The 61,283-nt window shown below is 41.8% G+C and overlaps 5 protein-coding genes across 5 annotated transcripts; 1 reads left to right on the forward strand and 4 right to left on the reverse strand.

The window, feature by feature from the left end:
• Window positions 1-24,181: 24,181 nt before the first annotated feature.
• On the reverse strand, window positions 24,182-30,585 carry LOC124673544 (cycloartenol Synthase-like). Its single transcript, XM_047209605.1, has 18 exons — window positions 30,391-30,585; window positions 29,937-30,122; window positions 29,707-29,796; window positions 29,365-29,562; window positions 28,905-28,989; window positions 28,598-28,764; window positions 28,022-28,210; window positions 27,758-27,871; window positions 27,536-27,655; window positions 27,334-27,456; window positions 26,898-26,996; window positions 26,514-26,570; window positions 26,091-26,137; window positions 25,874-26,017; window positions 25,205-25,382; window positions 24,664-24,744; window positions 24,389-24,472; window positions 24,182-24,295 (listed from the first exon to the last, which is right to left on the reverse strand). The coding sequence occupies exons 1-18, from the start codon at window positions 30,583-30,585 to the stop codon at window positions 24,182-24,184; spliced, it is 2,271 nt and encodes a 756-aa protein (XP_047065561.1).
• Window positions 30,586-34,852: 4,267 nt separating this feature from the next.
• LOC124677900 (uncharacterized protein At4g37920) lies at window positions 34,853-39,126 on the forward strand. Its single transcript, XM_047213844.1, has 6 exons — window positions 34,853-35,143; window positions 35,540-35,817; window positions 36,105-36,270; window positions 36,680-36,921; window positions 37,949-38,136; window positions 38,754-39,126. Exons 1-6 carry the CDS (start codon window positions 34,876-34,878, stop codon window positions 38,974-38,976), a joined length of 1,365 nt encoding a protein of 454 aa, XP_047069800.1. The 5' UTR covers window positions 34,853-34,875; the 3' UTR covers window positions 38,977-39,126.
• Window positions 39,127-39,931: 805 nt separating this feature from the next.
• Window positions 39,932-40,450, reverse strand: LOC124677902 (pre-mRNA-splicing factor CWC21-like). The gene has a single exon (XM_047213846.1). The coding sequence runs from the start codon at window positions 40,448-40,450 to the stop codon at window positions 40,088-40,090; it is 363 nt and encodes a 120-aa protein (XP_047069802.1). The 3' UTR covers window positions 39,932-40,087.
• A 7,534-nt stretch (window positions 40,451-47,984) lies between these two features.
• LOC124677901 (probable protein phosphatase 2C 44) lies at window positions 47,985-51,635 on the reverse strand. Its single transcript, XM_047213845.1, has 5 exons — window positions 51,336-51,635; window positions 49,510-49,761; window positions 49,115-49,397; window positions 48,888-49,042; window positions 47,985-48,437 (listed from the first exon to the last, which is right to left on the reverse strand). Exons 1-5 carry the CDS (start codon window positions 51,459-51,461, stop codon window positions 48,297-48,299), a joined length of 957 nt encoding a protein of 318 aa, XP_047069801.1. The 5' UTR covers window positions 51,462-51,635; the 3' UTR covers window positions 47,985-48,296.
• A 1,870-nt stretch (window positions 51,636-53,505) lies between these two features.
• LOC124677897 (protein FORGETTER 1-like) lies at window positions 53,506-60,614 on the reverse strand. The gene is made up of 18 exons (XM_047213840.1): window positions 60,547-60,614; window positions 59,946-60,118; window positions 59,771-59,864; window positions 59,192-59,289; window positions 58,904-59,039; window positions 58,706-58,812; window positions 58,384-58,479; window positions 58,200-58,287; window positions 57,989-58,106; window positions 57,158-57,269; window positions 56,942-57,065; window positions 56,673-56,750; window positions 56,469-56,587; window positions 55,518-55,571; window positions 55,240-55,342; window positions 54,554-54,682; window positions 54,205-54,316; window positions 53,506-53,814 (listed from the first exon to the last, which is right to left on the reverse strand). The coding sequence occupies exons 1-18, from the start codon at window positions 60,571-60,573 to the stop codon at window positions 53,783-53,785; spliced, it is 1,800 nt and encodes a 599-aa protein (XP_047069796.1). The 5' UTR covers window positions 60,574-60,614; the 3' UTR covers window positions 53,506-53,782.
• Window positions 60,615-61,283: the final 669 nt, after the last annotated feature.

Raw genomic sequence — 61,283 nt, forward strand, 5'->3', positions numbered from 1 at the left:
ATCGGATTCAGGAGAATACTGAAGGATGGGAGAACAACAAAGGTAAAGAGTCAAGTATAAATTATGATTATGAATGCATTGAAACTTTTATGGATACTGATAAAATTCGAAATATGAGTGCTACTTATGGTCTTGACTCTCAAGTTGTTGCAAATCTTTATAAAGCTTTTGCCTCTCATTTTGAATTGCCTAGGAAGAATTTTGATAAGTATCATGAACCTTTTAAAGACACTTGCATGAAGGATGAAACTGTTATTAATGATTGCAATGAACATGCCCAAACTTACTGTTTCTTATAAGCATGTTAATTTTTGTGGAATGCATAGACCCTGTGGAATTAATCAAATCGAAGATGAATATTGTATCCACCATATGAATGAAAAAACTAGAAAGTGGTCTAGGGCTCTAGATGATCTTGGTAAAAAAGTTTGTGCCAGCTATCCTTTTATTTGTGAACTTTGTCATGAAGTGGGTCATTTTAATTTTCAATGCTCCTCCAATGGTAATTCGCACCCCATGAGTGCTGCAAATTTGTATTGTAATGATGAAATTACTCCTAATCAGCATGATGAACTTACTTTATTTTTATGGTGTGAAGAGTTATCAAGAAAAATCTCTTTGTTACATATGAGTGATCTTGATATTGATGATGTCCTGCATGGGTGTTTTTCTTATTCATTGATAATTACCATACAAACACTTACATACAAAATATTTTAGAAGATGACACTTTGCCAAAAATATGATAGGACCGCTGTGTGTTTTGAACTTATTAATGAAAATGAGGAATCCTCCCAAGTTTCTTCTATTGTTTCTGGAAATAAATCAGGTTATGTGGAGGAGCCCCCCTTCAAGCCTCTTCCTCCTAAAGAAGGGAACGAGGAGAAGGAGGAGAAGAAGAAGGAGAAGAAGAAGGGAACGAAGAAGAAGAAGAAGAAGAAGGGGATAAAAAGAAAGAGGTAACAACATATCCCCGCATGTATGAGATAACGATAGGTAACCGTAAGTATGTTGCTCCTGATGATTATTATGATAATGAATCTGAATCCAATGATCTTCCTATGCCCTTTACCTACATTAGTGATTATGATTTAGAAGAGCACACTACTTTTGATATTGAAAATCTCTGGGAAACTAATTCTGAGAATGATGATGTTAATAACTGCCATAGTATCAGTACTATCCATGCTTCCTCGCATAATGATATAGAAAGCTCTAAGCTTGGGGATGAGGTTTTTGAAAATCCTTTTGCTACTGATCATTATATGATTGATACATCTCCTTCTAGTAACAATGATGGTAAAGTTACAGATGAACATACTGTGGAAGATAACTATTCTATTTCTTATGATGACACTATGCCTCCAATCTTCGACAATTATTATAAAGAATGCTATGACACATGTTATAATTATCCTTATGAAACTTGTCATAGTTATGGTGGGATCGCTAAAAATCATTCCCTTAGTATGCAACTTGTTTACCATGTTCAAATTCTTGATAATGATCCTGCTCCAATTACTATTAACGAGAAGAACTCTTCTTATGCCAAAATTAATGATACTTTTATGCATATGAACCATGATAAGAATGTTTTAAGTGATGGGTATATTGTGGATTTCATCAATGATGCTACTGAAAGTTATTATGAGAGAGGGAAACATGGTAATATGCATCTTAATAATATTAAGTTTCCCCTCTTTATGTTGAGAATCTTGAAGTTACTTGTGTTTTATCTTCCTATGCTTGTCACTTTGTTCTTCATGAATTCATTTGTGTACAAGATTCCTATGCATAGGAAGTGGGTTAGACTTAAATTTGTTTCATACTTGCTTTTTGATGCTCTCTTTGCTTCAACTCTCATCCTTATGTGAGCATCATTGAAATTGTTGAGCCCATCTTAATGGCTATAAAGAAAGCACTTCTTGGGAGATAACCCATGTTTTTATTTTTACTACAGTAATTTTGTTTTATATTTGTGTCTTGGAAGTTGTTTCTACTGTAGCAACCTCTCCTTATCTTTATTTTATTGCATTGTTGTGCCAAGTAAAGTCTTTGATAGTAAAGTCAATACTAGATTTGGATTACTGCGCAGAAACAGATTTCTTGCTGTCACGAATTTGGGCAGGGTTCTCTGTAGGTAACTCAGAAAAATCTGCCAATTTACATGAGTGATCCTCAGATATGTACGCAACTTTCATTCAATTTGAGCATTTTCATCTGAGCAAGTTAAGTGCCCCTGAAAAATTCGTCTTTACGGACTGTTCTGTTTTGATAGATTCTGCCTTTTATTTCGCATTGCCTCTTTTGCTATGTTGAATGGATTTCTTTGTTCCATTAACTTTCAGTAGCTTTGTGCAATGTCCAGAAGTGTTAAGAATGATTGTGTTACCTCTGAACATGTGAATTTTTGATTATGCACTAACCCTCTAATGAGTTTGTTTTGAGTTTGGTGTGGAGGAAGTTTTGAAGGGTCAAGAGAGGAGGATGATACAATACGATCAAGAAGAGTGAAAAGTCTAAGCTTGGGGATGCCCCCGTGGTTCATCCCTGCATATTTCAAGAAGACCCAAGCGTCTAAGCTTGGGGATGCCCAAGGCATCCCCTTCTTCATCGACAACTTATCAGGTCAGCTCTAGTGAAACTATATTTTTATTCCTTCACATCTTATGTACTTTACTTGTAGCGTCTGTGTGCTTTTATTTTTGTTTTGATATCTTAGTTCTCTGAATAAATTGGATCATACCTTGTTTGGGAGAGAGACACGCTCCGCTTTTTCATTTGAACACTTCTGTTCTTCGCTTTATTTTTAATGTTCATGGCTAAAGTTGAAAGCTGCTTCATTGCTATTTGGTTGGAAATAGAAAATGCTTCATGTGGTAATTGGTATATTGTCTTGAATAATTTGATACTTGGCAATTGTTGTGCTCAAATAGATCATGTTTAAGCTATTGCATCATGTACTTTGCACCTATTAATGAAGAACTACATAGAGCTTGTTAAAATTTGGTTTGCATGATTGGTCTCTCTAGAGTCTAGATATTTTCTGGTGAGGTGTTTGAACAACAAGGAAGACAGTGTAGAGTCTTATAATGCTTACAATATGTTCATATGTGAGCTTTGCTGCACCGTTTTATACTTGAGTTTGCTTCAAACAACCTTGCTAGCCTAGCCTTGTATTGAGAGGGATTACTTCTCGTGCATCCAAATCCTTGAGCCAAAAACTATGCCATTTGTGTCCACCATACCTACCTACTACATGGTATTTCTCTGCCATTCCAAAGTACATTACTTGAGTTCTACCTTTAAAATTCTATTCTTTGTCTTTGCAATATATAGCTCATGGGAAAAATAGCCTTAAAAACTATTGTGGTGAAGAATATGTACGTATGTGTCTTATTTCATAATAAGTTGCTTGTTGAGCGGTAACCATGTTTCTGGAGACGCCATCAACTTACACCTTTGTTGAATATCATGTGAGTTGCTATGCATGTTCGTCTTGTCTGAAGTAAGGGCGATTTTCATGATCAAATGGTTTGAGTATGCATATTGTTAGAGAAGAACATTGGGCCGCTAACTAAAGCCATGATTCATGGTGGAAGTTTCAGTATGGACAATCAATCATCAATCTCTTATTAGAATATTATCTGTTGTTGAATGCTTATGCATTAAAGAGGAGTCCATTATCTGTTGTCTATGTTGTCCCGGTATGGATGTCTAAGTTGAGAATAATCAAAAGCGAGAAATCCAATGCGAGCTTTCTCCTTAGACCTTTGTATAGGCGGCATAGAGGTACCCCTTTGTGACACTTGGTTGAAACATATGCTATGCAATGATAATTCATGTTAATCCAAGCTAATTAGGACAAGGTGTGAGCACTATTGGTATACTATGCATGAGGCTTGCAACTTATAGGATATCTTATACATAACACATATGATTTATTACTACCGTTGACAAAATTGTTTCTTGTTTTCAAAATGAAAAGCTCTAGCACAAAAATTGTAATCCATGCTTCCCTCTGCGAAGGGCCATTCTTCTACTTTATTGTTGAGTCAGTTTACCAATTCTTTCTATCTCAGAAGCAAACACTTGTGTCAACGGTGTGCATTGATTCTTACATGTTTACTTATTGCACCTATTATATTACTTTGTGTTGACAATTATCCATGAGATAAATATGCTGAAGTTGAAAGCAACCACTGAAACTTATATCTTCCTTTGTGTTGCTTCAAAGCTTTCTACTAAGAATTTATTGCTTTATGAGTAACTCTTATGCAAGTCTTATTGATGCTTGTCTTGAAAGTATTATTCATGAAAAGTCTTTGCTATATGATTCAGTTGTTTACTCATTATCTTCACCATTACTTCGAATCGCTGCATTCATCTCATATGCTTTACAATAGTATTGATCAAGATTATGATAGCATGTCACTTAAGAAATTATCTTTGTTATCGTTTACCTACTCGAGGGCGAGTAGGAACTAAGCTTGGGGATGCTTGATACGTCTCAAACGTATCTATAATTTCTTATGTTCCATGCTACTTTTATGATGATACTCACATGTTTTATACACATTATATGTCATATTTATGCATTTTCCGGAACTAACCTATTGACGAGATGCCGAAGTGCCAGTTGCTGTTTTATGCTGTTTTTGGTTTCAGAAATCCTACAAAGAAATATTCTCGGAATCGGACGAAATCAATTCCCAACATCTTATTTTTCCCGGAACCTTCCAGAAAGTCAAAGGGGGACCAGAGGGGAGCCCTGGGGGCCCCACACGTGTGGGCGGCGCGGCCCAGGGGGGCGCCCCCCTGGTGTGTGGAGCCCCCAGACCCCTTCCGACTCCGCCTCTTCGCCTATAAGTTGCCTCCTGACCTAAATCTTTGACACGGATTGACGAAACACCAGAAAACCTTCCAGAGCCGCCGCCATCGCGAAACTCCAATTCGGGGGACAGAAGTCTCTGTTCCGGCACCCTGCCGGGACGGGGAAGTGCCCCCGGAAGGCATCTCCATCGACACCACCGCCATCTTCATCGCCATCGCTGTCTCCTATGATGAGGAGGGAGTAGTTCTCCCCCGAGGCTGAGGGCTCTACCGTAGCTATGTGGTTCATCTCTCTCTTTGTGATATAGTTGAATATCATCTATGTGTTACTCTGGTGATGTTATTAAAGTAGTCTATTCCTCCTCCATGATGTAATGTTGACAAGTGTGTGCATCATGAAGTACTTGGTATAGGTTATGATTGTGATCTCTTGTAGATTATGAAGTTAACTATTACTATGATAGTATTGATGTGATCTATTCCCCCTTTCATAGCTGATGTTGACAGTGTGCATGCTATGTTAGTACTCGGTATAATTGCGTTGGTCTATCATGCACTTTAAGGTTATTTAAATATGAACATCGAATGTTGTGGAGCTTGTTAACTCCGGCATTGAGGTGCTCTTGTAGCCCTACACAATTAATGGTGTTTGTCATCCAACAAGAGAGTGTAGAGTGGTTTTATTATGTGATCAATGTTGAGAGTGTCCACTAGTGAAAGTATGATCCCTAGGCCTTGTTTCCAAACATCGAATCTCCGTTTATTTACTGTTATGTTGCATGTTTACTCGCTGCCATATTTTATTCAGATTGCTATTACCACTCATATACATCCATACTACTTGTATTTCACTATCTCTTCGCCGAACTAGTGCATCTATACATCTGACAAGTGTATTAGGTGTGTTGGGGACACAAGAGACTTCTTGTATCGTGATTGCAGTGGTTGTTTGAGAGGGATATCTTTGTCCTCTTCCTCCCCGAGTTCGATAAACCTTGGGTGATTCACTTAAGGGAAACTTGCTGCTGTTCTACAAACCTCTGCTCTTGGAGGCCCAACACTGTCTACAGGAATAGAAGCGTGCGTAGACATCAACGCGTCCCAGTCACGGCCCGGCGCCAGGTCTGGTTTGGACCGGACGGCCCGGTCTGTGGCCCGGTCTGACCGGCCCCTGCGCCGGGCGGCCCGGCCCCAGGCCCGGTTGATCGGGCTCCTCGAAGATTTGCTGAGCTAGACATTTCCCCAACGGTTAGATTTCGGCTGGGCTATAAATAGGCCTTCTTCCACCTTGGGCTGGATAAGTTCTTCCACTCTCTCTCCTCCATTGTTGACTTTGAAGAACTTGCCCTATCTCTTGATTCCCCCATGATTCTTGCTCATTCTTGAGGGATCTAAGTGAGTAGATCTAGATCTACAATCCCTACCAATCCATTTCTCCTCTAAGTGAGGGTAACCCTTTGGATCTAGATCTTGGAGTCATTTGTTGATTTCCTCCTTGTTCTTCCCCTCTAATCTCATCCTAGCATTTTTTGCTTTGGTGGGATTTGAGTGTGAAGGATTTGAACACCTCTAGTGTTCTTGCTTTGCATCATTGTATAGTGTTGAGCTCTCCACCACGATTAGTTCGAGTGAGAGACCGTGAGCTTGTTACTCTTGGAGGGAGACCTCCTAGTTGGCTTGGCGGTTGCTGCTCTGGTGATCTCTTCAATGAATATTGTGAAGAGGCCCAGGCTTCTCCTTCGTGGAGCTTGTGAAGTGGTTTTGGAGCTTGCCATCTCCGGAGTGGAGGAAAAGCTAACCATAAGGAAAGGGTCATTATCCTTCGTGGGTTTGGCTCAGAGAATAGGGTGAGCCTTCGTGGCGTTGGGGAATCCTTCGTGGGACCTCCACCCCTCCAAACGTGACGTACCTTCTTGCAAAGAAAGGGAACACGGGAATACATCCTCGTCTCCGCGTGCCTCGGTTATTTCTATACCCGAGCTTACTTTCCTTGTGATAGCCATCATGCTTGAAGTACATATATCTTGCTTAGCTCTAGTTGTTTTTGTTGCACTTAGTCAAGCCTAGCATATTTAGGATTTGTGCTTGTAAAATACATGTCAGTTTAATTCCGCATTCTTACAAGCCAAATTCGTAAGATTTTTTAAAACGCCTATTCACCCCCCATCTAGGCGACTGATACGTCTCAAACGTATCTATAATTTCTTATGTTCCATGCTACTTTTATGATGATACTCACAGGTTTTATACACATTATATGTCACATTTATGCGTTTTCCGGAACTAACCTATTGACGAGATGCCGAAGGGCCAGTTGTTGTTTTCTGCTGTTTTTGGTTTCAGAAATCCTAGAAAGGAAATATTCTCGGAATCGGACGAAATCAACGCCCAACATCCTCGCTCATTCATGGCCGGAGACTTGGTCCTCCACCTTTGTCAGGTGAAAGACCATAAGCTGCAATCTCCATGGGAAGGACCCTTTGTCGTTAGCAAAGTACTTCACAATGGATCATACTACCTTGTCGATTTCCGGGAGTTAAAAGACAGACCTGCTAACTGGCACCGGAAACGCAAGAGAGAGGATCCGGATGACATATACGACGAAACTGATCGCCCCTGGAACATTGCACAGCTACGTCCTTTCCACACTTAGTAAAAATTTTCCGAGTTACATACTCTGTAATAGTTATACATGATCAATGAAATAAAGCATTTGGTTCACTCTTTGAGTCTTTTACCTCCTTTACTTGTTGATGTCTACGGGTGCTTCTATTCTTGTAGACAGTGTTGGGCCTCCAAGAGCAGAGGTTTGTAGAACAGTAGCAAGTTTCCCTTAAGTGGATCACCCAAGGTTTATCGAACTCAGGGAGGAAGAGGTCAAAGATATCCCTCTCAAGCAACCCTGCAATCACGATACAAGAAGTCTCTTGTGTCCCCAACACACCTAATACACTTGTCAGATGTATAGGTGCACTAGTTCGGCGAAGAGATAGTGAAATACAAGTAGTATGAATGAATATGAGCAGTAGTAATGGCGCCTGAAAAGTGCTTGCGGCGTGCGGTTGATGGTAGTAATATTGCAGAAGTAAAGATGCAGTAAAACAAGAAACAAGCGATGATTGCGGTATTTGGAAACAAGGCCTAGGGATCATACTTTCACTAGTGGACACTCTCAACATTGATCACATAAATAAATAAGTTCTCTTCCTTTGTGCTACATATACTCTTGTTTGATAATGAACACCATTCGTTGTGTAGGGCTACAAGAGCACCTCAATGCCGGAGTTAACAAGCTCCACAACATTCGACATTCATATTTAAGTAACCTTTAGAGCATAATAGATCTTTGCAATTTAAACCGAGTACTAACATAGCATGCACACTGTCACCATCACACTACGAAGGAGGAATAAATCACATCAATACTATCATAGTAATAATTAACTCCATAACCTACAAGAGATTATGATCATAACCTACGCCAAGTACTACACGATGCACACACTGTCACCATTACACCGTGAAGGAGGAATAGACTACTTTAATAACATCACAAGAGTAGCACATAGACTAATAGTGATACAAAACTCATATGAATCTCAATCATGTAAGGCAGCTCATGAGATCATTGTATTGAAGTACATAGGAGAGAGATTAACCACATAGCTACCGGTACAGCCCTGAGCCTCGATGGAGAACTACTCCCTCCTCATGGGAGACAACAGCGTTGATGAAGATGGCGGTGGTGTCGATGGAGGAGCCTTCCGGGGCACTTCCCCGTCCCGGCGGCGTGCCGGAACGAGACTCCTGTCCCCCGGATCTTGGCTTCGCGATGGCGGCGGCTCCGGAAGGTTTCTCGTACCGTGGCTTTTCCGTATCGAGGTTTTAGGTCGTGGACCTTTAAATAGGCGAAGAGGCGGAGTCGGAGGGGCGACGAGGCGGTGACACAATAGGGGCGCGGCCCTGCCTCGGCCGCGCCGCGGTGTCGTGTGGGGCCCCCGTGGTCCCCTCCGGCGGCTCTCGGGTGTTCTGGAAGCTTCGTGGAATAATAGGATGCTTGGGCATTGATTTCGTCCGATTCGAGAATATTTCCTTACTAGGATTTCGAAACCAAAAACAGCAGTAAAACAGAGAATCGGCCCTTCGGCATCTCGTCAATAGGTTAGTTCCGGAAAACGCATAAATATGACATATAAAGTGTATAAAACATGTGAGTATCATCATAAAAGTAGCATGGAACATAAGAAATTATAGATACGTTTGAGACGTATCAAGCATCCCCAAGCTTAGTTCCTACTCGCCCTCGAGTAGGTAAACGATAACAAAGATAATTTCTGAAGTGACATGCTATCATAATCTTGATCGTACTATTGTAAAGGATATGAGATGAATGCAGCGATTCAAAGCAATGGTAAAGATAATGACTAAACAATTGAATCATATAGCAAAGACTTTTCATGAATATTACTTTCAAGACAAGCATCAATAAGACTTGCATAAGAGTTACTCATAAAGCAATAAATTCTTAGTAAAAGGCATTGAAGCAACACAAAGGATGATTAAGTTTCAGCAATTGCTTTCAACTTGTAACATGTATATCTCATGGATAATTGTCAACACAAAGCAATATAACAAGTGCAATAGGTAAACATGTAAGAATCAATGCACACAGTTGATACAAGTGTTTGCTTCTAAGATAGAAAGAATAGGTAAACTGACTCAACAATAAAGTAGAAGATAGGCCCTTCGCAGAGGGAAGCATGGATTACTATATTTGTGCTAGAGCTTTTAATTTTGAAAACAAGAAACAATTTTGTCAACGGTAGTAATAAAGCATATGTGTTATGTATAAGACATCCTATAAGTTGCAAGCCTCATGCATAGTATACTAATAGTGCTCGCACCTTGTCCTAATTAGCTTGGATTAACACGGATTATCATTGCATAGCATATGTTTCAACCAAGTGTCACAAAGGGGTACCTCTATGCCGCTCGTACAAAGGTCTAAGGAGAAAGCTCGCATTGGATTTCTCGCTTTTGATTATTCTCAACTTAGACATCCATACCGGGACAACATAGACAACAGATAATGGACTCCTCTTTAATGCATAAGCATTCAACAACAATTAATATTCTCATAAGAGATTGAGGATTGATTGTCCACACTGAAACTTCCACCATGGATCATGGCTTTAGTTAGCGGCCCAATGTTCTTCTCTAACAGTATGCATACTCAAACCATTTTATCATGAAAATCGCCCTTACTTCAGACAAGACGAACATGCATAGCAACTCACATGATATTCAACAAAGGTATAATAGTTGATGGCGTCCCTAGAAACATGGTTACCGCTCAGCAAGCAACTTATTAAGAAATAAGATACATAGCTACATATTCTTCACCACAATAGTTTTTAAAGCTATTTTCCCATGAGCTATATATTGCAAAGACAAAGGATAGAATTTTTAAAGGTAGCACTCAAGTAATTTACTTTGGAATGGCAGAGAAATACCATGTAGTAGGTAGGTATGGTGGACACAAATGGCATAGTTTTTGGCTCAAGGATTTGGATGCACGAGAAGAATTCCTCTCAATACAAGGCTAGGCTAGCAAGGTTGTTTGAAGCAAACTCAAGTATAAAACGGTACAGCAAAACTTACATATGAACATATTGCAAGCATTATAAGACTTTACATCATCTTCCTTGTTGTTCAAACACCTTAACCTAGAAAATATCTAGACTCTAGAGAATCAATCATGCAAACCAAATTTTAACAAGCTCTATGTAGTTATTCATTAATAGGTGCAAAGTACATGATGCAAGAGCTTAAACATGATCTATATGAGCACAACAATTGCCAAGTATCACATTATTCAAGACATTATACCATTTACCACATGCGGCATTTTCCGTTTCCAACCATATAACAATGAACGAAGCAGTTTCAACCTTCGCCATGAACATTAAAAGATAGAGCTAAGAACACATGTGTTCATACGAAACAGCGGAGCGTGTCTCTCTCCCACACAAGCATGTATTTATTCAGAGAATGAAAATAACAAAACGAAAATAAAAGCACACAGACGCTCCAAGTAAAGCACATAAGATGTGACGGAATAAAAATATAGTTTCACTAGAGGTGACCTGATAAGTTGTCGATGAAGAAGGGGATGCCTTGGGCATCCCCAAGCTTAGATGCTTGAGTCTTCTTGAAATATGCAGGGATGAACCACGGGGGCATCCCCAAGCTTAGACTCTTCACTCTTCTTGATCATAGTATATCATCCTCCTCTCTTGACCCTTGAAAACTTCCTCCACACCAAACTCGAAACAAACTCATTAGAGGGTTAGTGCATAATCAAAAATTCACATATTCAGAGGTGACACAATCATTCTTAACACATCTGGACATTGCTCAAAGCTAATGGAAGTTAATGGAACAAAGAAATCCATCCAACATAGGAAAAGAAGCAATGCGAAATAAAAGGCAGAATCTGTCAAAACAGAACAGTCCGTAAAGACGAATTTTATTGAGGCACCAGACTTGCTCAGATGAAAATGCTCAAATTGAATGAAAGTTGCGTACATATCTGAGGATCACTCACGTAAATTGGCATAATTTTCTCGAGTTACCTACGGAGAATTAGGCCCAGATTCGTGACAAAGAAGAAATCTGTTTCTCACGCAAGTAATCCAAATCTAGTATGAACCTTACTATCAAAGACTTTACTTGGCACAACAATGCAATAAAATTAAGATAAGGAGAGGTTGCTACAGTAGTAACAACTTCCAAGACTCAAAATAAAAAACAAAATTACTGTAGTAAAATAAACACATGGGTTATCTCCCAAGAAGTTCTTTCTTTATAGCCATTAAGATGGGCTCAATGAGTTTTAATGATGCACTCGTAAGAAATGAGAGTTGAAGCAAAAGAGAGCATCAAGAAGCAAATTCAAAACAAATTTAAGTCTAACATGCTTCCTATGCATAGGAATCTTGTAAATAAACAAATTCATGAAGCATAATGCAACAAGCATAGAAAGATAAAACAAGTGCAACTTCAAGATTTTCAGCAAAAAGAGAGGTGTTTTAGTAACATGAAAACTTCTACAACCATATTTTCCTCTCTCATAATAACTTTCAGTGGCATCATGAACAAATTCAACAATATAAGTATCACATAAAGCATTCTTATCATGAGTCACATGCATAAAAGTATCATTACTCTCCACATAAGCATAATCAATTCTTATTAGTTGTAGTGGGAGCAAATTCAACAAAGTAGCTATCATTATTATTCTCATCATCAAATATAGGAGGCATAGTATAATCATAACAAGCTTTATCCTCCATAGTAGGTGGAAACAAAAGACCACTATCATTATAATCATCATATATGGGAGGCATATCATAATCAACATAAACTTTCTCCTCAATACCCGGAGGGCTAAAGAGATCATTTTCATCAAAACCGACCTCCCCAAGCTTAGAATTTTCCATATCATTAGCAACAATGGTGTTCAAAGCGTTCATACTAATATCATTGCTACTAGCATGCAAATAAGGTTCCATAGGTTTTTTAATTTTCGCATTAAACCATTCATGTCTTGACTCAGGAAATAGTACAAAAAGCTCACATATGTTTTCCATTATGCCTTACTAGTGTAAAACAAGAAACAAAAAGATGCAATTGCAGGATCTAAAGGAAATAGCTTCGAGCACTCACACAACGGCGCTAGAAAAGTACTTTACCTGGGACCGGAGTATGAGTGCCTTTTACCTTTCCTCCCCGGCAACGGCGCCAGAAAAGTGCTTCGTTGCCGGGGTCCGGTGTGTGAGTGCCGTTTACCTTTCCTGCCCGGCAACGGCGCCAGAAAAGTGCTTGATGTCTACGGGTGCTTCTATTCTTGTAGACAGTGTTGGGCCTCCAAGAGCAGAGGTTTGTAGAACAGCAGCAAGTTTCCCTTAAGTGGATCACCCAAGGTTTATCGAACTCGGGGAGGAAGAGGACAAAGATATCCCTCTCAAGCAACCCTGCAATCACGATACAAGAAGTCTCTTGTGTCCGCAACACACCTAATACACTTGTCAGATGTATAGGTGCACTAGTTCGGCGAAGAGATAGTGAAATACAAGTGGTATGAATGAATATGAGCAGTAGTAACGACGCCAGAAAAGTGCTTAGTGGCGTGCAGTTGATTGTAGTAATATTGCAGGAAGTAAAGATGCAGTAAAACAGTAAACAAGCGATGATTGCAGTATTTGGAAACAAGGCCTATGGATCATACTTTCGCTAGTGGACACTCTCAACATTGATCACATAAATAAATAAGTTCTCTTCCTTTGTGCTACATATACTCTTGTTTGATAATGAATACCATTCGTTGTGTAGGGCTACGAGAGCACCTCAATGCCGGAGTTAACAAGCTCCACAACATTCGACATTCATATTTAAGTAACCTTTAGAGCATAATAGATCTTTGTAATTTAAACCGAGTACTAACATAGAATGCACACTGTCACCATCACACTACGAAGGGGGAATAAATCACATCAATACTATCATAGTAATAATTAACTCCATAACCTACAAGAGATTATGATCATAACCTACGCCAAGTACTACACGATGCACACACTGTCACCATTACACCGTGAAGGAGGAATAGACTACTTTAATAACATCACAAGAGTAACACATAGATGAGTAGTGATACAAAACTCATATGAATCTCAATCATGTAAGGCAGCTCATGAGATCATTGTATTGAAGTACATAGGAGAGAGATTAACCACATAGCTACCGGTACAGCCCTTAGCCTCGATGGAGAACTACTCCCTCCTCATGGGAGACAGCAGCGTTGATGAAGATGGTGGTGGTGTCGATGGAGATGCCTTCCAGGGGCACTTCCCCGTCCCGGCGGCGTGCCGGAACAGAGACTCCTGTCCCCCAGATCTTGGCTTCGCGATGGCGACGGCTCTGGAAGGTTTCTCGTACCGTGGCTTTTTCGTATCGAGGTTTTAGGTCGAGGAGGCTTAAATAGGCGAACAGGCGGAGTCGGAGGGCTGACGAGGCGGTGACACAATAGGGGGGCGCGGCCCACCCCCTGGCCGCGCCAGCCTATCATCTGGGGCCCACAGGGCCCTCCTCTGGCGGCTCTCGGGTGTTCTGGAAGCTTCGTGGAAAAATAGGATGCTGGGCATTGATTTCGTCCGATTCCGAGAATATTTCCTTACTAGGATTTCTGAAACCAAAAATAGCAGAAAACAGCAACTGGCCCTTCGGCATCTCGTCAATAGGTTAGTTCCGGAAAACGCATAATAATGACATATAATGTGTATAAAACATGTGAGTATCATCATAAAAGTAGCATGGAACATAAGAAATTATAGATACGTTTGGGACGTATCACACATATGCATACACATGTCAAATATATGGCATCATATACATATACACAAACATATAGACTTGGCGGAATGCAATACAACAAATTAGGGTGATTGGACATCTCACTTTATATCTCTATGTGTCACTGTAGATAGATAGTTGGCTTTAGTGTATCATACCACTATATATATATATATATATATATTCTATTTAATTTTGTTTGTTAACACCTCGCATTGGAAGCACGTGTAGAAATTTGGAGTGTAGAGTTAGTAACTTTTGCGATAATGTAAAGAAATAACTCTAGAGTGGAATGAATTTTTTTTAGAGTATAGAGTGAGATTGGTCATGAAATGTAAAATCATACATCGTGAGAGAGGTCCATAGTTCATGCCACCATGAAATAAGAATCAAGAAATAATTACTATGAATGCATGCTTGCCACCTATGCATACAGATGTCAAATATATGACATCATATACATATACACCAACATATAGACTTGGTTGAATAAATTAGGGTGGTTGGACATCTCACTTTATATATCTATGTGTCATTGTAGATAGATAGTTGGCTTTAGTGTATCATACCACTATATATATATTCTATTTAAAAAAATTGTTAACACCTCGCATTGGAAGCACGCGTAGAAATTTGGAGTATAGAGTTAGCAACTTTTATGATAATGTAAAGAAATAGCTCTAGAGTGGAATGAATTTTTTTTAGAGTACGCGAGAGTGCTCATGAAATGTAAAATCATACAGGAACCTCATGTGGTACATTATTCATGCCCTCATGCAGTGAAAACCAAAAAGGAAAATCATACAGGAACCCCATGTGGAACATTATTCATGCCCTCATGCAGTGAAAACTAAAAAAGATTTTTTTACAAGAGAAATATATTTTAGTTCATGTAGGTATGCTTCTACTGATTTTCAAGAGGAGAGGAGAGAGACATATCATTTTATTTGTTACAGCTAGTTTAATTAAGCACTTGTTCCTGATATAAATAATCTAGACGAGCTACATAAGCCTTCTCGTACAGGCAAAGCGCGGGAGACCCTTCGCGTTCAAGATTCATCTATCTTTTCTACCAATAGCCATCCTCTTGACCCCCTCCAATCCATGTGTAACTCTCCATTTATCTTGTGTAGATCGACGACTCTGCCCTTGACCTAAGCTTTCACTACTTTCCATCATCAAATACTGTCTTGCATGAGCACCTGGAAATGTTGTGCTTGCAAACATGGTCAAATTGATTTGTCCTGGACTGAGTTGTGATTTGAAGTCCTCACTGTATGATATTTTTGCGTTGAAATTGTTTTATGCACTATTATATGTGATGCATTTGCGTGATATCATAAAGTATAAAGGATTAATTTATGAAGCTATGATAATCTACATTATCAAAGTTTAAATCTTCAAAAGTTAAAGATTCCTTTTTCTCTGGGTGGGCATGGCCTACATAATTATATAAGAGATACAAATATGAGAAGCAGAAATGCATGTTTGATACATTTCGAAATGTCTCGTGTACATCTTCACATGCTAGTGTATATATAGTCTTTTCATGAAAAATCAACTTGTTGTTTAAGCTATGTAAAAAAGATAAAATTTGATGCTAAAAATAAAACTAAACTCATCTCTCCACTAAATAAAACAATTTTTCACTGTACGTCTTTTTTCTTTCTCACACTATTTTGGTCGGCATGTGAATTGTCTGCCGGTGCCCGGTTTAGAATCAATTCATTCAGGTTTTAAATCTAGAGCGGCAATAATAAAATTAAGGTGTCTAGTGTGATTCCGTCTAGATCCATTTACAATTCATTTTAGTTTTTTATGCAAATTTTAATAAAAACTAGTGGAATGCCCGTGCGTTGCCACGGCCCTTAAATTATCTTTTCCTTGCACCACGTGTAAACACAATGTATTTGAACATATTTGACTTGAATCACACAACTGACACCGAAAATAATCAATGATTCAATCAAAGGTTTTGGCTTAATTCTCATTCTCATGAATCAAACACGAAATGTGCAAACATGACTTGCAATACCCCACCCCAGTCCTGTCGCAATAATCTACTATGTCTGAAATAGATACATGTAGGGGGTTCCTGTGGCACAAAGAACCTCATAGGCTTCCTAGTTCGTAAAGACAAGTGAAACTGATTAAGATAACTAATAGAACATAAACCATGTTAAAAGGAGTGCATGGGCAGGTTAACACATCCAGAATATCCACACACAAAATCCAGAATACAAGCATGGGTGCTATACATTTTAATCATCTATTTGATGCATAAACAACATGAAAATCTACTACTAAGCAAACAAGAACAGAGAGCTAAACCAGATAGAAACGGATAAAAATTGAGACCTGGAGCTGAATCTTATCAATGAGCTGACACATCTTGACCAAGAAGTTAGACATCATATCAGAGCATAGCATGGCAGAAGCCGCATCAGATGAAGCCAGAAATACACCAGCTCATGGCAGCTGTCACCGTGTGTGACACCTCCAACTCTGTTCGCCCCTCGCCTTGATGACCCTTGCCCCGTCGATACCAACCTCATCCATGCCCTCAACCTTCACCCTGCAATGCCTTTCCTCTATCTGTTACACAATGAATTTAAGATTGTTTTTGGACATCCAGTTCAAAGCATATGGTAAGTTCAACCATTCAAATGATAAGGAAAAATAAAATAAAATACTTCTGGTGTGAAGCAAATGAAAAATACAGCTCCATTTGAAGGCATTAATAACATTAGTTTATATTTGTGCAAATAACATATGTTTTACATAGAGTATATATGACAATCAATTTGGAAGTCTGCGTACGTAAAAAACCATCCATATGATAGACTGAAGTTACATTTCTCACAACATGAAGCATGAGAAGCATGTCCAAAAATATGATTCAAGATAAAACATAAACAATATGGCCTAACAGCTGGTTGCCGATTAGTATAGTTAACCCTAAAAATAATAAGCACCTTGGTATCAAGGGAAGTGCATTCACAGAATTGGCTAATTATTAATACCACCAATCTGTGTGGATGAAACTTTATAAAGTTGTACACTGATTACTGGTGTGTGGTGGTATGTGAACTAACTGATTATTATTGCTATGTCAATTCTGACCGAGACCAACTATCTATCTGCAAGTCAACACGTGCACACATAATATGGCAGCAATAACCGGAAATAACAACATTTTACATGTACAAATATGTAAACTTAATTGGTGAATGAGTTATTGTCATGAAGTATATATACTTACTAAGGATAGAGTGCTAAGAATCGAAAGTGTGAAACTTAAGAATGGCAAGTCATGTATGCTGATAAGAGTTTATGCTAAAGCTTTTGGCGAAGAAAACCATACACATCATAAAAGAGGCAAGTATTGATCAATGAAACATGGAGAATGATCTGCGCCTTTGTGACCACTGACTATGGGCAATGCGCTGAAAATAAAGATCTTAAGTGCATTACTTGATCTGCTTCGTATAAGTGAATGAGTCCAAGTGTACAAAAAAAATAGGTTGACCAACTATTGATTTATTCTTGACATAGCCAGTATGTACACGTGATATAGCTGTCATCACTGTAGAAAAACTATCCATAACTCAAGTGACGATTTAAACATCTCCTAATGTTCTAGGTCATAAAACATGATTAAAGCTCCTGCTCCTCCTAGAGTCCAAGCTGGGGGAAAACTACCAGCAAATTTCATGGGTGAATAAAATATATAATTATCTTAAACAAATGTTAAATGGAAAGTAGCTTACAAAAAGGTTGCAGTTTGCACTTGTTCTTACTTTCTGTTTCAAGGAATGGCATCGCATGACACATAGCCTATGACTTCTGACCACGGTCACAAATAATAAGAAAATAACCGGTATAAATAGCAGTTGACCAAGCGTATCAGGTTCTGGGAAAGGTTCAAATAGCAAGAAAGCTTTTCGTTAGTAGTTTGTTAAAACCACCTATGTCCATGGAGTGAAGATATCTATGCAGTATTGATATCCTTGAATACAAACTTTCTTGAGTTTTTTATAGTGATTGTGAACATGTTAAGACTAAATGAAACAACACCACATTTTCACTATGCCAAAAAGTATAATGCATGTAAGGAACCCTTGTCCATGCAAAAGATGCAAACTTAATTCCCAACCTTGCAGCACATTCAAGAATTTACATGATGTTTCTTCCATCTCGTCAATGACAAGTAGAAAGCAACAACGGATATGATCTCAAAATCAATAGGAGACACAATAAGGGTAAAGGTCTTAAATCTGAGAGCCAAAACAAAGAAGTATCTGACCTGAGGTAGATGGAGCAAGGCACAAGGTGGACCAGACAGGCTCATGATTCCTTGCAGTCGCAAAGGGCTGGTGCTGATCACCTCGCCCCTACAACACCGTCCCCTACATTTGCAGAAACCAAGAAAATTGAGTTCACTGAATGTTGCATGTACACATAGTATATTTTTTAACAGAACGGGTATAAAATCCATAGCATAATGTAAACTGAGCACCACGCACACACAACTACAGGTTAGAATGAAGAAAACTTGGAAGAGAGAAGAAACATAGCTGAGGAATCAACGTCTCCCCCCTCCCCCATAGCCATCCGTCGAGTACTCATCAATCTCACTCGAGACACCCCTTCCGATGCCGAGAGGTCTCCTAGGAAAAAGTTCCGTCGTTAGGAAATAAGTGTCTACACACTAAAAACGTGTTTAGATACATGTGAATCTAGAAAAATCTGCAACACTTACTTCCGAATGGAGTGAGTAATATAGGATCAACTATAAACATAAGTTAGAATACAAACGAATCGGATTTCAGTTTATATAACTGTAGCTTTATATTCAATCCACTGCTAACAAAGACAAATGAAAAAGACCACCTCATTTTCCTCAATCAACTGGAAGTAGTCTCCGTTGATTAGACCTCCACTGCAGTATATCTTTGCCACTGGATTCGGTTCAGTCCGGATGAACAATTTGCGGTACCATAGAAGTAGATAACCGATTTTCGCACAAGTTTTTAGCTGTTGGATCAAGAATTTATTGGATAATGTCAGGATGGAGAGGTTATTCGGTCTGCACCTTATGCAGATAATATAATTTTGGCAGACTGTCAAGAATTTAAAGACCTTGTAAATGCCCATAAATATACAATTGGTGTTTCAGACCTTAATACCAATATGGCTCCTCAAAGAACGAAGGAAATGCCAATGAATATTCATGGAGCAGATATATAGTCTGTAAAGCCATCACCATCAATCAACTGATCAAGAAAGAAGAAAGAGAAACGGGGGATACAGGTGTTGAGCCTTATATGCTTTACCTACGCCAGAGCAAATGCTTCCTGTATGCCTCCCTTTATGTTACTTCCGACAAAATTTTCATACCTGGGCAGATACCATAAAAATCATTGATGCCTGCTAATGTCCGAAATCATCATGTTTGTACGGTGAAGTTAATTTCAGTGTACCTTATCATCGTACCTTGCACAATGTTCTTCTTGCTACCAAGAACTTTATCAGTCATTGTTCTTGGGATCGAGACATCAAGATCCTTATTTTCCAAGATACTCAGTTTGTTGTTCAGTGCACCAATGTCCTCTTTTCATTAAAGAAAGGATTTTTAGTCAGGCAACTTAAACATATGGCATTTATGACGAATTCATGTTCTGTTTTCCATTCATAGGTATTCTTATGAGGGTTTTACTCACAAACGTTTAACAACACAACTGCAGCACCTCAACAACACCTTCAACTGTCCATGAATTTTAATCACAAGCTAAGAAAAAAATAGGTCTGCAACTTGAACCGTAGGAGAGATCCGACCAACCTGCAATTTGTTGTGTGGCCGAGTGGCGTTCGATCTGGGGTGCGGAGCAGAGGACCGGGGGCGTCAGCCCTGTGGACAGAGGGGACCGAGAGCATCTGGTCGTACAACGGGTAGGGCGCCGGGCGCGGATCATAGGAGAGAGTCCGACTCAAGTGGCAGCCCGCACAGCTGGGCTAGCAAGCCCCATCCCCGACGCCCCCTTCTTCCCCCGGCCGCGTGAGCGCGTCCGTTCCCCTCCGTCTCCACAACGTGGCCACCAATCTGCAACACAACACCTCTATCTTCACGCGTCCTCAGCTGTGGCCGGCGGATCTCACCCAGACTCGGGGTTATGGCAACCTGCTTTAGAGGTCAAGTTAGCGACCAATGGAGCCACAAAACGGGTTTCTAATGCTGGCAGAAAACGAGCAGATCACGATGTAGTCCTTGGGCATCGACGAACTGGTGTTTGGCGGCGGCGTGATGCCGTGGTGGTGCGTGGCGGCGGCGGGGCGCCGGTCGTGGGCAGAGCTTCACCATCCGGCTGCTGCACAAGTTCACGGCGGCGCCGACTATGCATCTGGGGAGAAGAAAATCCAGGATGGGGCGACGGTGCGGTTTCCTTTTTCTTTGACAGTGGGACGGTGCGGTTTCATATTCGTCCGAAGCGGTGAGGAGTTGCGCGTCCGTGGGTCATCCGGTTATTTTCGCTGGTTCGCGGGGACGTACCAACCATCTCACCACCTGTAGCCATTTAATATAGTAGAGATAGTGCAATTTAGACAGATCCGATAATCTGAGCAACATTTGGCAGAATGTTCAATTATGGATGGGTTTGCCCCTCGCCGTCTTTCTCCTCCAAATCATGTTCTTCCTACCAGCTGGCCAGCCATGGCCGATCTCCGCTGACCACCGACGCCCCAGCAGGGGTAGCACCGCACCACTACCTTTCCCCCCGTCTTCTCTTCCCGGGGGAACCAACCGGAGTTCGACTTGTACCCGTCAAACGCCATTCCCGCCGCGCCGACTAACTCTTCGCCGGAGGATCCTTCTCCGAAAGCGCCCCCCCCCCCCCCCCCCCACACACACACACACACCCCCACCCCATCCGTGGGGGTTCAGAGATGCGAGCGATTGGGTTGACCATGACATGATTTTTTTTCGGAAGCATCAGGATTTTCTAGGTGAGCTCTACTCCAGGGTATGGGATTGTAAGCAACAATTGAATTGAGCAATTTCTCATACTTGTTGTGCATTTGGTGATTTAATTAGTTCAGGGATCAGGCTGGTCCTGCTGACCTGTTAGTAAGGAAATGTTTGGGAGTTATGAATATGATGAAATTTCTCGCAGTACCAGTTATGGATTCCAGAGTGTTGTTTCCTGAAACTCCCTTACGGTTTAGTATAGAATGACTTTAGTTCTAACAAAATGTATTGGCTACATAGTATCTTTGGTACTGATGGGCAGGGTACAATAACCTTAGGCATCAATACGGGCGACCATCATTTTTCTTTCTTATGCGGAGAGGGAAATATGGAAATGCGAGAACACTGGCACATTTGCACATCGAGTGTTCTCTTCCATTTTCTAGTGCTTGGCATTTTATGGTATTTTGTTAATGCATGATTCTCATGTACAGAATAAACCTCATCGCCTTTTTATGCATAGGTTGTCGGCATAAATTTACTTTTGTCACATTAGATTAAAAGGTGCATGTTTGCCACCTACACATACACCTGCCAATTCAGATAGCCTACAGAGACAAGTGCAGATGGATCCAATGCAATGCAATGCAACAAATTTTGGATTTGGATGTGTACCTCACTTTCCATCTCTAAGGTGTCACACTTCTTGTACTCATCTTTCTATCTCTAGTGTCACACTACTTGTACACATCCCTGGCTTCAACCAAAAAAGCTATGCTCATCCCTGGCTTCAGCAATCTTGGCGAGTGAACCGTATGCAATGTGTGTAGACCTCATATTTTGATGCATATGTTGCTGGCATGAAATTTCTTTTGACACGTGAGGTACTAAAAATGGATGTTTGCCACGCATGCATACACCCGTCAATCGGATATCATATGAGACAACTATGGATGGATACAATGCAATACAACAAAATGTAGAGTGGATGTGTACCTAGCTTTCTATCTGTAGTATGTCACTGATTTTTTTTCGATAAGGTTTTTTTTTTCCGATAAGGGTATGTCACTGATTGTACTCACTATCTCTAATGTGTCACTCTACTTGTACTGATATGTGGCTTCAACAAAGTCAGAACTCCTCCAATACAACAAAATGTAGAGTGGATGTGTACCTAGCTTTCTATCTGTAGTATGTCACTGATTGTACTCACTATCTCTAATGTGTCACTCTACTTGTACTGATATGTGTCTTCAACAAAGTCAGAACTCCTCCAATACAACAAAATGTAGAGTGGATGTGTACCTAGCTTTCTATCTGTAGTATCTCACTGATTGTACTCAGTATCTCTAATGTGTCACTCTACTTGTACTGATATGTGGCTTCAACAAATAAAGTCAGGACTCCTCTCTGGCTTCAACAACCATTATGTAATCGATTTGTCTTTCCCTTTCTGACATCATCTCAGTTGGCATGCCTGTTGCCTTCCAATGTTACTCTGCTGTGCAAAAGAATCTCGCAGTTCAAATTCAATTCATTCAAAATTAATAGTGGTAAAAATGAAAATAAAAAACCTGATAATCTGAGCCTTTAAAAATTTATCAAAATGTGCTATAATGGACGGGGTTGACCCTCGCCGTCTTCCTCCCTGCTGGCCAATGGCCATGCCGATTTCCACCGATGCCCCCTCAGAGGCAGCATTGCCACAGTGCCTTTCTCTTCCTCCTCTCTTCTCTTCCCGGAGTAACCAATCGGAGTTCAAGTTGTAGCCTGTAGACACCATAAACTATCCCACTCATCCGTGCTCGGCCGTCCACGCCATCGTTTTGGCGAACTATGACAAGTAGGCTGCTAGGAAATGTTAATCGCATCTGGGGGTTAAGACCTAAGAGTGCGGATGATTGGTTGGGCTATGGCACGGATTTTAATTTGTTCATTAGGGTTAGGAATTGGTAGGTGGGTTCTACTCCAGGGATTTGGATTAAGCAACAGATTTTGAGCAATTTATCATTCTTGTGCATTTGGTGAGTTAGTTCAGTGCATGCTGATGCTGCTTAGCTGTTGTTATGAAAATGTTTGAGAGTTACGCATCTGATGAAGTTTCCTGCCGTAGAAGTTATGGTGTCCAGAGTCATGTTTCCTGGAACTTTTTTATGTTTTTAGTAAAACATGAGAGCAGAACATATTGTTACAGTGGTTGTGTTACTGACGGGCAGGGTGCAATAACCTTAGGCATCAAGCTGAGGGGTCATTATTTTCCTTTTCATGGTGAGAAGGAAATATGGAAATGCGGCAACAGCAGTACATTCTTGTCCATTCAGGTGTTCTCTTCCATTTCTAGTGCTCTTGCCTTCTATGATATTTTTGTTGATGCACGATTGACATCTACAAAAATCTCAGCACATTGTTGCAAATCTGCCAAACTTTCTTAATTTTGCAACTTAATCAGCATTTCTTCCTGGAACTGCCAATACATTTTTCCAATAATGAAGAAGAGGCCTGTCTGCGCATGCGAAGATTGCGAACCATTTTGCTAGTGTAGTTACCAGTGCTCTGAAACCTTGAACATACAAGCGAATTAGACACCCACATAATATACTTTGGGACTGTACTAGGATGCCACCGTGGACCTAAAGTTCCAGTTGTAACATTGTTGTATATGTCTTGCAAAAGACATCAACAAAATAAGGAATGTACACAAACTTCTGAGAAATCTCGTACAATTGTCAAAACCATGCAACAAATTAATGAATCAATTACAGAAGGTAGAATTTGTACTATCTTCAGATATGCACACCACCTATAATTATATGAGCATCTTCTTGCTTCTGCCTCCCAAGACATATACAACCTGCTGATTCTTTCAAGAAATCAAGCTGCTGCTCTTTCAGCCTGCCAGACTTCACTGAGTAGCATTTAGCAGCAGAGGAAGCGATATTTGGTTGCCTCATACCAGAAGGTACTAATTTAGTCGGATTGAAGTACTAATCTATGATACTCTCCCAGGGCCCATATAGGAAATATATTTCGATAAGCCATGTAACACAAGGGACCATTTTTCAAGAAACTTCCAATCATTTCCTGCATAATAATACACCGATTATCTTATCATAGCATAAAAGTTTAAGACTTCTAGTTTAAGTTTTATAACACATGATGCATTGTAGCAGTTACCTCCTGTGGGAAGTCACCACTGCGAAGTTGCATGTTCATGATAAGCTTTGCTGCTTTGTGCAAAGGAGATGGATCTCTTTCCACCTGAACTTAGAAGAAAAATTAGAATTTAATTGAGTTAGAACCTGATCCTGTATTTTTTAAGACCAAATATTATACTGTAGATTGATTCAGTTGTTCTACAGCCAAAAATGCATTGACATACTGCGCATTAACACCATACTAGCTCTTTGGAATTTGGCCATGTGAAACAGTTGAAGAGAAAGAGTGAATACCTGTCCAGCTTTCATAAGTGCCAACATTGCCCATGCGGTGTTCACTATATGTGATTTCTCTCCATCTAGGTTTGTGTATGCCTGTTTAGAATTTGAGAGGACATGTGTGATAAGTCTTGCAAATTGAAGATGCATAAGGCAAGATAGCAGCTATGAAACTAATATTCAGCACAAAAAATGTTGCAGTTTCCTTGTAAGTTAAAAAGGCACATAAGCCATAAGGCATGTGACTACACATGTTCAGTTTTACATGTTTCCCTGTATGCAATTAAAGATCATTTTCTTGCCTTGGAACTGCATGCCTTTTGCAAGTGCCATGATGGATTTTTTGCTTTTGCATATGTTGCTTGAATTTGTTCTAATTTTAATGTTGATACCTGTTGTTCCCATTGAAGTTAATATCAGTTACCAGTTCTTAGAAAATTGCGCAGAATCTTTTTGCCAGTGATTTATTTCAAGGTATATCGAAGGAAGATTAAAATCTAAAAGATGTGGGCACTTTCTGTTCATCAACATAACAAACCATTCCAGAAAGATTTACCTTTGTTCTGGACGAAAGATGACTCTCACCCCATCCACCATTCCTTAGCTGCTTTGATAATAGAAACTGGCAAGCCTTGCGAATGCAGGTGCTGTTATTGTAGCACTGTCCAACCGCTGATAGGCCCTCTATAGCAAACCATGTGCCATATGTGAAGCAAATACCCCATGATCCAAACCTGTAAAACAGCTTATTGATCATTGATTATCAATTTCTCCATCAAATGAAGTTGCAGCAATTTACATAAACTTCAGTATGTGCCATTTGTTTATTATATAGTAATGTTTTTCTTAGTATCATTAGTTATATAAAGGACTTCATGTTTTGATGGCATGGCTAGCACTGATGCTTCTTGCTATATTAAGGTAGATTTGTCTCATTCTCATTGTTTTCTCACCTCGGCATTTTAACGTCCAAGAAATTATGACAATTGACACATTGATGACTCATTTATTGACTTACCAAATATCTTGTGCATTCTGTTTTTGGGGCTAACGTGGTCAGGTGGATTTTTCTATGCATAGTTCCTTAGATTTAGTGCCAAAACTTAAATGACAACCAAATACTAGCAATGTGTCAACAACGCAACTTTCTCCTTGTTATTAACACTTTAAAGTTTTTGATAGATCATATTAGACTACTTTCTTAGTCATGTTTTAGTATACTGACCATGAGCCATCATCATTCTGTAACTTCTCAACGAATTCTGTCGCTCTCCTGATGCATTGCTCTATTTCATCTTTCCGATGTCCAGGGTATTTTTCCCGAAACAGTGCCAATGCTTGGATGACTGACGAGGTACACTCAACATACCTGTGAAATGTATGTGTGTTAACACTGGGTGTCATGTGAGAGGTATTGCTGAGAAAGGTCGTAGAATTCTTACTGATGCTCCACCATGATGTCTGCATATATCTCTGTCATGTTGAGAATCTGAAAAAGGGAAAATGTTAAAATTCTCATTACCCAATGATCTGATTGTGTTTATTTAGTTGCAGTTACGATGATAGCCTGATCTATATAACTATGCCAGTTTAGACGGCCCAATAATATTCTGTTCTAAACTTGGCCAGAGAATGTTTTGGTAATTATGTACGATTTTATTGTTTCATACTGTATGCCTTGGTTGTTAGCAACTCTTTACCGGTATCACCTTCGTCTCTGTATCGTCCTTTCTTGTATCTTTAACATTTGTTTCATATCCATAATTGTTCATGGACGAGCACGATATTAAGTTTAAATTTCTTCATCTCAAAACTGATAAGTAAAGCATATGTGCACTCCTTAGCACAAGGTTCAGGGAACTTGCCTCCATCCATGGATATGTACGAGCTAGCTCCCAGGTTCCATAGCCACCATTTGGATTCTGCATACAACTCAGTGTCAAATAATTTTACTCTTTACTATGCTTGACATTGGTGTAAATTTGGAACATAACTGTAATAGCTGTTGCATGAACCGAAATGCTACTAGTCAACTCAACGCCTATGCTTGCACAAGTACTGAAACTCAAGAACTGATGTTTATTTTTTCCTGATATGTCCTGCAAGCAAGCGTGGGCTCTTGGTTCAATGGACAAGAGTAAATACTGCTGAGACTGAATCTGCCTTTTCTTATATTGCTTTAGTGGACAAGTATCCCTTTCTACTGCATAGACCATGGTATGCAATAAGTAAATTGTGTGGTTCCACACCTGTAAAGATAGTAATATGTTCACTGCATCATGGAAGCGGTAAGTTTCCATCTGATTACCCACAATATCTGATGGGAACTTTGAGAGCATTAACAAAGCCTGAAACAAAAGAAATACAAAACCTTTAAAGGCTGAAACAAAAGGAAATGTATTAGTTTGTAGCAATATGTCCATTCTGTATTTTCCACGCATGGTTTGGGTCTTTTACTGGTGTGAAGCATAAGAACATTTGGCAGCTAATGGTACAGTTTAGGGGTGAACATTGTGACACATATTTTTGTCCCTTTGTTTTCATTTTCTGGTTAACATATCTATTGGAACATATTAAACCCAGGTACATGTGTAATGCAAAAATAGAGTCAGCTCGATTCATATCTTCATCAAGTAGTTCTAGTTTCTTGTTCACTCTTTTGCATCCTTAATTTTGATATCACACCTTAAGAGCTTCTGCCGTGCAATCTGAAACCTGCCAGCCCTGATCTGCAACCTGGAAGGCCCATCCTCCTTTAGACATGTGACGGTACTTTCTGCTGAAGTCACCAGAAGGATTGTCCACAATCTTAAAATTTAAGTTAGTAGAGTTAAGATTTAATTCTAGATAAATACAAGTGAAAAAATTCAGTTCTGGAAACTAATACCTGGGATGCTTTTATGAAATTATGAGATTTCTTGAGGGTACTTCCAAATTCCTCTGCATTGTTACATGCTAATATTGCTTGGACGGCGAAAGCAACATCCCATAGTTGGCCTGCACATACCTTTGAATGAACAATAACATGCAATATCAGTTTGTGCACAAATATCAACTTGAGCCGAGATGCATAGCTGGAAACAGGGGTTATCAAACATGTAAATTTTACCCGCACTTTCATGCCATCTTCACCAACCCATAGGAAGTCAGCAACTCTAGCCAAGTGATGCTTGAATGCATCTGAATTGGGATTCTCAATCCAACAGCATAACATGGACAATGCCTGTAATTTTTATTTTCTGTAAGGAAATGATGTTCATCTACAGTGCACGTCCTAGAATATAAGATCTCCACTAAGGCAAAAGTATTTCTAAGACTATGCTTGCAGGTTGTAAATTCAGCACTATATTATTTTGAGAAGACTAAGTCTTGCCTTCTGCGCAGCACCGATGCAGATATACTGTGAATTCTCATCTTCATATTTCAAGAACTCAGCAATTTGCTGTAGAGCTTTCCTTCTCATGTAGGAAACTGGCCAACGTGCCAGAAAAGGTTCCCCAAAACTGTAAAGGCAGTCGGACAGGCATTCTTGCAGCCAGGTATGTGGATAATAGGCATCTTCCTGCATTGGAATTCATTGTCTGTTGTCATTCATACTTCACATTTTAACATATGGAAAATAAATTTACTGATATTTGATTCTAGTTACTGGGATTGGTATCCTGCTCTTTATTCACAGTAGATGATAGGAAATAACAGGACAACTGAATATTAAAATGTAAATATTTCAAGGACATATTGGCAACTAGATGGTATGTGTGACAGATCTAGTACTGTACATATGCGTCAAGTAATTAATGTTTAGATCTTTGTCGTGTTCATCTGAAATCATGTAGAGTACTTGCAGGAAATATGTTTGCTCCCTCCGATAAAACCACGACACTAATTATGGATCGGAGGGAGTATGTTTTTTCGCAAAAGGTAAAATGTGGATAGTGGGCCAACTGACCTTTGCGCATAAGCTGCGTGCTTGCTTCCAGTTAATCTTTTTGTAGGGATGAATATGTAGCTCTTCTCTTAATGATAAAACTAATTCTGTTATAGGGCCAACGAACTTCATGCCATATAAATAGGACATGGGAATGAAAGCCATTCTGAAGTGACTCCACAAACGCCCTGCATTCGAGAAACAACATGATCTAAGAAAACAGAGAAGTTTTTGCGAACATGATTCATAGACAGTTTCCTCCACACCCAGTGCTCAATAACCAAGTAATCATACTAACATGGTTAAACACTTAACAGACCAGCATTACCTGGTTGAATAGGAACCAAGGATGGAAGAAGGAACAATTCTGGGGGGATAGGATTTACACCTGACCATTCAAAAACTCCAAGCACCTGCAACATCAGGCATTCAGTTTAGAATCACTTTGGGTCGACATAAATAGTTCTTACCAATTTATTTCTGTTGAATTCTGCATCATAAATAGTTCATACCAAAAATTTAAACCGTAAAAAATTGCAGTTTCTGACTTGTAAGAATTATTGTGCACTTCTAAGAAATTTGCTTCCAGTTTTATGTTTAAAAAACCTATTTTGGAGCCTGATCATCGTATATGATATGTCCGAGGGGCCATTCAAGGATTATGAAGTCAACCATATTAATTTTGGCTAGACAGGTGAACTGGTGAAATGTTCGTGGAATCAAGCTAACTTGTCAAGTACTTGCTGAAAAGGTTTGGGGGTACAAGGAGGATAAAACTGAGTATTTACCGAGAGCCACACTTTTCCGAGGATTGGTATCATCGTTGCACCACCATGGTCATGTATCCATTTTCTTGCTTTTGGCATGGACATATCTGGTCCATCATCAACACTCTCGCCAAGTAATCTTAGAGCAGTATAGTTGAGAGCTGAGCTGAGCATGGAGCTTTCACCTTCTGCATGTAGTCCCCATCCTCCATCTGTATTCTGATACAAAGAAAATTATGTAAATCCTTTTCACATTTTAATTGAAACATTTTTCTTGAAAACTTTGAATAGATCCAGACAGTTTTAGTCAAAATTTAGTAGAAAGTAGAACGAGATGTACAATTCCTAGTAATCCATAATTACCTGACGGTTGTACAGATAACGGCAGATCTCCTTGCGATGTTCTGATGATAGTGTAATACCTAATGACTCTGTGACATACAAAACTATGATCTGCAGTAGGAAGCAGTAAACATATGAATGCCAGTGGTTAGATGACAACAGTAGTACTGTATGCATGACCAACTAAATGTTTTTGATTATAACTTGATGATGATGATCCAAAGAAACACCATGTTCATGATGTATCTTACCATGGTTGCTGTGGTAAAGAGTGGCCCTGGGAAATCCCCTGGCCAGTGCCCATCATGTGCCTGTATGGCTGAAAAGTAACTGAGCGCCTTTTTCAGTACCTCTGTTACTGTAGGTAAGTCGGTATCAACAGTAGTCTCATATTTTGATTTCTGTAAATCAAGATTGAAGTTGTTCTCCTTTGCTAACTGCACAACAAAAACTCCGATGTTATCTTTGTTGTTTAAGGCATCACATTTTTTTGCAGTTATCTTTTTATGTCCTTTGGTAGAACCAGGTTAATCCTTTTTTTTTTAAAATTCATGTTTCCATTACACAACAAAGATGGTCATAAATCAGGTGCTCCAAAGATCACACCTGACCTGAGTTTCTTATAATGCTTCAGAGATTCAGTTGGACCTGATAACAAGGTGCATGTCAAGATCAAGATGTTTAGATTTTTTTTTCTTTTTTTACCTGCATGCGAGCCAAAATATCGGAGCTGTGCCTTGTTCTGAACCTATTCTTCTCGAATTCAGCCCGTGCAGCGTCAACTGCATCCCGCTCTTCACTTGATCCACTGTTTTGGTCAAACTCCCATGTTTCTCTTCCGATGTGATTGTTGCCACTCTTGAGCCAGGGTCCGCCATCGGCGATCTTCAATTTCCACATATTTTTACAGAGAAGCACAATATTCTTCTGCCACTACTGAGTCTTACCTGGTGGCAAAAAGAGGGTCATGAGGTCGGAATTTTTCAAAGGAATATCAATAATAGAGGTTCTCTCTTTTACTCAGGGTTTTGCCACCTTGTCAGTGCATCAAGGCTACCCAATTTCACACGGTTGCCATCTTGCAGTGCATATAATATATACTAGTTTGCTATTTTGTGATGACAGTAACATTACTCTATTTGACGTCTTGTTGGCACCTATACTTCTGATCACAGCAGCCTTCTAGAACATATATCAGCTCCTTTTCCATAGAGAAAACAGATAATCCTTCTTTCTGTATCCTTCATTTTGAACTATTTAGTTGACAAGTAATCTTAGTATGCTTTGACATGTGTGTCCTTTCTGAACTCACTGCATTTTTAAGATGTGAACTTTTTATGCAACACTACGATGACAAAGAGTGCCTATAGTTCACTCCAAGCAACAAAAAAAATCATCATGCAATGCTTGATTCTAGCTTGAAAGTATGAAACGTGCCAAAAGAACACTGACATAAGAGAGTAGCACTTACAAAATATCTGCCTTGCACTTGTTCCCAGGTACATCATTGGATCGATCCAGAGCAGAAGAAAATCAGCAGAGGACCATGCACATTGAACACCCACGCTGAATGAACTGCAGTTTCAGGACCATACGACGTGTGCAAAGGTGGGTTGGAGAATGTTGTGCATCCGGTCAGACCAAGCAGCATCAATGCAGATTATTTATCCCGTGGGGTGATCACATGGAACCGATGAGCCCTTTGCACTTTCGAGCACGGAGCCTCCCCGCAACCGCAAGCCGTGATGGAGGGAGCTTGCTTCGCAGCTGAAAACCAGGGGAAATGGCTTATGTGTGCGCCTCATGCGATTCTTGCATGCCGTGTGGGTGTGAGTGTGGTGTGCAGAATCTCATTTGATCATTCACTTACTCCAGTAGTTTTATAGATTGAAGAAACGAAGAAATGTGAATTTTGTGTGGGCGCTCTGAATATGGTTTGTTGATGTAGTGGCGCTTCTGGCAAAAAAAAATTTAGTTGATTCCGCTTTTGACTATGTAAATTCTGTGAAGACCGGAATATTTCTGTAAACTTGCTGCATGGCATAGATGGGTCAAACTAGCCATTAGTTAACTCGAGATGCTCAATCATCGAACCAGAACAAATGATCACATTTCCCCTAGTCGACTTGCTCAGGAAGTTGGATAGGTAAGAGAATGCATATGGTAAATCAGCACGATGGCACATGAAGAAGTTTTGCTTTGGGGTGTTTTGCTTTGTCTCGATGTATCTCACAAATTTTCCGTCACCACTTCATTTCCAATACTTGACAAAAGGTTCATTCTCGTACACAACTAGGCGTTCTACTTGCCTATGAGAATGAAAAATGCCAGCATAAGAAAAGGGAGACCTAAGACCCCACAATAACCAAGTTCTTCACATCCACCGAAAGACATAGACATCAAGCCAAGAGAAGCCAAATCGATCTAAGGCTAGTTTCAACCTCATACACCCGTCAAGCTCCCCATCTAGCTAAAGATGTCACCATAAGAAAAGGGAGACCCCGCAATTACCAAGTTCTTCATATCCACCGAAACAGATGACATCAAGTCAAGAGAAGCCAAATCGATCTAAGGCTAGTTTCGACCTCGTACACCCGTCAAGTCCCCTGTCTAGCTTGTCGAGTTCATCTTTGTGACACCATTGTAACTTATTTTTTGATATAATATCAACCGAGTTCGTAGTCATTATCATGTACAAGTAGAAAATATATTTGTATACCCGAACGAAAGATGTCACCAATAAGAAAAGAGATGCACAAGACCCCGCAATGACCAAGTTCTTCATATCCACCGACACACATGACATCAAGCCAAGAGAAGCCAAATCAATGTAAGGCTAGTTTTGACTTCATACACCCATCAAGTTGCCCATCTAAATTGTCAAGTTCATCTTTATGACACCATTGTAATTTATTTTTGATATAATATAAATTGAATGCAGGAATAGAGCTATTATACACGTAAGGGGCGGTCATGGGTAAGATGCGTGTGATATGAGCGTATCTTGATGACCAAGAAAAATATTTATCCTCACGGTATTCTTGGGAGGACTTAATATTTGATCCCTTGATAGCAGCAAATTAACTTCTTTTTATGGGGTGGAACACGATGGGCCACATTACACTAGCAAACTAGGTAGAGCGTTTGTGATATATATGGTTGAGTATGAACTCAACACTGAAGAACAACACTTTATCAACAAATTCTTGATCTACCTCTTACCTTCTAACTACTGTTGATAAACTCTGTGCTAGTCTCTACAGATGACATGTAGCGTGCCCGTTAATGTTGAGATACACCACTGATGGCTGCATAGGCCGCCCATCAATAAATGTGGCTCTGAGCCGTTTGAAGGTCCCTCTAATGACTGGCCCCAAAGCAACCATTAGCAGTATGGTGACCGTACATGCCTACTTCTCTAAACTCCGCTGACAAGAGCTTCCTCGGCCGGATTGAGGATCAACAATTCAACATGGCCCTTCTCAATATGGTCAACCAGACGATTATCACTCCAATTGCCAAAAAAAAAAAAATTCATTGGCGACATGATACGAGGGTTTGCCCAATTATTTTTCGAGAAAATGAAAAAAACTTGCGTTTTTGTTGTATTGAAAAGGCAGAAAAGAGTTTAAGCCCACCAGGGCGGGTACACCACGACGCTGAAAAGGAAAACTAATGAACATCACGCAATCCAAGCACACACCAGCGCAATCGCAATATGCCTTATCACGGATTGAGCTTAGTAGCCTCAGAAGTCAAGGATGAGCGACATCGAAGGTGCAACCGTTGTTGTGATGCTTCCAAATCATACATCAAGTGAGCCACACGGTGGTAAAAATGCCCTTGTGCAAAGACATGGGTGCTCTTGCTAGCACGAAACCACATTTGCCTGATTTTCAAGTATCGACAAAAATATGATAACTAGCAATTAAGGCAAAAGATAAACACGCAAGTACAAACACCAATGTATAAGCATTTGGATCGAAAGTAACTCAAGCTGGCTACACTCTCAGTGAAACTATTTTTCACTCGGCCAATTTGCCAATCCAATACAATCCAAGAGGGAAGATCTGCGAGATCTTAAACTCCACTTCACAAGGGAATGTGGACTTGAACCTCTAAGAGGTGTTCTTTGAAGAGGAGCTAACCTCTCATAGTCTATTCATCATGTCATAGTATATATACACCCCTATTCCCAAACCCTAATTCTTGTTGGCCCAAAATGGCTTACATGGATCTCGTGCCGTTTCTTCCCCCTTGTGATCTTTGTGTCTCTTACCCTTCATATCTAAGTGCATAAAGGGTCCAAGCATTAGGTAGTAATGAATTGTTAACACTAAAGGGATTGCACACGTTTTTTTTAGGTCACCTCAATGTGCATTTGTCATTGGACCAACCGGTGTAGTTGGTAGTGAGCTTGGAATGGTGATGCCCGTGGAACCCACCATATCACGACGCTAAGAGACATTATGCTCCAGGTGGCCGGGTAGCAGAGGCTTACCATTGACGGGATACACCGATACACCTCCTCTGTTAGCGGTGATTTAAGCTTATATAAGCACAATGGTGACTGCAATAGGCCTATGCTCGCATTCCTAGGAACTTGCTAATCGGTAGGGCCGCCACCATTGCCGCATTTGAGCCATGCTACTCTTTCCAAAAAGTCAAAGGTAGATCTAGAGACCCCATAGTCTGGCATCCTTTTTTTTTTAAGGACCATGATTCTCCTCCCCGAATTTCAAGTGTTTCGTGGTGAAGGGAGATTTTCTTTTACCTTTATGTGTAATTGTAGATATGGATCGAAGTTAGATGTACATGACAAAGCAACACAAGGCTTTTTCAATAATTTGAGCCGATTTCTTCGCGTCGTCGAGGATTACACAAGAAGAGGTTATAGCCCGCTGCTTATGGCCTCCAAAATTTCTGATTGTGCGTGCCGTTCTGGTTGTTACTCCCCCTGTTTTTATAATTTATATGGTGGTTTTAGTTCAAAAATTTAAGGACGAGAATTATTGCATGGAAGAAGTACTCGGATTTTTTTTCAGTCAGCCGCCCTCTTCAGTGGAGCCGTGAAGGATGAAAAGAAAAGCGAGGTGTGAGTGAAACGGTGGAAGTTACTTTCAAGCTGAAGCAGCCTATCCGAAACAGCCAAACCCGGTAACTATTCTACACTCCCCACGTCGAGCCCCAATGTCCTACTCCGGCGACCCCTTGGCGCCGCTCCGGCAGGCGGAGGCGGTTCGCCACGCCCTCCCGGCTGCCGCGGCTCCCCAGTTTGCTCCCAGCTATCGCTCCCACCGTCGTCCGAGACGCCCTCCCCGCCTCGCGTGCGCCCGCGGGCATCCTTCCGCCGCCGCAGCACCACCCCACGTCCACCTGTTCTCTCGTAGTCGCCCCCATCCTCCTCCCTTCTACTGGACTGCTGGCGCGGGGACTCGGACGGTTTCTTCTTGTCCAGGTAAGGAGCCGCACTTGACTTGCTTGCTGGGTGGATGGATTTGGTTGTTCTACGATTACAAATGTGCGGATTGAAAGCAAGTCGTTGCATTTTTAACTAGAAACCTTAAAAATAGGCCAAGAAGGTGCCGTACGAATTAGAATCTCCTGGTTTGTATTGGTAAGGCTAGTTTCTTATAGAAACTGATAGTAGTTTTAGCAAGGAACACTTAAATTTAGTTATTTAGTTGTACGTAGTGGTTAATATTAGTTTGACTAGTACATTTTTTTCCACGAAAAGTTCAAATCTTATTTTGCAATGACAAATTTGTTATCCTAAGATCATGTACCTGCTTGCACATACACTAACTTTCTGTACCTTGCAAATTACATTATGAGTTAGTTAATTGAATTGCAGGGTGTGTGGCTAGCCCAACTAGTACTAAAGCGATGGACGACCAGACTGAGAGTGAAGTTGTAATGGGGTACACGATGACCCAAATCTGTGACAAGTTCATCGATGTCTTCATGCATCAGAAACCAGAAACAAAGGACTGGAGGAAAATATTGGTGTTCAGAGAGGAGTGGCAAAGATACAGACCACACTTCTACAAGCGTTGCCAGGCGCGCATAGATGAGGAAACTGATTCTCTTGTAAAGCAAAAGTTGGTTGTACTTGCTAGAAAAGTAAAGAAGGTATGTTCTTTTTAGCAATGCAAAAAAAAAGCCTGTATAGACTACTTGAACTATGAGCCAGCTTTTTGTTATTTCATTTGTGTACCGTCCTCGCCTATATAAATCTGGTTTGACAAAGATATGTTTCTCAAGATAATCTTCTAGCCATCAATCTTGAAACCTTCATATATTTAGGTTACGTATTGATATTGTTTAGTTCGTGCCACCATACTCAATCAAGGGAAGTGCTTATATGCATCATATGACATTGTTATTAACCCTCTTCTTGTTTGCACTTACTTTGTTAGATCGACAATGAAATAGAGAAGCACATGGAACTCTTCACAGAGCTCCGCGAGAATCCAACTGATATCAATGCTGTTGTTGCGAGAAGACGAAAGGATTTCACTGGGGAGTTCTTCCGCAATCTTAATTATCTTGTTAATGCTTATAATGGCCTTGATGAGCGAGATGGTAACTTTCTACCTTAACATTTCTTGACTCACAAACTGCACTTATTCAATACGCTCTTGTTGTTTGAGTATTGGTCCAACCAACCACTAACATATACGTACAATGTGAAAGGATATAGAAACAGACCAAACAAATGGGATTTGTGTATTTCTCGAGAACTTGCAGCATGATCTCTGGTTTCAAACAGTCAGAAAATAAACGAAAGAACCTGATGCAGATTTTTTAGAAGCTAACGCTTTGTCTGGTCTTAGTTCATTCTTTCAATCTATTTTATCGAGCATGTGCACCGAATTTACATAAATTTCTTGTTCTGTGAGAAATGAAGAAATGTGTCTACTTCACTTCAGTTACTTAATTGTCTTGTTTTTCTTTTATGTGCTGATTTTTCTCTCGTCCCTACATTATGCAGCAATTGCCAGGCTTGGGGCTAAGTGTCTATCTGCAATTCATGCATATGATTGCACACTACAACAGTTGGACATTGATTCTGCTCAGTCAAAGTTTGATGATATACTGAACTCTTCTTCACTAGATGATGCATGTGACAAGATAAAAAGTTTAGCTAAGGCTAAAGAGCTTGACTCGTCTTTAGTTCTTCTGATTAATAGAGCTTGGGCTGCTGCAAAAGACTCCAAAACTATGAAGAACAAGGTTGGTCTAAGTGAAATTTAACATTTTTATAAGCTATACATACTTTGATAATATTTTCTTGCTACATATATTCTTGCCCCACCTGAGATGTGGGAACACCATATGAAGCACTTCAACCCATAGGGATATTTAACATCCTAGATCAATGAGGCAAGTGATGAAAACACAAGTATCTTATTTATGTACATGAAATAAAAAGACAGTACTTTGGCGTGTAGTTCCACCAGGTTCACTATTTAAAAGGTTCATGGATATATGTCATTTTACTTTCTTTTATTATGAACATTTTACCTTTTCATTCAGTACTTCAATCTTCAGAAATTAATAGGAGTTGGTATGACACATATAGATTAGTTGCCTCCCAAGAATGCAAAGAAATCTTATAAGGATTCTGGCTTTGTTCTTTGTGCTTTATGGTCCAAGATATATGTCTTCTGCAAAGTGCAAATTCAAATGTAGGCAGGTAGCACTTAAAGAAAACTGTAGAGAAGACTAGGTGCAGTAAGCTGTCACGATAGAATAGCCAACTAGGCACATAAATTTGCTTCATCTTTGTAGTACAGAATCATTGCATGTACAGTCAGGGCCATATACGTAGTGCATGCAAAAAAGAATTGATAGACCTCGGTACCATCAGTAATGGATGTGTCTAGAACTGGTTTGCATATGTATGAGACCATGGCGGCTTATAGAGTGTAGTACATAGTAAGGTACTTAGAGCAAGCATACCCTTTATAGTTGCAATGTCATGGCTCACGGTCTTCATACTTTGCTTCTCATACATCATTATGGAATAAAATTTCCAAATTCATTTTAGGCTTCTATCTTCGATCACATATTAGATTTTCAGACCACCTAGATATCGTATAAAGAACTTTCTTTACTGCTTAATACTTATCAATTTTAATGAGCATTAGTATTTGTCCATTGTAATTAATCTTCATATGTTTTCGGCTAAAGGAACCCTTATACTATTATTAGCTAAGACTTGCAGCAAATGTTCTCTTACACTCGTTGTGTGGCATAGGTCAAGGACATAATGTATCATATTTATACAACTACAAAGGAAAGCCTCAAAATCATTTCACCTCCAGAGATGAAGCTTCTGAAGTACCTACTGAATATTGAAGATCCTGAAGACAGATTTGCTGCCCTTGCGACTGCTTTCTCTCCAGGAGACGAGCACGAGGTCAAGGATGAAGATGCTCTTTACACGTAAGTAACTATTGATGAAGATATTTATGCAAAAGTCAAATTGTTTCATCTGCAAAATCATTTTTCCCATGGGTTACAATATAATGTGTTTGCATAATTGTTGTGTTACACACGTCTAGTTTTCTCGTTCATTCCTTTTGTCAACAGTATTTGAGTTGATTGTAGTAGTCAATTGTGAATGTTCATTATATTACTGTTTAAGCAAGGATTCACCCCACATTACACATTAATGATTGTAGTAGTCAATTGTGAATGTTCATTATTGATTGTAGTTCCAGTGAAACTACTATGTGATGATGATAGGTAAGCATTAAGCTGACTTTTCCAATTTTCACCCCACATCAAAAAATTGTTGCCATGGGGATGTCTGAAACTCAATCAAATCTTTGGAACATCTTCAGATCGAAGTGTTATTTTTCCAAATTTTATTTTAGAGTTAGATTTAAACAAATAATATTTCATAGTTCTTGCTTTCGCATCTTCTTTTGCTTCACTAGTCAGTCATTGTTCAAGATTCCATAAGTGCTACTTTGTACATTTGGGTTTCCGTCTATCATGATGCTTATGCATTTTTTACGGAGACCTGCTTAATAGGCACCACCTTTGATCACTTGCAGAACTCCCAACGAGCTCCACAAATGGATCAAGATGATGCTGGATTCGTACCATCTCAACAAGGAGGAGGCGGACTTCATGGATGCCCGAAGGATGAGCGATCCGGTCATCATCCAGCGGCTGACTCTTCTCAAAGAGACGGTCGAGGAAGAATACATGAAGCAGTACATAAACCCAGAGGACCAAGAACCAGATGGCAGGGAAGCACCAGAATACTACCCGTAGCTGTAACACCTTTGACTTGATAATGTTTTGTAGCTGTATATCGAAGAGAAGATGTTTTGTAAGGTGCTAGGGCAGTTACAGGCTTAAGAGGTAGATGTAGGTAGAGGTATATCTTGTATCAAGATCAGTTCTAGGTAGAGGTATAAAACAAGCAAGCAGTATCGAACTACTCCCTCCGTTTCAAGTTATAAGATGTTTTAGATATTTCGATGTGGAATGAGTGAACAGATGCACTGAAAAATGCGTCTAGACACATACGATTTTCTTTAAAAAGTTGAGAACACCTTATAATTCAGAACGGACTGATACGTATTGCACATTCCCTGTGCAGAACCACTTTCACACCAGCGAGAGCCAAAGTAAGGGTGTGTTTGGTTTGTGCCCAAGATTGCCCCACCAAAATTTTGGCTAGCCAATATTTTGGTTGAGCTATTCCTTGCCCACAAATTGGCCAATATTGGCTAAAAAATTGAACTAGAGTTGGTAGTGGAGCATTGGCAAGCCAAAAAATTGGCAACTATCCAAACAACAACCAAGTTTTTGGTCATGACCAAAAACTTGGTAGGGTAAGATTTGGTAGCAATCCAAACACACCCTTAACATCTACAACTCTTCTGCCGATAGGAGACATGTGATTCAGGCAGACTCTTCGACTGAAGAAACTCCTCTGCTTCAGCAAGACGCAAAGTGTTGCTGCAGGAGGCAGCAGAATGCAGCTCCATAGAAGCAGTTTGTAGAGTGCCAGCACCAGCACAATAGTCTCTGTTTTCAGTTTTTCTTGAACCCCCTGCCTAGTATTTTGCAAATTGTTTCAGCAGTAGACTTAATCAACTTTCCTCAAAAAACATGCACGAGTTTCTCAACTTCCAAAGTGCCCAGCAAAGTGTTGATAAACCCACCAAACATACACTGATTTACCCCTTTGCATAATAATTGGAAATCCAAACAACATACCGAGAGAAATTACTGGTGCTAGTACAAGCAACCATAGAGATCAAGAGCAAGCAGTACAGCAACAAATTAGTACGGAGTAAAAAAAATTCCATCTGGTAATCAGGGCGAGCTCCACGGCCGAAGACTAGCGACGGCGGCGAGAGAGTCAGGAGGAACCCTAGAGAGGCTTCCCCTTCGGCCAGCAGCCGCGCTCCTCCTTCACCGCGGACTGCTTGGCCTCCTCCTCCTCGGCGGCCTTGCGGGCCTCGGCGACGCGCGCGTCGGTCTCTGCCTCTGTGTAGCCCCGCTCCTCGAGCGCCTCGCGCAGCTCCAGCAGCCGCGACTCCAGCGCCCGCTTCCGCTCGTGCTCCGCCATCTCCTCCCTGAAGCCGCCGCCGCCGCCGCGCGCGCCGCCGGGGGCGGGTGCGGCGGACGAGGAGGGAGAGGGAGAGGGACGGGGACGGAGGAGGAAGTTGTTGGACTGCACGCGGCCGCTGGTGCCGGAGCCCCGCGCGGTCGGGAGACCCACGCCGTTGTACATCGCGACGAGGAGGGAGAGGGACGGGGAAGGAAGGATTTTTTTCCCTCTCCTCTCTGCGATTTCGTAACGGACCCGGGAACGCTAGGGCACCCCGCGCCTATATATGAGACGCCGCCGCCGCCCCTTTTCCCCAGATCACCAAGTCCGCCTTCACGCAGCCACCAAGAAATCCACGAATCCCGACACCGAAATCGCTCGTCGCGGCGGGTCAGAGATCGGAGCGATGGCAGACCAGAACTCCGAGCAGGCCACCGGCGACGCCAACGCTGCAGCTGCGACGCCTCAGAAGGTGGCGCCAGGCACAGGATTCTCTGACTCTGAGTTGGGCAAGCATGTTGACGCGAAAGCGGAGTCCGACAAGACCATGAGCGAGGAGGAGAAGGCCGTTCCCGAGACCGAGACCAAAGACACAGCGCCTGATGATGATACGGTGGAGGAGGAGGACGACGACGACACAGGACATTATTATACCACGGACGAAAAACTTGAATGGAGCGAAGATGAGTCGGACGACGATGATGTTGAGTTTCAGGTGGTTGTGGACAGGGTAACCGCGAAGTACAACAGGTACATGCAGAAGTTGCTTGCTCGCCATCCATCGTTGGTGTTCGGGGATGTTAGCTCGACTGATTCTGACGACGAGGAGGCTGATGACAATGCCAAGGTTGTGGATGCTCTGTAATCCAACGATTATTTGAGATGAGCATGTACTTTTGCCACCAATGCTTTGCATGTGTTACCTATCTATCATCATATTTATCTATCTATATTATGAACTATATCCCGTACGTGCTCGTGTCTGTTATTGATCCACCTATGTCTGCATGATAGTGTGATCTGGTTAGGCTGTGACGTTAGAGCATCTCTAGCATATGATGATGTATAAGTATAATAGGACACCAAAAACTTTCAAGATGATGTATTTTAGGGCACCAAAAGATTAAAACATGGCCGACATCACGCAACGTGTCGTGAGCATGACGCCAACGCTACGTCTGCTGTGCTCTCTGACTAAATAGTGGTGGCGCCAAGATCTATTTTTCACCGAAGGCCTTTCACGATGACGCACGGTAAGCTCCTTTTGATCACACATAGCATTCTGACGGTAAGCTCTCTTTGGGACGGCGACTCGGAGTGACGGGAGGTGTCCACGAGGACCGTAAGCTCACCCTGAGCGCGATGGTGTGCTCGGCGGCAAAGGGGGTGGGTGAAGTTGAGCGGATCGACGATGGATAGAGTTAAGAACGACAACTCACGCGAGAAACTAGGTCAGTCGCATAAAGAGGGAGGTGAATAGGTGGTATAAAACTTTTACGATTATGGCTTAACTAATGCGGAATAAAACTAGTGTTTAATTTGTCAACCATAAAACCTATATAACTAGGTGCACCAACAATTTATGCTAATCTATACAAGCAACTATGTGATAGCAAGATATATAACTTCAAGCACGATGGCTACCACAAAGTAAAGTGCACAAGTAAGGCCATCTCTAGCGGGCCGACGCATTTCGGACACCCAAATTGACCACATGTGTCCGTTTGCGTTGGCCCGCCGTCACGAAAATGATCATGCGTCCGTTTGCGTAGGGTATCTTCAGCAACCCGACGCATATTGGCCACGGGCCATTTTTTCAGAAATATCGAAAAACAGGAGAAACAAGCAAATAGCATGAACGTGTGGCCATCATATTGGCTCAAATTGAGGTCTCAAATAAGTCCATCACATTGTGCACAAGGTACGACACAAAATATAGTCCAAAAGGTGCCCAAACATGGCCAGAACAACAAATATAGTCCAAAAAGAGGCCATGGAGGTTGACAATGGCGCCGCAAATCAGGCGTCTCGCGCGTGGGTTTCGGCGCGCTACTTCAGGAACCAGCCCTGGTGTCATCGTCCATGTTGCCCAAGTCGGCCAGATCCTTGTGTCCTCTGTCCGGATCTTGGCGTCGGCGTCCATCTTTCTGGCCTCGGCGTCATGCATTTTGGCCTCGGCGTCTACCTTTTTCACCTCGACGTCCATCCTTTGGACCGCAATGATCACTTTGGTGAGGTTGAGGTACATGACAGCTGCGGCCTCTTTTCCATACGCTTCTTCTCGTCCCTTTTGTCTAGGGCGGCTTGAGAGTTAGCCATGATCTTCTCCAAGGTCTGGCTGAACGCAAGGGTTGATGCCTCCAAGGCAAGATCGGCCTTGGTAGCCTTATGGCCCCGGGGATGAGGTGGGAGGGCTTTCTGCCTAGGATCGTCGTCTTCGGCGCCGACGACCAACGTGGTTGTCCCATTCTTGATAGCTTCATGGTAGGCCGCATCGCCAACCTTCCACTTCGGCACCTCCGTCACATTCTCCCAACAATGGATCATATAGAAGCCCTTCTTATGTGTTGCCTTGAACTTCTCCAAGGCCCTTAGTACCTAATAGCTAAAAGTTAGGTTTATGATATGCTAAATGCCGCAATAGATGGATGGAATCATGCTGCCCGTTACTTACCAGTGCCATCACGCCCGTGCCGCTCTCGAGGTGGGCAACAACATGATCGACGGCGGCGCATAACTTGGAGGTCTCTTGTTTGATGTAGTTCCATATTTTTATGATGAACTCTTGCATGCATTCGATGCGCATCTCCTAGGGCTTGTGACGCTTTCGCTCTTAGTACTCTTGGAACACCTTGGCCCTTTTGCTGGGCACCATTTATGCAGTCATGGCTGGTGGCGAGCCACGCATCGCACAAACATTTGTCCTCGTCGTCATTGGAGCCGCTGGTCTTGTGGCTCTCCCCCATCTTCTTGCCAGCATCATCCCTAGTCAGGACAAGCCCTGTTGGCCCCTCCTCATCTGCATCGATGCAGATGGTTGTTGCCTGCGTGTGCTGGGTGGGGAGCAGTGGTTCGCCATCAATGTCCACCACATCATGCGTCTGTGCCCACTGATCCTCCGTCTCTGTCCCGACGCCGGCTTCTCCGACGAAGCCGCCGGCATAGATCACGACCGCAATATCGGCCTCATTGCGTCTCGTCCAATAGGCCTACGAATCACCGAATGTCAGACGAATGACACACGGCAGAGCGAGACACTGAGAGAGCAAACGTATCGGGCCTTCCATCGTCGGGGTAGATGCTGCCATTTCCTCAAACAGGGTGCAGGGCACCGGCATGCTCTCCTCCGGGACCTATCGCGGCCGGGCACGAGTCACCGCAACTCGGCGTCCGGTTCAGATCGAGAACCGGGGCCCCACTGAAGTGGACATGCGCGGCCCCGGAGGAGAACCGTGACGCCGCGTGGATCTGCGAGGGTGCAGTCGTTCCAGGACGCAGTTGGGAATTTACCGAGCTCACCGAGGAGTCCGGGGAAGCGATTTCGACGATCCTCTCTTGCTTGACGAAGAGCATGGCCTCCACTAGGCTTGCATGGAGGCCAAGATCGAGGCATGTGTGGGCGTCGGGTTTGACCTGCATCTGCCACGCCATTTGGGAAGCGGCCTGCGCCTGCTAGACGGCCACCGCCGCTGCATTCCTCGCCTTCAGATTCTTGCGCCGGCCACGATGCTTTGCAGCCTGTACGCCTTTCTCCTCCTTCGACAACGACTTCTTAAAAACCTTCGGCTTAGCTTCCCAGCCGCCGGTGACGGCGCGCTTTGAGCCGTCCAGAGATGTGGTCTTCATTGGGGCTGTGGTGGTGGCTATGGGGGAGTGTGGGGCGATGGCTGCGAGCGTTTCCTCGGAATCCATGGTGGCTGCAGCGACGTGGACGTCCATCGCAAGGGGAGGGAGTGTTGGCGCCGGTATAGTTTTATTTTTCGGGCAGGAAATGGCAACTAGCGGGAATATTAACGGCGTCCCAGCCACTGCCGTGCGGGTCCTACGTGAGATTAGACGGACACTCGGCGCATCCGCGCAGCGTCCACCGAGACGCAAACTAAACGCATATTTGGCCAAGTTTGCGTTGCGGACAACCCGATCACTATGCATCGGACCGCTGGCCCTGGTTCCTGACGCATTTACGGACCGTGCGGACGCAAACGGTCGCTTAATGTCTTATGTCCCGTTGAAGATGTCTAATGCTAAGCAATACAAGCAACTAGTAGTATGTCATAGCAGGAGGAGGACGGGGACGGAGGAGGAAGTTGTTGGACTGCACGCGGCCGCTGGTGCCGGAGCCCCGCGCGGTCGGGAGGCCCACGCCGTTGTACATCGCGACTCCTGAAGAAACGATTTTTTTCCTCTCCTCTCTGCTATTTCTTAAAGGACCCGGGAACGCTAGGGCAACCCGCGCCTAAATATCGAGACACCGCCGCCCTTTTCCCCAGATCACCAAATCCGCCTTCACGCAGCCACCAAGAAATCCACAAATCTCGAAATCGCTCCTCGCGGCGGGTCTTAGATCGGAGCGATGGCAGACCAGGACTCCGAGCAGGCCATCGGCGACGCCAACGTTGCAACTGCGACTCATCAGAAGGTGGCGCCAAGCACAGGCTTCTCTGACTCTGAGTTGGGCAAGCATGTTGATGCCAAGGTGGAGGCTGACAAGACCATGAGCGAGGAGGAGAAGGCCTTCCCCGAGACCAAAGGCACAGTGCCTGATGATACGGTGGAGAAGCACGGGACAGAACGTTATTATTCCACGGATGAAGAACTTGAATGGAGTGAATATGAGTCAGATGGCGATGATGATGTTGAGTATCAGGTGATTGTGGACAAGGTAAACGCAAAGTACAACAGGTACATGCAGAAGTTGCTTGCTCGCTCAACATCGTTGGTGTTCGCTGATATTACCTCGACTGATTCTGACGATGAGGACGGTGCGGAGGCTGATGACAATGCCAAGGTTGTGGCTGCTCTGTAATCCAAGGATTTGAGATGAGCGTGTAGTTTTGCTAGGTCTACCAATTCTTTGCTGTGTTGCCTATCTATCCACCTATTTGTCTATCTATGACTATATCTAGTGCTCGTGTCTGTTAATTTTTTAACGAAAATTCCGTTAATCTATGAATAATCATCAATAAGAACTATACAAACAGATCTAAAAGAAATAAAAATTATAATTAGATCTTTGGACCACATAGCGATGACTACAAACACTTAGGTGTGTCGAAGGCGCGACGCCGTCCTCGCCCCCCATCAACGGAGCCAGCCAAAGCTTGTTGTAGTAGAGCTTATCGTAGTTAACAAACGGGAAATCATCGTGCTAAAACATCAAAGGACCAGCGCACCAAAGTTTTAAAGAGTAGGCCGTAGCCCTGTCTTAAATTAATAAGGCCGTTGCCGGCAAGTGTTACAGGATGCTGAAGAACAGCTTACAAACATCGATGAACAAGCAAACGAAAGATTACAGAGAAAACAACTTGTCATCAAGGCCATCATCTCAAGGAAGAACCAGCGCGGAGGAGAAACAACGCCATGAAGCTCGCCACCGGGAATCCTGCCACCGTCAAGTCCTGTCGCATCGCAGCCGGAATGCCATCCGCCTCCACCTCCGAAGAAGGTCCCAACCTTCTCGCCCTGGATCATAGGGCGCCGGACCGTCGGCAAGCGGAGTAGCTCTCCCTAGAGCACGAATGAGCACCAGGGGCATCAAACCAAGGACAAGAACCAGACACGACCACCACACGCAACAGACCACAGGCCTCGCCGCCGGCCAACGCACCGGCCACCCAAAAGACTTCAGCATCAGGACGGAGATCGCCAGAGAAGACACGGCAAGCGCCGCAACCGCAGACCGGACACCCACGCAGCACGGACACCTTCCGCCGACCCAAGGCGGCGCCTTCAAGAAGAAACACGACGCCAGAGCGCCGTCGCCGCCCAATCCAGAGATTTGGGTTTTCACCCGGGCGCCAAAGGAATGAGGGAGGGGGGATATACCTCAGCATCGCCTCCGAGGAGGAAGACGGCGTCCAGGACGTCGCCGACGCTGTGACCGCCACCGCCGGCCAAGGATTTCTCCCGGCCAGAGCCCCCTGCCCTGCCACCCCAACCACACCGACGAGAACGCCGGAAGCCATGGCCTTGGGGTGGGTACCGCATGGAATCCGGCCTCTGTCTTCAGATCTGCCACGAGGTCGATGGGGCAACCACCGCGGCCCGAGCACCCTCCACCGCCTCCACGCCGCCCACGCGGCCGAGGAGACGGTCCTCAGCATCAGCAAGCGCTCCCCGCCGCCAGGGACCGCGCCGCCCTCACCTCGCAGAGGCCGCCGCCTCCAGTGCCCAAGCCCCCGCCGGGAGGAGCGCTGGTCGACCACGCCCTGACCCACGACTGCTCCGGCAGGAGCAACACGCAGCAGGGGCGCCGACGTCGCGCCCGCTCCGGCACCAGCAGATCCCGCGCGGCGTTCCTCCTCCTATCGTCGCGCGCGGAGCCGGGAGCCCAGATCCCCGCCGCCCCTTCCTGGGCGTCGCGGCCTTCGACCGGCGGCGCCTCCGGGGGCGACGAGGAGGGGAGATCGAGGCGGGGGAGCTGGCGGCGGCGGCCTAGGGTTTCGTCCCCCGGTCGCCAGGAGGAGGCGACGCGGGGGAGCGAACCGGTGTCCAAGAACAGCACCAAAGTAACAACCGTCGTCAAAGATGGCAACCCGAAATCGGAAGAGACTGATCTAAAACCACACCAATGAACACGAAAACAGATTGTCCGTCAGGCACACGACTCCACCTCGCCCTTCGCCGATGCAAGACGCCACCACAACGAGGTAGGGTAGGGAGGAACTTATTCTGATTTCAGCATGTAGTCGCTGCTTCAACATCCCGAAGAAGACACTGATAACAACCTAACAAATAACAAAAACCTCCGGCCCACGAGAGGTTGTGGTCCACCGCACCTCCAAGACCATCGGAGACGGAGCCACATGTAGGTCCGTTATGCAATGGAATATAATGCTATCTCTAATAGGAGGTATGATCTTACGAGATGAACCTTGAGCAACCATTTTTTCTGCTTTTGCCTTTATGCCGCGTTGTTGTGACTTGTGAAACCCTTGAAGCAGAACTGAAAGCTTGTCTAGAGGGCCTTCATCTGGCTACTGCTCTGAAGTCAGCGTCCCACATGGCCACATACTGTAGCCAGATGGTCGATCTCAGCTGTTCTTGGTCAGAAACAGGATAGATCTCCATACTTAAATGTTATTTCAGAGATTAAAGCCTTGGCATGTCAAGGTAGAGTTTGCAACTTAGTATAAGTAGATTGTGGGCAGGTTAGGATGACCACTGTCTTGCAAATTTTGCAAGATCAACTGTAGTTTGGCTCGGTTCCGGTCACGATGTTGCTCTTCAGGAAACCGAAGCTATCTCTAACCCTTGATGCTTAATAAGACTGGTTTTACCCGCAAAAAAAATGTACATTATATGCTAGGAAATGTAGGAAAACCGCAAACGTAGCTCGAGTTACATGTACCTCGTTTTTTGAAAAAATTAAAAATAAGACTTGAATTTTTTAAAATCTGAAAATAAATCTAGATGTAGACAATCTTGTGTTCTACCAACATGCAAATATTATTACATTAACAATTTTTTACTTCCAGCATGTGCATGCACAAAAGAGTTGAGCCAAGACACAAGGTATCATAAGTTCACCACAATCACAGTTACAAGCTTACACCAATATGGACTTCTTATGGGCAGTGTGTTATTCCTTTTCCTGAGATGAGCAGTCTACTGTTTCTAACGTGTATATATATAGTTATGTACACAGAAGAATAAACAATGCCGTAAAGTAAATCCAATCCTGAGCTACTATAGAACCAGATGCCATCAGCCGCAATGTACACAGATTCAACACATGAAACAACCGCAGGGAGGCGCTGCAAGGAGGAAGATCCAGACTCGTGAGCTGGATGGTGTGAGAGTATGAGATTCAGCAACGGAAACGGATGACGATGCACGAAATATCATCCTTGGTCATCCTGTCGAGTGCCTCGGATGTTAACCGCTTCGCTGCAGTCTGTGGGTCCTTAATTGACTTCACCAGATCAACGGCTTCCTGGTTCTTGACGACCTAAACCCGGTAAAGAGAGACAGTCAGAGGCTGTCTTATAAGAAAATTTTAGGAATACCACCACTCAGCGAATATGGATGCTTTTCTGTTCAGATACATATGGATGCTTCACCTATGAACAAGAAATTAAACTGTTTTACCAAGGGGTACTAGATCGAACTTCTCGAAGTACATGTGAAAGTGACTTTGTCTCATGCTTATTACCGCCCATCTACTGTGGGCGGCCAAGAACTAGATTCTAGGGCCAGGTTACATGATGAAAAAATACCAACTTAGCACATCTTAAGTCACATCGGTCTTACACAGGTTATCATGATCTTCCACAAATAAGGGTAAATACATACTAAGACGAAAGGATGTCCAAAATGAAAATTATCCAACGCATAGTTATAGCTTATAAATTCCATAACGTGATGTAAATGAATATTCCAAAGGAAAGCAAGCACATACCTTCCATAATCCATCACTGGCAAGTATGACAAATTCTATACTTGAGTTTATGGGTACATGCTTAAAATCAGGTTCTGAGCTCAAGTGCGCCTTCAGGCTCTCATCGCCAAACGCTCTTGCAACAGCAAGTTGGCCATTTACCCGAGGAACATCACCTATGGGCACGTAGTTAAGATAACTGTACCTTGTGAATGGAAACAACAACAATAAATAAAAAAAACACTTACCAGGAAAAGTAGAAACAAAACCACCTTGCTTTTCGATCCTCTTCCGTTCATCAGCTGTATGGGGTTCATGATCAACACTAACCTGAATAGCAGTACCTCTTTCACATACAACAGCCCTCGAATCGCCTATGTTTGCGACCCACATGTCCCTGCCATCAACTACAATAGCAGTAACTGCTGTTGACCCACCTGGTCCAAGTTGCTTAGAATTTTCCAGAATATATTTGTTTGTAGAGCCGTATGCATTTTTTATTGCTTCTTGAGGGTTCGTCCAGAGGAGAGGCTACAAAAATATCATACAAACATCTCGTTGAAATTAACACTTCATATATACATAGCATGCCTCTCATGTTTTTACACGGATGGAAAAGAAAAACAAAAAGGATAAAACTTACCTCTTTTAGTATGTTGTTGAAAAGATTAGCTTTCAAAAAGCTGGACACAGTATCTCCCAAGTGGCCATCATAAATGGCAAAGAGACCAAGTTCATGATCATTTTCGTACTTATACTCTGCTACATGGTAGTCCTCCATGTCATGGCCAGATCTTCCTTCAACTAAGTGAAATCCATGTGTTACTTTGTTGCCTGACGACTTACTCCGTCCTCTTCCAGTATCAGAGGATGATGAATCGAGACATACTGCACACTTTACATAGATACATGAAATAGATCAGATAATATCGATAGAATCATCTTAACAGAAATTGTAATAGTTAAAGCAATGACCAAATGAAGCAAAAAAGGATATCTGAATCCAAAATGTCCTGAATAATCAGGATATCTATTGCAGTTTTTAACTACCAGAGATATCTGCATGACTTACCCATAGGCCATATATAATTATATATACAGTGTACATGTTATTTTTTTGGTCCATTTTGTTAAGTCTTGTCTTTCCTGTTAGTAGCTAGCTTTCTTAAGAGGCTAGGGGCCTGCTAACGAGAATGAATTCAGAACTGGTGACATGGTTGAATTGAACCAAGACTACATAGGTGCACACTGTTCCAGGGCCAGACTTCGTGATTAGTCTTTTCATCTCCTTTAAAACACAAGTTGAACTGTACTATTTTCCCCCACTGAAGACATGTCAAACGTATGCCAACCTCTCTACCTTGAGCATCTTTCATATTGGTCAAAAGCAGCCATAAAAACTATAAAGCACATAGTTGAGAAAATAGCAAATAGATCGTTCTAAGACTTATCAAGAAGATAAGAACCATGTTGGCAATATAGAATGCTGATTCTCGTCTTTCTAGGAGAGTATAGAAGCATTCCATTTTTTAATTCAATGTGTCCTAATTAAGCAAATACAAAATAAAATTGTAATAATCTCGACAAACAAAAAAAAAGTATTCAATTTCTCAAAGAAGTACAGAATATCAATGTTATATCTGTACTCAAAGGAAAAATGCCCATAATAATTTTAAATAACATATTAGAAGTTTAAGACACAAAGGAGGGATATAGCTAAGGGATGTGGTGAGGAATGGGGACACTCAAGTAATAAACCCAAACTAGTTAGACAGCCAATTTTACTTGTTACCACCAATATCTAATTGTGGGAGAGATGGTTATCATTATTTTGCTCTGATTCAGTAGTTCTGGATAAATGATTTGAAGGTCAACACATTCTGCACGATTGCACCGCGACGTTCTATGTTTGCCATAATTCAGGAGATATATGGGTTAGTAGTACATGTGTCATGTGTCCTATATTTATAGGAACGTGTGTGCAGGGGCAGATGTCCTACTATTTATACACCACTAATTGCAATTCGATAAAGCGCTCATAATAACTCGTTGAAGTCCAGAAAGGATGGTTTTGAGGTCTCGACAGACTGACAGACCAGACCAGATCCATGTTCAGCACCCCAAAATAGGTGTGTTGGGCAATTTAAGCCAAAGGACCAGCAAGACCAGACCAGAATTCTGTATTTGTATAGATATAGAGTGTAAATAGAAAGTGGGAAAGCAAGATGCAGGAGGTGCAGAAGCTCTGTTTTTTTTGGGGGTGTTTTGCCCAAGATTGCCCTACCAAAATTTGTCTAACAATTTTTTTGGTTGAGCTTTCACTTGCCCACGTTGGCCAACATTGGCTAAAAAAATATCGACAGACTAGATCACTCGGCTTCAATTAGAAGAAGCAGACAAAAACTAATAACACAACTTCACCAAGCAAGAAACTGTAGCAGAGCATATGATTAGCAGAGTACTAGTTACCCGGAGGATGGCGAGTATGCCGGGCCGCCTCCTGCGTCCGCCTCCGCGACGGCGGCCCGCCGACGAAGAGGACGAGGACGACGAAGTCGCCGCCGGATGGGACTCCGCCCGCCCGCCACCGGGCATAGCGCCGGATCGAACGGGCCCTCGGTTAGTTACTCCTCCGTCGAGCCGTCTGAGGAGGAGGAGGAGAAAGGTCCTATAATTGTTTCCGCCTCGTGCTTGTCGCGGCTTCGGGGTCGACGACGGACGGGATAGGAACGGCGGCCGGCGCGAGCGCGACCGAGGGAGATTGTGTAATTAATCGGAATGGAGCTCAGTCTTCGGGGGAGCGGAGCGAGCGATGGCGATGAGACGGTTGTGGAGTTTACGCGGGAAGTGGGGCCCGCCAAGGGAGGAAAGGAAAGGAAAGTAGGAAGCGTAGACGAGGAAGCGATCGGAAGCCGACCGCGGCGGTCAAAGGAGACCGTCGACGAGGAGAAGGAGAAGGAGAAGGTGTCTCCCTCCGACGACGTACGGCGTGCATCATAGTTTCTGCCTTTCTGGTGCGATATGTCACCGATTGATTGATCATCATATCTGAATTTCTTTTTGAGAAATAAAAATACCAACTTCCGGCACTCCTCGTGAGCCCGGAGGACAACCTTTGGTAAATTCATACTCGACAAGGAGAAGGAGAAAGGTGTCTCCATCGACAACCTTGCTAAATTTAAATGGTACGGATTGAGGGAGTTAAAACTTGTCTTCTAGTACATCATATTAAGTCTATCGAACACCTTTTTTTAGCGCAAAATTTCTCGAGAGTTGGGTTTTATTGTCCAGGTGGCTTCCAATATATTTGTAGTTGAACGGGGTTCACCAGAAATTTACTTCCCATATCAAAATACCCTGGTGATGGTGGTGGCCTGTGTTGGGCTCTTTGTCTATCTAGGAACGAGATTGTGTTTGGTAAAACATATACTAGTTTCTTCTCCATTGTAGGTTATACACTAGTAATGTATACACTGGCCGTTGAGTGATCTTTGCTTTAGTAACACCTATTTATTTTTATCAAAATTTGTCTTTTTTGGTTTGGTTGCTGGTGCTTGTTGAATTGTGTGAATCTTTGTTATAAAGAGGTCCCGTGTGAACATTCTAGGGTTGTATCTTCTTGATGCAACGTTTGAGAAATCTCCCATTTAAAAAAAAAACAGTTGTTTTAGAAATAAAAATAGAGCGACTTAGGGAGAGAATGCACTATTGTGCGGGTGCATTTCTTCCTCCGCCCCCTCTCCCGCCAACATTTGTTTTCCGAGTAGTTTTTTTTGTTTTTTCCCTAATCTCTTATTATGAAATACAAGAATACAACGAGTATATCAATACACAGTAAAATGGCAAGCCTCCTATGAGACATAATAAGGTCTAAACAAAGATATATTAAGAACTGTAAAATGCAACCATTCTGAGCCGTTGGATACTGTGTACGGCACTATAAATCATCACGCATTGCGCTATCAACAATCGTTAGAGCATCTTCAGTCACTTTTTCAAACCGTTCCCCAAATGGATTTGAGATGCACCGGACGCTTGACCTTCCTAGCCGTGCGCTCTAAAGCCCTTTTTAGTCTTACGCAGCTTAACACGGTGTCTGCGCCCCGAGCCCGTACCCGCTACACAAGGAACACCGGATAGAACGAAAACTCGCGTCGTGAATGGCAGGCCAGCATCATCAGCCACACAAGGTTGCCACGCACCCTTCACCTACCTCTAGCGAACCTAATTTATTTTCGTGCGACGGTGCAGTTTCCCTAGACGCGCAGAGAGACATCTCGTCGTGCCATGTCCTGTGTGGCAGCGTTAATGCATGCCACCGCCCACTCGCCTGCCTCTGGCGTATAAAATGGGATGCTTGTTCATCACCCCTCACACACAACCCTAGCACCACACATCCACAACCCATGACGGGTTCAACTGCCACTTCAAGTACTTCAAGTTCGTCATCTTCGTCACCAATGACCGTTTCGGCAAGAAGCTCCCGACGTGTTCGCCGAATTTCTTACCCACAGGGAGCCAGCCACGGTGACCCTACGGAAAGCAGGCTGCAACTTCTATCGGTGGACCATGGAGGTCTTGTTCGACGGGGAAGGCAAAATGTACATCCACACCGGCTTCGATATGTCACATCCTAAAGGATAACTAAGTCCGAAGGACCAATTAGACCCTAAAGCATTTCCTGTATGAACAATACAAAACAGCTGATTCAAGCAAGAAATTTTCAATAAACAAGAAGAGCTGATATATTTACTTTCCTAATCTCTAAGCTAACCCCTTACCCACCAAATTGGCTCCCAACAGGAAAGAAGAAAAAAGCTGCACCTCCAAAGCTGTCACCTTCCCTAGCTACAGAATTTTGGTCCACATATCACCATAAAGAAAGAATGTGCAGATAAATATTTGTCGTTTTCAGGTCATTCGTCGATATCCTGGACCCACTGCAGACCTGCCATAGGAAAACGAAAGGTGTGAAACACTCGTAAACAAGAACAAGGGTGTCATGTGCCAGCGCATGAAAACCAGAAATACACAAGAATTTACAGGTGGCATTTTCTACGATAAAAGTTGTGAGGGCACTCAACTATGTGTGCACCACCTATTGTTATGTTTCCTTTATTTGCCAATTTCCCTTATAGGTGGAAAACGGAGAACTTGTGATTAGCACTAGGTGTAGTATTTAGTAAACTCTATTTCCAGAATCTGCTAAACGCTAATATGGTGTTCTGGAGCAATCCCATAATCTAATAAAATCGGTATTTCTCAGTCGTACCAATAGATCCCTTTGTACTATAAATTAGTACTAAGCTGAAATGAGTTCTCAGAAAGCAAAACCGACCTTCTAATACTGACCCCACTGCTGCATTTGGGATCATAAGTCCAACAATCCGCTGGTTGTCATCTGTCGTCTCCAGGCGGACAACACGTATTCTCTTGTGAATCTTTCGGGCCTATTTGAAAATATCAGCAAAGTAATTGCCAATTAGAGAAGAATTTTGATTTAAAAAAAACCCACTGTAATGCTATCACACGTAGAAGCAGCAACACTGGTACATTTTTTCCATAAGCACGGCAAACTTGACTGTAGTGCGAATGAACTAGCATGCAGTCTGGCGTAACATTGGGATATTGAACAGAGGCAGCTATCTATAGTAAGAAAACAAATATTTTTGAAGAACAGAACAAACCTGCTTATTTAGGGCCTTTTCTACTGTGCCCCATACAGGAAGTATTAGTCCACCCAAAATATTAATCTCTTGTAATCTTCTTCCTACTGTACAGTAGCTCCCAAGTCTGCATTTGGGTCCATGCATACACTGAAAGACAGCCAAAAACATGATTAAATGAGCTCACCTGAACCAACTTGGTTAAAGTGCCGAACAGGATGGTGAAACATGTATTCTCTTAAAACGATAGTGCTATGTTTGGATGGAAACAGCATGCGTAGTAAGACTTAATACTGCCATACTGGTAGAACTATAACTACTAAAACAAACGAGTTGACGAGCTGAAGAGTGAGAATATCCCCATTATGCATCCTAGATGGCCCCACTTTCAAACACACAAACTAAATAACCTTTTGATTGTAGATATAAACAATAGCTCTAAAGGAGCAACATCATAGGTTGATGTCCAAGTAGTGCTGTACTGCAATACTTGTATTTTCCATTACGTTAATAGTGAAAACCTATTATTATTACTGTTGCTACTTCATAGATCCAATGTCAGTTTTTCTCGACGTTTTCCGACACCAGTACGAGCTTCTTAGGGACACAAGGAACCTAGTTGAATATTAGTTTATGTATGTAAGTAGTTCATATAGGACCCTTCTGTTGTCAATGTTGAATAAAGAAAAAAATCAATGCAGCATTACCTGCTTGGATGATGCATCATATTCTTCCTGCCAACCTTTCCCAATTTTTTCAAGTGATGAGGCCTTCTTGTACTTGCCCTTAAGTTCAACCAAAGGCATCTCTCTTACGAAAGGAAAAATAAATGATCGTTATAAGTATCTTTGAACATTCCACCAATCATATAAGACATTCAGTTACAACTATGCTAAGTACCCAAGATGAGCAAAGAGCTCCGTGGAGAATTCAAAGCATTTACTCAGCAAAAGTAAAACTAATGGCTAAATGATGAATCAAGCACCTTAAAGCTTCACCAACGGCAGGGCGAGTTACTCTGTACATTCCTTCTGTCGAGCTGGTGTAGCAAAAGTGAGAACATTAAGTACCCAATTCTAATAATGCACCAAAGCATACTGCAATCAGAACGCTGCATTACATGTTTGTTGGCAGCTATGGAAATAAACATTAATGTTAGAAGCTTATGATCAACAATGTGCCCATCTCCAAGAGTTTCTGTTAATTCCCAGTTTCCAACAACTAAGATCAACTTCTATATTACTACATAATTTCGACCATCTCAAATGAACTCAAACTTTCTTGAAAATAAGAAGTTAATTTTTCTGAAGTCTTTCAATTTTCTTAGCCTACTTCTCTAGCATAAGTGGAAACAGTGCAAGTCGACTAAGATGCTGAATTCTCCTCTAGGTCTCTAGGATACAAAAGTATATGGCGATGACCTCCCCTAGAATCGAACCTGGCAACAGGTGAGGCGACCCAACCCTAAAACCATTCCCTTGTCTGGAAACCCATGAAGCATCTTCCCTTTTCCTTTCTCTCCGGTTGGGACGAAGGACCACAAATTAGCACTCTATCTTTCTCCAGTATCTTCTCTTCCTCTAAATCATTGTACTCATTCAAACCAGGGCAATTTGGGATTTTCTTTGTTGACTTAACATGCTTAATCAGCATGCATGACTAGTTTTGGATAGAAAAGTGGACATATTATTATCTAGTGTGATTTCATGTGTTCAGGATGTTATGCTCCAGCTTAAGGCGATTCCCATGTAATTTGCTGAATATTAGTGTTTGGGATACTGTGAACAAATTTTTATGTGAAATGTGCAAATTGATTGTTATTAGCTTTTGCCACTTTTCATATCTCTAATAAGAGAAGTATGAAAAGTTTAACGACGATAACTAAAAGAAACCTAAAGACAAATAAATCAGATACTCATCCAACCACATCACATACCCTTCAAATGCTAGCATGAAATGTCTTCTCCCCATCCACTCTCTTCTGGACTCATAAAATCCATCATTAGAAGAGCATGCACCATCTTTCTGCCTTTCTTCAAAAATTGCATTTGCCGACTTGACATTTGGTCACAACAGAAATTAAATTGTCAAAAGGCGCAGTCTTAAAACCAGAGCAGAATCAAACAGAAATGCTGCCTACCTCCCAAGTAACTCCACGGTCAATTGTAAAAGTAAACAACACTGTAGAAGCACCAGACAGGCTGTCAACATGAACTGTCTGCACACATGAAGTTGCATTAGAATACTGGGAAGCACCTCCGGGATATAATTTTGTTCAAAATATCTACCACAACCCAGCCTGTGTTTTACCATGTGGGGGGTTTTGAGTTTGTGTAGGCTATGATTGCAAAACGCTTTTGAATTTCTGGTCTCTTTTTGCGGTTTTGTACTATCTCAGAGAAACACTACCTTTGGTGATTCTTTCATTTCAACCCTTTTTGCTTTAATACCAACGATACCAGAATCAAGCTGTCCTTCACTTCGTGCATTCTGAATGACCATATCAAGTATACTTGTGAAAAGATCAAATAACCTATTAAATTAAGTATGTTAGTAAGGTTACTAAGGTATCAGCCAAAAAGGTGTAAATATAATGAAAAGAACTAGTGTTGAAGAAACACTTGCCTATTCTGGATGTCTGGAGCTAATCCTAGAATACGATTGAGGAAACGGGCCACATCATGCATATCAGAATCAACAATCCTACCTGTAAGCCTTCCTCCATTTTTTCCAATGCCTGCGCCCACAATTGTCAAACAAGGAGCTCTGAGTAATATAATTAAAAACACATATCAAAAGTTACAATATGTAAAATAGTAGAGTATATGTGCTGTGAATTGCAAGCATGGTAAGCAAACTTGCAAATATCAAAGCCTCTTTTCCAAGCAAGTTGGAGTAGGCAGGTAGGCAGGAATACATTGATATCAAAATATACTGCATAAATCAGCTACTTTAGCAATACAAAATTATTTAAGTGTTCAATGTTTTGGAGCACAGACCAGAGTATAATGTCAAACAAATTACTGCAGACTGGCATGGATGGAAAATAGTAGATCCAGATGTAGAATTTATATGATGAAGTGACCAAAATGCAAGAAGTTTGTGGTGAGCAGCATCTACAGCTTTTGGAAGTGTACCCATAAGAACACTTATGAAGTATATCCAGGTAGCAAAATAAACTCTCTATAGCCTACATACTATAATACTAATGCAAAAGACAAGTTTTAGCACAAACAGAATAGAATAGATATAACATATTGAATTCAAAAGTTGTATTCACATGATAGATTGGACAAAAGGCCCCACAGAACTTTGACTACCATGAACGATCAACAACAGTTCTGGGATGTGTGCCCATAGAACACGATGTGGACATACCAATAGAAGACAAAGAAAATTTCTGAAGCATGCACTCGTTACTATGGCAACAAGAAACAAGTTCAGAAACAAACTTACAGATAGCAGCATCCTTGATAATTCCAACTGCCACTAAAGCAGCTTTTGCTTTAGTGATGAATTCTTGGAGACTACCTTGATTCTCAGAGCATCCCAAAGGCACAATTGGAAATGCATCCTGGTACCTTGAAAAGTATTCTTTAGACCAATGCACGACTTATGAAGCATTGGAACGCAGCGCCCATCCAGAAAAAAGGCAACGATAACTAACCTGTTCCATTATACTTCTGTACATCATTGTCAGGGCTTTCTTTCCATAAATACTGTCATAGTTAAAAGCACTAAGTGATGGCCCAGCTCTGCAAAAGTGCAAAAGTTTAGATCACAAGATGTAATCTTCAGATGAGATCAAGTTTACAAAGGACTGAAATGACTCAGATAAACCAAAAAAGAACCTTCGATCTCCTTGTGTTAAAGCTCCAAGAGACTCTAGCCGCTTTGCTACAATCGATGCAAATCGCTTTTCACCACCAAGGTTTGTAAACAGAATCCTACACTGACAAATGCTCAATTACAATTCAGATTTCTAAGTCAACGAATTGACCATGTTGAGCATGAACTTAAAGATGTGCCTCAAGTTTGCAGCAATCATAACTAATCCACGTTGAACCAACAACTAGTACATTCAAATCCTAGCTGTAGTTACTTATACTAACAGAAACAAACAGTTTAATGTGCCAACTGGAAATTTTCATAGTAAGGAAATGATATCAATACCTATATACAGGTGCAGAAGTTTGATTAGAACGATGCGTTCTCCCAAACTGCTGAGTTGCACGGTCTGCACTCCAAGGAAGTTCAAGTGTTATGTGCACTCTTCTTCTCTGACATATTTAGATAAGCAGTGTAAGGAACAATCCAATAGATAAACGATGTATGCACAGTTTTATGGATAGGCAGTGCAGGAAAACAGACCTGATTTTTTACCCTTCGATCAGCATGCAAAGAAACACCTGCTGATCCTGCTTCCGATATAATTGCGACGAACTTCTCTCCGTCCATGAATAGCTGCTTTTCATGCATATTGATCATGTCCAATGCAATTTCTTTCCTGTAAAGATATTTATACGAATTAACTAAACAAAAGAAGATAAAAGTACTACCTCCCTACCAAAATATAAGACGTTTTAGTAGACTATATTAGCTCACTAAAACGTCTCATATTTTATAAGAGAGAAAGTAATTACAAGAAAGCTCACTCACGTGTTCCGTGCCTGATAAACAACACCTTTTCCATCTGACGCCCTTATTAGCATACCACGCCTTCCAGTTATTTCTGCAACATTGTCAGGACCACCTAGCTACAAAATATAAAACAAATGGAAATGCATAAGGTATATGAAGCTCAATGCTTGAATAATCAGTTAAATCCTTTAGGCAAGCTGTTTCACTATGCTGAGTTATAGAGTACTTGTAGCACAAATCCTCCTTCTGCTATTAAATACTCCCTCCGTTTTGAAATACTCCACATTCTAGGACTAAAATTTGTTCTGAATTAGTCTACATTTTAGCTTTGTAATCAACAACAGTCAACAACACAGAAAACGAAGCAGTCATCCTCTCTCTATTGGATATCATTAATTTTATGGTAGCTTGGATTGGTTGTTCACATATCAAACTAGTACTATTAAATGACTTACTAATTGGTCTTAAAATTTGTAGAATGTAGACTAAAAGAGAACAGAGGGAGTAGCTTTATAATCAAGGGAGCAGCTCTATATCTACAGAAATTTGGAACAGGGAAATTCGCTACTCATAACCAGAAATCAGAAAGTTGATTACCTGATCAATTATATCATCTAGAGGATTATTAGGCAAATCTAAAGCACGAATGATGTCTAAAATCATTGACTTTCTCTCCACCGCAGTGTCATACCTGCAAATAATTACCAGGTAACGAGTCCTTAAACTGGGCACACCGAGTTAGTGAAAGGTTACTGATCCACACAATAGGTACCTCTTTGATAGTCCAGTTATGTAAGCATCCCTCTCTTTAAAATAGCATTCTAGCTTCTCTTTGCATGCGTAACATGACCAATCTTCAGTCAACAATCCAGTCCAAGGTGGAATAGGACACCCAGGGTGAACTCGTGTAGCACAACTAGAACACTGAAGCAACAAGCTCTTCTCCTGAAATGGCAACAAAAGTAATAAAAGGTGTTTCAAAACAAATTCAGTCTTCAACTCCCATTCCCTAAAACAAACTGAAACTTTGTAAGCAAGGTTCACATTTGGTAGACATCAGTTTAAAAAATTAAACCATGGGTAATCACAAACATATAATGGTAGAAGCAAAACTAAGAAGAGTGACTATTCATGTGAACAGGATCGAGAGACTTTCATGAATGAATGGAGAGAGGTACAAAAATTAGATCACTATAGTAAACTATGGAATAAAATTTACTCTTTTTATTTTACTTTTTTAACGTCCAGAGAGTGGAATGTGGTGAAATGAAAAAAAAAAAGTTGGGCTAGCAAAAAAAATGTCAGACCCAATTTGAATCAAAATGAAGTCAAAAGATGTGGTGTTTACTGAAATAAGAAGCATAACAGGTCACCTCCTCAGTATTGCAGATCCGACACATGTAGAATTCCTCATCAGAATCTGTCAATTCATTGTCTGAATCCACTGCGATATATTACAGAATAGTTAAATCAGTATCTCAAATGATTACATGGGAAATACCATAGCAGATCTGCCAGCCATCCATGTAACAGTAGCAATGAACTACTCAAGCCTATAATAACCTTGTCTGATTCACCCCTTTGAGCTATTTTGGAATTTGGTGTTTGACTAGTTATCGTTCCATAGTTAAGTTGGACAGATATATCATACAGTTACATGTTGCGTTCAGGGACATGTGAGAAGAAATGTGAGCAATCTTGCATGTGAGGGAAATTATTGGATAACAGAATGATTGTGTTCTGCTCCAGAACATATGAGATGCAATATGAAAAGAGTCAAAGGACAACAATAGCAAAACATAATTTATCTAATTTTATCCGAAGAGCAAACATAGAAAAGTACTTCAGCAACTTTCTGTTTTGCAGCATCTTTAAAGATTATAAGAAAACATTTTGGTTGACACTCCTCTCCAGATTGGCCATCTGAGAATTTGTTCTGTATGTAGCGCTCAAAAGATCAGTTGACTGTTTTGATTGTTAAGCCACAGCTTAAAGTGAAAATTTTGCTCCTAGTGGTTGGAAGAATATTTCTGTGTAACGCCACCAACTTCTGTATTATTCCACGTAAGAATTTATGCAGTTATGTTTTTGGGGACCTGGCACATTCAGT

The sequence above is a fragment of the Lolium rigidum genome, chromosome 7, assembly GCF_022539505.1.
Source record: "Lolium rigidum isolate FL_2022 chromosome 7, APGP_CSIRO_Lrig_0.1, whole genome shotgun sequence".
NCBI lineage: Eukaryota > Viridiplantae > Streptophyta > Magnoliopsida > Poales > Poaceae > Lolium > Lolium rigidum.

Bases quoted from the DNA above. Each gene is read 5' to 3' on its own strand.
- LOC124673544 (XM_047209605.1), bottom strand. From the start codon at position 30,585: ATGTGGAAATTGAAGATCGCCGATGGCGGACCCTGGCTCAAGAGTGGC. The intron at 30,123-30,390 runs GTAAAAAAAGAA...TTTGTTGTGCAG, and splicing joins ATATTTTGGCTCGCATGCAG to TTAGCAAAGGAGAACAACTT. The intron at 25,383-25,873 runs GTCAGTATACTA...GCTGTTTTACAG, and splicing joins CAGAATGATGATGGCTCATG to GTTTGGATCATGGGGTATTT.
- LOC124677900 (XM_047213844.1), top strand. From the start codon at position 34,876: ATGTCCTACTCCGGCGACCCCTTGGCGCCGCTCCGGCAGGCGGAGGCG. The intron at 35,144-35,539 runs GTAAGGAGCCGC...ATTGAATTGCAG, and splicing joins GACGGTTTCTTCTTGTCCAG to GGTGTGTGGCTAGCCCAACT. The intron at 36,922-37,948 runs GTTGGTCTAAGT...TGTGTGGCATAG, and splicing joins CCAAAACTATGAAGAACAAG to GTCAAGGACATAATGTATCA.
- LOC124677902 (XM_047213846.1), bottom strand. From the start codon at position 40,450: ATGTACAACGGCGTGGGTCTCCCGACCGCGCGGGGCTCCGGCACCAGC.
- LOC124677901 (XM_047213845.1), bottom strand. From the start codon at position 51,461: ATGCCCGGTGGCGGGCGGGCGGAGTCCCATCCGGCGGCGACTTCGTCG. The intron at 49,398-49,509 runs GTAAGTTTTATC...ATATTTTTGTAG, and splicing joins TCAACAACATACTAAAAGAG to CCTCTCCTCTGGACGAACCC. The intron at 48,438-48,887 runs GTATGTGCTTGC...TACCGGGTTTAG, and splicing joins CCAGTGATGGATTATGGAAG to GTCGTCAAGAACCAGGAAGC.
- LOC124677897 (XM_047213840.1), bottom strand. From the start codon at position 60,573: ATGTGTCGGATCTGCAATACTGAGGAG. The intron at 60,119-60,546 runs GTGACCTGTTAT...TTGCCATTTCAG, and splicing joins GGATCTGCAATACTGAGGAG to GAGAAGAGCTTGTTGCTTCA. The intron at 57,270-57,988 runs GTAAGTTTGTTT...TTGTGGGCGCAG, and splicing joins TATCAAGGATGCTGCTATCT to GCATTGGAAAAAATGGAGGA.